Source organism: Cimex lectularius, unplaced genomic scaffold (assembly GCF_000648675.2).
Source record: "Cimex lectularius strain Harlan isolate CLEC.00 unplaced genomic scaffold, Clec_2.1 scaffold187, whole genome shotgun sequence".
NCBI lineage: Eukaryota > Metazoa > Arthropoda > Insecta > Hemiptera > Cimicidae > Cimex > Cimex lectularius.
The window spans coordinates 133418-194365 of NW_019392726.1; the positions used below are offsets into that span (position 1 = coordinate 133418).

At 31.0% G+C, this 60948-nt stretch overlaps 5 protein-coding genes across 23 annotated transcripts in view; 3 read left to right on the top strand and 2 right to left on the bottom strand.

Moving 5' to 3' along the window:
- The window catches only part of LOC106667833 (sodium channel protein para), an 89821-nt gene extending 62929 nt beyond the window's left edge, over positions 1–26892 (top strand). For 2 of the 12 annotated variants that reach the window (XM_014396076.2, XM_014396050.2), the window contains 31 exons: positions 134–289; positions 357–562; positions 635–763; positions 3782–3873; positions 3931–4143; positions 4215–4275; positions 4340–4484; positions 4546–4710; positions 4774–5064; positions 6666–6809; positions 10656–10940; positions 11497–11593; positions 11650–11721; positions 14585–14856; positions 14927–15100; positions 15173–15335; positions 15396–15583; positions 15664–15898; positions 19035–19160; positions 19357–19477; positions 19536–19657; positions 19719–19957; positions 20018–20191; positions 20853–20975; positions 23145–23267; positions 23359–23553; positions 23628–23765; positions 23952–24059; positions 24134–24404; positions 24467–24771; positions 25003–26892. In XM_014396076.2, coding sequence (XP_014251562.1) covers positions 134–289; positions 357–562; positions 635–763; positions 3782–3873; positions 3931–4143; positions 4215–4275; positions 4340–4484; positions 4546–4710; positions 4774–5064; positions 6666–6809; positions 10656–10940; positions 11497–11593; positions 11650–11721; positions 14585–14856; positions 14927–15100; positions 15173–15335; positions 15396–15583; positions 15664–15898; positions 19035–19160; positions 19357–19477; positions 19536–19657; positions 19719–19957; positions 20018–20191; positions 20853–20975; positions 23145–23267; positions 23359–23553; positions 23628–23765; positions 23952–24059; positions 24134–24404; positions 24467–24771; positions 25003–25761 — 5892 coding nt within the window. In that variant the 3' untranslated portion in view covers positions 25762–26892. 12 annotated transcript variants of the gene reach the window in all.
- A 2413-nt stretch (positions 26893–29305) lies between these two features.
- Positions 29306–37594, bottom strand: LOC106668853 (glycosylated lysosomal membrane protein B-like). Its single transcript, XM_014398001.2, has 6 exons — positions 37374–37594; positions 37038–37304; positions 30895–31083; positions 30594–30815; positions 30125–30408; positions 29306–30065 (listed from the first exon to the last, which is right to left on the bottom strand). The coding sequence occupies exons 1-6, from the start codon at positions 37431–37433 to the stop codon at positions 29894–29896; spliced, it is 1194 nt and encodes a 397-aa protein (XP_014253487.1). The 5' UTR covers positions 37434–37594; the 3' UTR covers positions 29306–29893.
- A 113-nt stretch (positions 37595–37707) lies between these two features.
- Positions 37708–49016, top strand: LOC106668862 (E3 ubiquitin-protein ligase RNF115). Of its 8 annotated transcripts, none has more exons than XM_014398030.2 (9): positions 37708–37968; positions 42298–42405; positions 42532–42608; positions 42659–42817; positions 42894–43054; positions 43197–43312; positions 46163–46272; positions 46334–46460; positions 48474–48692. In XM_014398030.2, the coding sequence occupies exons 1-8, from the start codon at positions 37882–37884 to the stop codon at positions 46455–46457; spliced, it is 942 nt and encodes a 313-aa protein (XP_014253516.1). In that variant the 5' UTR covers positions 37708–37881; the 3' UTR covers positions 46458–46460; positions 48474–48692. The 8 variants fall into 8 exon arrangements, with proteins under 8 accessions (XP_014253516.1, XP_014253505.1, XP_024082493.1 ...); XM_014398019.2 differs by lacking the exon at positions 48474–48692 and adding an exon at positions 48937–49016 and having other exon boundaries at positions 37719–37968; positions 42298–42414; XM_024226725.1 differs by having other exon boundaries at positions 37719–37968; positions 42298–42414.
- A 2853-nt stretch (positions 49017–51869) lies between these two features.
- LOC106670457 (inorganic pyrophosphatase) lies at positions 51870–58214 on the top strand. Its single transcript, XM_014400825.2, has 8 exons — positions 51870–52108; positions 52185–52300; positions 56710–56829; positions 56893–56979; positions 57046–57109; positions 57459–57729; positions 57808–57917; positions 57980–58214. Exons 1-8 carry the CDS (start codon positions 51913–51915, stop codon positions 58009–58011), a joined length of 996 nt encoding a protein of 331 aa, XP_014256311.1. The 5' UTR covers positions 51870–51912; the 3' UTR covers positions 58012–58214.
- A 1326-nt stretch (positions 58215–59540) lies between these two features.
- Positions 59541–60681, bottom strand: LOC106668508 (oxysterol-binding protein-related protein 11). Its single transcript, XM_014397350.2, has 2 exons — positions 60579–60681; positions 59541–60516 (listed from the first exon to the last, which is right to left on the bottom strand). Coding segments are annotated over exons 1-2 (876 nt in total). The 5' UTR covers positions 60580–60681; the 3' UTR covers positions 59541–59641.
- Between the last annotated feature and the right edge of the window lie 267 nt (positions 60682–60948).

A 60948-nucleotide genomic window follows, 5' to 3' on the forward strand; every position in this document is an offset into this window, starting at 1 on the left:
GTGAGTTTAATTTTTCCTATTGCTTTTACTATGAAGCTTGAGGTAATTTGATTTTATAATTTACAATGTTCAGTTTGTTACAAATTGAATTGTAGTTTTTTAATAAATCTATACAATTTATTTAAAAATGCAGATTCGGTATGAGGACGAGGACGAAGATGAAGGTCCACAGCCTGACACGACGTTGGAACAAGGTGTTCCTCTGCCTGTCAGGCTACAGGGTGGTTTTCCTGAAGAGCTCTCATCCATACCTCTCGAGGATATTGACACCTTCTACCACAATAAGAGGGTAAGTTTTGATATGGTTTTTTTTATTAATTTTTTTTTAATTTAATTTAATTTTTATTTATTCACAGACGTTTGTTGTTGTCAGTAAAGGAAAAGATATTTTTCGATTCTCTGCGACAGATGCTCTCTGGATCCTCGACCCCTTTAACCCAATTCGGCGTGTTGCAATCTATATCCTAGTACATCCTCTTTTCTCCCTTTTCATCATATTTACTATTCTCCTAAACTGTGTTCTAATGATAATGCCTACAACCCCTACAGTGGAATCTACTGAGTATGACCTTCTCTACTTTCTCATCGATAATATGAAATAGTACCGAAACTCATTTGAATCGATCAATTTTAGAGTGATCTTTACCGGAATCTACACTTTCGAATCGGCAGTCAAGGTGATGGCTCGTGGCTTCATTCTACAGCCATTCACATACCTTAGAGACGCATGGAATTGGCTGGACTTCGTAGTAATAGCATTGGCGTGAGTAGTGTAGTTCACCCCTAGATTAGAATAGAAACATAAAATAAAACAATTAAACAATCATTTTTATTTATTTTCAATCTAATTGTATCTAAGTGAAACAAGCTGCTGGCAAAAAAATTGGTTGATAATCAAAAATATTCATACAATGGAGACTATTCAAGCCATTAAATAAAAGAAGAATATTACTACAAAGAGAAATACTTCTTTTTTTAATCTTGAGGGAATAAAAAGTTTAATAGCTCAATTATTTTACATAAATTTGCTTAAACTCATTCATGACTATTTAAATATAAAAATTCTTAGCTTAAATATTTAAAAAAATATTTAATTAACAGAACATTAATCAATGCCAACATTCAAATTCCTTATTCAGTTGTACATGTCTGATTAAATTTTTTAACTACAATCATTGTTAAAAAGGGTATTTAAATATTTTTAGTTTTGTAAAATAGGTAATGCTTGTAACATAAGTTTACTTGTACTTTTTGAAGCTTTTGGTTCAATATTATTTTATTATGCAATAGTTTTACTATATTTAAAAACGTAGGAGTGAAACAAAAGATTAAAGTTTGAAACATTCTCAATCAATACGTCAAACTAAATGTATTCATTGATGTAATAAATTTGACGGGAAATTTACTTTAAAACTCTGGAGTAACAGTTTTTGTTTAATATAACATAATTTGTAACATAATGACAAAATCAACTGCGTTTTTAATACTTGAAAAAAATCACTCAAATAATAAGAAGAGACTCCAACAGAAAATAAGAATGCAGATAATTCAGAAGGTCTGAAAAATTTTTATGAAATTTGGTTCTATCGTGATTGTTAGAAAATTCAATTAGTTGCGTAATAACAGTTTGTTAACGCAATTTTAAACAATGATGCAAGTTCAAATTCATAAATATTCTATTTTTCGAAATTAAAATGTACTTAGAAGCATCTAGAAGGTAAAAATGAAATTTAATCATACATTTTTATTAATAATTTTTTTATTACACTTTATGGACAATAATCTTAGAAATTTTCTACATTTTTTTATATTTATTAATATCTGAAGCTTAATTTTTGTTTTATTGAACAATTTCTGCTTTTATTGAAGAATTTTATGTAGCTTCATCATCTCAAATCATCCATTGTGCCTTTGTCATATTTAGGCATTTTGCCATCTTTTTGATTGTTCTGTCCATTTAAACGTTGACTATTATTTAAATATTAAATATTAAAATAAATCAGAAAGTACATTTTAAAAACATGAGTAGAAAAAGTGGCAGCATCAGTGGGCTTTCAAGTAACAGGAGCACATTCAATAGGTGTCATAGGAGAAGAGTCATCCTAACCCGATTAAGGATAAGCCAGGCAAGGTTAGGTTGGCACATTGTCACTTACTTTTGAGCCACACCCCATGTATGAGTCTGGCATCTAGAGAAACGTAGCTCATATGTCCCATCTGAAAATGTGGAAGAATATAGATATAGGCAGGAGGTCTCTGGGTCCCTGTTCAAATTCTTGAAAGAAACAGGGTTGGTTTATTGCATATACTGAGTTTTGTGACCCTACCACATTGAGAGTGAATGTATTTATTAGCATGAATGTTTAGTGTGAGAGGGTTGATGGCAGATCATTAAGTGCCTAATTGATCCTCAATTAGGTTAATTATATAATAGGTGTATAGGGTGATGGAGGAATATCAAGTACTCCACCACCCTGAGTAAATTGTACGTAAATAGTGCATAATGTATTTAAGAGAGAGTGAGAGTGTCAATGGGAGACTGATTAAAATGGGGGCTGATTTGACCTAGATGGTGTAGCCCCTGGAGCCTAACCTATAGTTTCATGGATAAGAGGTCTGATCCTGGACCGCCAACACCCGGAGTGGGTGATTCAGAATGCTGGTAATTTGTTGGTAATCACAGCTGGAATTTCCAGTCAACTGCGAGAAGTGATAAGCTCCATTCTGTACTAAAACTAATTAAAAAAGGCGGAAATGTCAAAACAAGTCTGACTAAATTGGCAGATCAAGATGATTGGAGATTATCGAGTTACATGTTTATCACTTTGTATACCTCGTCATTTTTTTATTTATTTTTTTAAATTAAAATTGACATAATTTTTATTAAAGCATTAAATACTTATAAGAGTATCTATAACTAACTTAGCTTTATATTTTACTCCAGATGGTCAACTTAATTTGGAATTTGGAAATATTTCGAGTGCAAACATAAAAAAAAACTTATTCTGTCTTAGAAATATTCCGTACGTTTTTAAACGTAACTTATGTATGTATATTTTATTTGTTAATTGTAGCTTTACCAACATTGTCTTACTAATTTTACCACTTGAATTAAGCTTTATTTCCTCAAGTACTACTATTTGAATATTTGTTGATAGAGTGACAAGATATGAAGATATATTTGATGTAAGTTTCTTGTAAAAAAGAACAAATAAATGTCTTAATGTGTCATTAGTTTTGTTGTGAGAGGTAGTTGTATTAGCATTAGAATATCATGAAAGCTAGATAGTAGAAATTATGTAAATTATACTATATACTAACATAGACATTTGGAAGATTTACATTACCTATATTTATTACAAAGTTAACTATTCTAAATGACGTTTCAGTAAATAAACTAAAAATAAACAGTAGCTTAGTCTTAGAGATAGCCTGATGAATCTATTCAAATAGTGTATTAGGAATCTGATTATATTACATATTATATAAACACATTTTTAAAAACCTTTGTAGTGTCTCCTAGAAAAAAATTGTTGAACGTTGTTTCATTCTCAGTTAGATAGTCAGTTTAATGTTGTGAATGTTTTGAAATGCCCTTTGTATATGTATATATACACATGTAATAGACTTCAACATTATAAGTTGACGTGAAAATGGGTTTCGATTAAGAAATTTAACTCACAGAAACTAATAGTATTATTGATCGAATTTGTTCATTTTTATTGAAAAAGTACAATCAGTTCTAATTATTCAATACTTAATTCTTTATTTTATTTTATAGCTATGTTACAATGGGTATAGATCTTGGAAACCTAGCCGCCTTAAGAACATTTAGGGTATTAAGAGCCCTAAAAACTGTCGCCATTGTGCCTGGTAATTATTTTTTTTTTTTTTAATATTCAATATTGTTAATATGTATGTCTTGTTTAGGATTGAAAACAATCGTTGGTGCTGTGATAGAGTCAGTGAAAAATCTGCGAGATGTAATCATCTTAACCATGTTCTCACTGTCTGTATTTGCGCTTATGGGTCTGCAGATTTACATGGGAGTGCTCACACAAAAATGTATCAAAAACTTCCCGGAGGATGGTTCAGCTGGTAATCTAACACACGAAAACTGGTTTAATCACTGTAGTAATGAGTGTAAGTTTCTTTTTAATTTTTTTAAAATTATGTAATATATTTGAGATAATTACTAAAATTGTGTTTTCCAGCAAACTGGCAAGTACTGCCGGATGGGCAGATTCCACTATGTGGGAACTCCTCCGGTGCTGGGTGAGCTTTTAGACAATTTAAGAAAAATAGAAAATGCTATTTAATAATGTTATTTTATTTTTAGACAATGTAAACCTGGATATACATGCCTTCAAGGGTTTGGTGACAATCCAAACTATGGTTACACTAGTTTTGATAGTTTTGGCTGGGCCTTTCTTTCGGCATTTAGACTAATGACTCAGGATTATTGGGAAAATCTTTATCAATTGGTATATATTGCAAAAAAATACATTTTCTAAATTTATATATATATATATTTTTAAACTATAGGTACTGCGCTCGGCTGGTCCGTGGCACATGTTGTTCTTCATAGTAATTATATTCCTGGGATCATTCTACCTCGTCAACTTGATTTTAGCTATTGTCGCTATGTCATATGATGAACTGCAAAAGAAGGCGGAAGAAGAAGAAGCTGCTGAAGAGGAAGCCCTTAGGGTATGCTTTAGCAAGGAAGCAATTGAAAATATCTTGAATCACATGGGAATTCAAAATATTTAGGAGGCAGAGGAAGCAGCTCAAGCTAAGGAAAACAAACGAGCAGCCCATGCAGCGGCTCATGCTGCCGCAGCTAATGCGGCTGCTGCAGCTGCAGCAGCAGCAGCAGAGGCAGACGGGGCATCAGTGGCAAAATCTCCATCAGACTTTTCTGCGCACAGCTATGAGTTGTTCATAGGTCAAGAAAAAGGAAACATTGATGATAACAACAGGGAAAAAATGAGTATACGATCTGATTCTTTGAGTCAGGGTCGTCCAACAACTGGAGGCAGCAAATCTCGAAAAATTAGTGTGGTAAGTTAAAAGGCTTTGTATTTTCTTTTTTTCTCGTTATTTCTACCTTCTTAAATCCCATGGCCTTCTAACATCTACCTTTCACCTTTTTATTTTTATTTTCAATCTTTCTTGACTTTTCCCTAACAAACTCAAAATTAAAACCACTTTCCTTTTGCTTTCCAGGACAATCAAACTGAGGTAGGTCCTTGTCTTCCCATCCCTCTTGTTTAAAAAAAATCATTTGTTATGACCTATTTGTTGTTGAAGTTGTTGCTACCCATCCATCGATTGCCTTTAGAAAATATGTGTCTTTTTTTGGACTTTGCCAATATTAAAAAAGAAAAAATGGCATGTTGTTGTTTGTTTTCTTTACAAATAAAAATTGTTTTCCAAGTCATTTTAAACTTTTCAAACTAATAATAATACTTGATTTTCAAATTATTTATTTTTCGATATAATAAAAAATAATTTCCATAATTCATATTTACTTAATTTTTTATTACTTTGTCTTAGTATGTTTGATACAATTGAAATTAACACTATGCTGTTGTAATAAATGAGTTGCCAAAAATTAAAAATATTGGACAAAAAAATTGAATATTAAATCCTAAATTCAGTTTGTAATTTCAACTCATTATCAGATCAACTGACTATTATTTATTTTTATTAAATTCATATGCTTAGCAAGACCGCTGGATAGTTAATTATACATATAATCATCAATCATTCTTTTCCATTTTTTCAATCATACCAAGTAAAAGTTGTTTTTTGTTTTTATTATTTTTTAAAGTTTATATTATTATTATTATTAGTTTTAGCAAAACTTTTTGTTGATTTATTGATTTGGTTTTTGTGGAAATGCATGCAATCAATGTGCTCTATATTTGAATATTTCACTGCTTTATTGTTGTGTTTCAGTGTACTAGGCTCTATGCACCATTATTTACAATCATTCATCAACTGGCAATGGCCAAGAAAATTTAAAAAAAAAATTAAAAAAAAAAAAAAACAAGAAAAAAAACTTAGCCAACTATTGTTCCATTAAGTTGTTTTTTTATAATATTATTTGGAATATGTGGTTATAGATTATTGAATTTTAACAATCTGGTGTGTACATGTAATAAATTGTATTAAAAAATCAATGCACACACATATTTGAATAAATACCATCTTAGATATTTGAAATTTATGTCCAAATGATTTATTTACAAGGCCCAACTTGGGCAATATTTACATTTTAATGGGTCACTTAGGCGATATTAAACTGCACAAATTATGTGTCAGATTGAACTATTTAAATTGCTTATTATTTCATTCCGTTTTACACTCTCTGTGCACTGCTAAATTACCATAACATTCAGTTTTGGCTATACTCGATTAGCAGTTGAATTCATGAAAGTTTCTCATTTCACAAGTCATTTCTCAATTTTAAGTGAAAATTGAAACAGTCGCTTTTGTAATTTCACATCCCATCATAGTTCATATTAGAAACAAATAACAAAAACTAGGATAAATCTCAAAGCTAAACCCTCAATTATTGGGATTTTTTTAATTAGGTAGGGTATAACACAGAAATTAGGGATACATAATAATTTTTTTTCGGGGGGTGGATGTTGCAGGCCAGCCTAAGCTTGCCTGGCTCCCCATTCAACCTTCGCCGTGGGTCGAGGGGATCTCACCAGTTTACGATACGAAACGGCAGATCGAGATTTGCAGGAGGGGACAGGAAACCACTCGTTCTCTCCACTTACCTGGATGCACAGGTACTGTCGTGGTCGCTTTTTCTACACAAAACCCCTTTAAATTGAAAGTACCAGCATTACGGGTTTTTTGTACTAACGGGACTTGATTTCTTAAATTGCCTATTGTCTTAAAAGATCACACAACACAGTTCATATACTTTAACTTTAATAGTTTGGGTCTTTTTCAAAACTAATGCATAGGAACAAAGGAATTTAACATTCTGGTACTATTTTGTTGTTGTGTCATTCAAATTCCCCGTGGTATTCATAATTAACAATTAGTGTGTCTCATAAATATGTTCAGTTGTAAAAAATTATTAAATATGTTCACTAAATAAGTTAGATTTGGATTTATAATAGTTTATAATCACCACTATAAATATTTTCACATACAAACTGTCACCACAGGTTCCCTTCATTTATTATACCTCAATAAATAATAATAAGGCAGAGGTTTTTTCTTCCTAATTAGGTTTTGTTCAGAATCGTTTTTGATTTTTGCCAAGTTTTATCGAATCTTTTGTTTTATATTTTGATTACATAATCATAGTTTTATGACTAAAATCATGCATGCTTAACTTTTTTCTCCATATTTCCATTTTGAACGTAGTGTTTATATATAGTTTTTTACATTTTGTGTGATTAATATAAAGTAATTAATAATAATGATTTTTTTTCTACAAATTGGGACAGCATTTTAATAATTTTAAACTTTTTTTCTTCATATTGATTTAAATGCTAAGCATCATTACATATATCATTCATGTTCATGTTGTGTACTTTTTATTAGGACACATTTTTTTAAAATACTACTAACAAGAGCAAAAAAAAAGAATTATAATTTGTAATTGAACTGAAAAAAAAAAAACAGTTTTTAAAAAAACAATTCTTTCATATTTAAAAAAAAATCTTTGTTACGAGATTTTTTAAATATTAATTAGCTACTAATTAACAAAATTCCATACATTATTTTATAATTATCCAAGTTCTAATTGATTTTTTTTTAATATATAATGTGCACCCCTCCAAACCTTTCAGAAATTTTCATGAGACAAATTGAACTTGTCAAATATGACATCATTTATAACAATAATTTTAAAAACATCATTTTTTTACATTACAAGACACTTATTTAAAAAAAAATATTTATAGCAAAGTAAGCAATTTATTACGCTTTGCACACCTTGATAAAATTATAAAATGACAAGTAACAACGAAGTTATACTTCTAATATTTGATGGTTAAATTTTCTTTTTTGTGTTATAGACTGCCCATGCTTAATTCTCACATTAAGTTTTTTTTGTTTTTTTTTTAGTTTTTATTACATGTTTCCAATGTTGGCTTTTGCTTCATCTAGATCACTTATTTTGCTGTTTGTCTTGGCAGATATATGGGTTGCACTCTTGATGCTTAAAAAACTTGTGTTTTTATCAGAATAGTTAGAATTTGTTAACATTGATTATATAGATACAATTTTTATTTATTTATTTTATATATTTTTGAAAATGAACATTTACAAGTATATTAATACTTACATATTCCATAAGTACATATTCCAAATATATTTTCTTTTTGATGTTGGGTGAATTTCACACATTCTCAACTTATTTGAACCTTTTTGACTGTTGTTTAGATGTGAGCTATATTTTCTGTGGATTTCAGGCATGACGAATCTGAACCTTAGCTTGAATATTTTTTCTATCATATTTTCCAAACACTGACTTGTTATCATTATTTGTTCTCTATCTCAATTCTATCAGATTGTTGTGGCAATAAGTTAGTTTTAATTTTGAAAACGAGAGTAGTGTCACAATTAAAAGATTTGCAATTACTGAACTGTACTCTGTTTATTCTATAATAATAATATTCTTCAAGATAACTTTTTCCTTGAGTGATAATCTTTTATTAGTTCATTTTTTGTTTTGTATTTTGCACTTATTAAGTATTTTTTATATAGAAATCTAAGCTGTCAGCACTCATTAGCATAATATAGCTATAAAAAAAGTGTTATTTATTTAGTCAAGATGTTAATATCAAAAAAAGTACTCAAAGAAAAATTCCACAAATACATTAAAACTATTTTTAAACAAAATTGGAACAAGACTGGTATATCAACTTTCGATCTTTAGACTGTAATTATGCACAATGAAATAAGTAAGTTTATAATACTTTATTCCTCTGTAATACCCCATAATCCTTTGTGCAAATTTTTCTGTCCAAATGCGTTTAATCCACCGGCTTCCAATTTATCCTCGGAGTACTAATTTTTTTAACAGTAGCTTTATTATATTTTCTAAAGTTTATTTTGCAATTAATATTATAAAAAAGGTGATATATTTTAATTACAATCTCAACCATTATTGTATGAATTTGTTTGTTTTAAAAGTTATTGAAAATACTTGCTTTCTTTCCTAAGCTGCAATATTTATAAAGTAACTGTTTCAAACTAAAAGCTCTGAAAATGCAAAATGAAATTTTTTTATTTATATTTAAAAGCAGTCAAAATCACGTAGGTAATATTTTATTATATAATAAAACGCTAATTATTTATTTTTCAACGTATGTATAACATTTTATTCCACTTTATACCATATTATCGTTGGTGCAAATTTTTCGGCCCAAGTGCGGTTTCATCCACCAACTTTCATTTTATCCTCACTGCACTCATTTTTATAACGGTAGCTTAACATAAAAATCAATCATTTTCTTTAGTATATTATGTAAATATTTGACATTACAAACAGTGGATTATCTTTTAATTAAAATCTCAACAGTGACAGGATCAAGTAGTTTGTTTTAAAAATTATTGCAACTGTGCATTTTTTTAAGCTCAAAATTTTATAAACAAACTGTTCAAAAATAAAAGCACTGAAATCGCAAAATGAATTATTTTTCTTATGATTAAAAGCATCAGAATCAGTTGGGGAAACATTTTATTGTTTAATAAATAGACTATTTACTTATTTATATTGGTTATTTATAATTAATAACTATCCAACATTAAAGGTTTTACCTAAATTTCTTTGTTACTTCTATTTTGTAAAACTAAGCTACAAATAATACGAAAATTATTAACATACTTGACAGATTCAACTGAAATCTATTTAAAATTTATCTCACGAGTGAAGTTAATATACTGTTTTTTGGCCGGTACCAGCTCATCATCCATCATCCATAAATACAACCCTTTCTTTGTGGTGACATTTCAATTTAAAAATGACGAGGGGTGCAACCCTATTAGCCTAATTATCTGCCATTTTAATGATTTACCAAATATACAGCGTTAATCGATTTGATGAAAAACGTTCTTTGATCTGTAGTCCCAGAGGTTTAACGGTTCTTCTCCTTTTCCTACCAACTTGCTCAATTTTAGGAGAAATTGCTATGAATTAAATAATATTGGGTCATACAAGAATTGTATTTTCGATGACAGATTTTGGATTTATATATTGTTTTTAATAAATAAATAAAGACGTGATCAACAATAATTTTATCAACTTGATAAATAATTATTAATATATGTAAAAGAAAAATATAGTAAATAAATAATAAATTCTTCCACTGAAATTAAAATGTAAATGGGAATTTTAGATATCTAGAACCATTAAATTTTGCACTAGAATTGACTTATTTAAATTAAACAAAACAGATTTTTTGTTAAATAAATTAACTTTGAAAGTAAGATGAACTGTTTTAGCAATAATATCGCTTGCAAGATTTAAAGCATCTTATTAGAAATTTCATGATTTTAAGTAGCAAGACGTCTCTTTTGTACAAACCCCCTGGTCAAAGAAATCAATTTAGAAAAAAAATATATCCATAAATTACTGTGAATCAGTGTGTTTAAGTGATATCGGTTGTGTCCAGGAGCATTTGCCTTACGCAGACGATTCTAATGCTGTAACACCAATGAGTGAAGAAAACGGTGCGATGGTAGTGCCTTTGTATACAACTGGGCTTGGCTCAAGGCATTCATCTTATACATCACATGCCTCGAGACTCAGTTATACGTCCCATGGTGATCTTCTTTCGGGGATCGGTGGTGCGAGAGCACCGACAAAAGAAAGTAAACTTAGGTCTCGATCTTCTCGAAACAGCTCAACCACTGTCACACACCAACCTATACCGGATAAACATTATCCTAGAGATTTTGTAAGTATATCCCAAAAAATTTTGTAATAGATGTAATGAGGAACAACTTTTAGAAAATATTTCAAATAAAACTTGCTCTCTAAGGCAGTGGTTAGAGTTTAAGGGATTTAATAATAAAATATAAGGTTTATATTTTAATATATTCGCGTATCTTAGGTTTTAGCACAACATTCTTGCACCATTACTATATGGAATTAAGAAAGTAAAAAAAGTTACTTTAAGCTGTATATCATAATCATCATTCAATACTTATCAAAAGCTCTTTACTTCAGCTTTGCACACTTTTTACCACTTGAATTGATGTCATTTTCAATAATTCTGTGTAACACTCATCACAGGATTGTACTTTTGTCAGAATTTTGCTCTTCATATACATATTTTTCAGTGTTGTGCTTTAACACATTTTCTTCACTGCTCGTTAAGTGTGAGCTTGTCATACTTTCTTCCTTTTAAAATTACATTTTACAGCGAAATAAAACTTTGTTTCAAATTGTAATTATATTTAACGGTTAAATTGTGAGTGAGAGGTATAATCTTTTTTGTAAATACTTTCTAGGATACATCAGACATAGAAGACGGTCCTCCAAAGAGCAAAAACCAAGACAATCCATTTATAGAACCAGCTCAACAACAAACAGTAGTAGATATGAAAGGTAAATAATTTACTGCATTGTTAAAATGTGCACAATTTTAATAATATATTTTTTAGACGTTATGGTGCTCAATGATATCATCGAGCAGGCAGCTGGAAGGCATAGTAGAAATAGTGGTGACCAAGCAGGTAAGATACTATAAATGTTAAACTTAATAAAACCCTATTGTTATTTAGTTTTAGATTATACTAACATTGAAAATTTTTTTTAAAAAAAGTTGGTGTTGTTAAGTGGATATTAAGTAGCGCAATTATCAAATTTATATGTATATTGTATATATTGCTTGATCAAACATGCTTAGGGACTTTATGATCTAAGTATTATCAGAGTGCCCAGTGTATGCGGCATTAGTATTACTATGATGTTCTTGTCTTTTTTTTTAACTAACCTTGCATGGTGTTTTGGTGTACATTACATGGATGAAGTTTATTATTTGCATAGTTTAATGCTTCATCCATGAAATGAAGTATTATTTGCCTAGTTATGTATATAAATGTTAGTTTATTTAATGTGTGACTATGTGTTGTTATATAGTATTTGTCTTCGCATGTCAACTAACCATGTGAATCGCAATTTCAGTAAGTTCTCCTTAAAAAAAAGTGTACATAATATGTTTTTTAAATATTCAGAAGTATTTCATATTGAATTCTTGTAAATTCCCATTTGCTATAGTTAGATGAACACTACAGCCGATTATTAGAACTATCATTTGTTTATAATTTATGTCTATAAGGAGGGAATTTGAGGATACACTTTTAGATTGAATCAAAGTAGGAGTTCAGTCTGCATTTTTTTTCGCTTAATGTTTTGATTTAAAATTACATAAGTAAAACGAGGAGAAACATGGATTAAATAGAATGAATGCAAGACGAGATGGTATGACAAAATATTATTCAGCTTGCTCAGTGCATGGAAAAGTATTAATTGCATGTCGATTCATAACATCATCCTTTCTTAGAGACTTTTCAAGCCATTAGTTATTTGTTATTATTTTTTTATTTTTTATAGATTATCAAATTTTTAAATTAATGCTTTAGAAGAACAAAAAACAAGCAAATAAAGATTATTTTCTTCTTTAATTAAATGTGTTCATTTTTGCACATGTTACTTGCTTTGCAGACAAAAAAACATTCAGAAGTATGTACATCTTAAATGTTGCTATAAAAAAGAATTAGTACAAGTGTTTTCTTTTTTTCACTTTAGAAATAATTCTATTTATTATTTGTGTTCTTAAAAGTTGGCTCCTTGGTATTATGTGCTTTCCCTTTATTTTATTCTAGGTAGTTAGTTTGTTTTTTACTTTTAAGTGTGAATAATGGTGAACTAGTTAAATACACAATATTTAAAATTATGTTTTTGGTAATATTAGATTGTACAAAGGTTGGTAAAGGTAACATGTAAACATAGTAAAAGTGTTTCAAATGTTTTTACAATCTATTATGTGTTTTTAGTTGGTCCAATTAACCCAACTAATTACTTTTTAATTATTATACAAAATATAGTTGAGTTGAAAAAATAGTGTCAAGACCCACGACTACCGGATCAGTACCATGTGGACATCACTGTAGGTTGAAATGATTAGTTGGTGTCTCAAGGACACAAGTCGCAATAGCTCAAGTAGTAAAAGTTCTCATGACTAATTTTTCAATTCAACCATACTTTCCACACTAATTAAAAAATTTTACAATATTGCATTTGGAATATCTTGGAAAAATCATTATGATAATTTTTTTCTGTTTATTCAGACAGAAACTATTAATTACACACCATATACAATATAATTAAACATAAATCATTAGCTACACAGCTTTGCACATCACTGCCTTTTGAATGTTTTGGACACGGTTAATTTAATCTGTGTGTAATCTTTTTTTAAACCATTTAAATTCAATTTTCAATAAAATCTGAATAAATTTATACTTCGAGATGCATATATTTCATATATTTATGTAGTAATATTATTGTAAATTTAAGCTGTTACTTTATCTGGTCAAAACACTTTACTCACCAAAAAACCAAAACAATTCTTTCACCTACATTAAAAATTATTCAATTATTTTATTTACTCGTTTGCTTATATTTTTTGCTCAATTAAAGTTAATATTAGCGATTGTTTTGTCATGCAGTGTGACCACAATACGAACTTCAGTTTTGCCACAAATTTAGTTTTATTAAAAACATTGTGCTGTAAAAATAGATTTTTTTGGTAGAAACTTTCACCAACCCTTGTTGCTTTTTATTCATCAACACAAAGTAAAAGTAAGTAAAATAAAACAATGATATCATTTTATTTTGATATTGTAATTACATAACTTTTGCATTGATTATTTCATTTTTTATTCTTTAAAATGATTATATTGTTATTACTAAGTGTACATATAAATAAACTTAAGCTCACTACCATAATTTTTTTTTTTTTTTTAAGAAAATGAGTACGATTTTTAAATATTTGATATATAATGATAATATATTAAAAAAAGGTAAATAATTTAATTATACACAATTTTTATTGATAGTCCTTACGAAATTGCACAATGGGTTTATGGATGTAGGAGAGAATGCAGCTTTTCGTAGATAGTTTAATTGAATTTAATATCCTCTCAAAAATCTTTTTACCGTTGCTTATAGCACATGATTTCAATGTACAATAATTTATTCAAATAAATTATTATATTTGAAAATCTTTTTTTTAAGTCTAATAAAAAGAGAAAAGCTAATTTTTAAAAAATCACTATATTAGTGATGTATGCACAATCAGCTACACGATAGCGACATTCATTCTTACATTTTTAAACATGGTTCACCAATTGCACTCATAATATGGTCACTCCTTAAAAAAGGTGAGATTGTGCACTTCAATATGATATACATTAAAAAAAAGCGACAGAAAATAAATAAGATATTGTCATTTTCTAAGAGTAAGCTGAATATTATAATTTGTCTTCCATTTGAATGAATGAAACTAATAGTGTACCCACACCCCCGGTACAGTCGTCTACTATTTCCCGACAGAAGAAGACGAGGATGAGCCGACGATCAAGGATAAACTCTGGGCGTGCCTACTTCAAGGGATCGACATCTTCTGTGTATGGGACTGCTGCGGAGTCTGGCTCAAATTCCAAAAGCTAGTTGCATTTATAGTATTTGACCCATTCGTAGAACTATTCATCACCCTCTGCATTGTCGTCAACACGCTCTTCATGGCCTTAGATCACCACGACATGGACAAGGAGTTAGAAAAAGCACTCAAGAGCGGGAATTATGTAAGTTACAATTTTTAATATGTATTTTTATCTCGATATTTGAATTTTAATATTATTCTTGTATATTTAGTTTTTTAGTGCAACATTCGGAATTGAAGCTGCCATGAAGTTGATAGCAATGAGTCCAAAATATTACTTTCAAGAAGGCTGGAATATATTTGATTTTATCATAGTCGCTCTATCGTTATTAGAACTTAGTCTTGAAGGAATTCAAGGTCTATCAGTTTTGAGGTCATTCAGATTGGTATGTTTATTAACTGAAAATTAATCCAACTTACCTTCTTACTAATAACTAATAAACTAATAATAATTTCAGCTCAGGGTGTTTAAGCTGGCTAAGTCATGGCCAACACTCAATCTTCTCATTTCCATTATGGGCAGAACAGTGGGTGCCCTTGGTAATTTAACTTTTGTGTTGTGCATTATTATTTTCATCTTTGCTGTGATGGGAATGCAGTTGTTTGGAAAGAACTATATCGGTAATTTTTTGAATGAATTGTCTAATTTTTGACATGTGTACAAATTGATTTATATTCTAGATAATATGGATAGATTCCCTGATGGCGAACTCCCGAGGTGGAATTTTACAGATTTCATGCATTCGTTTATGATAGTGTTTAGGGTCCTGTGTGGAGAGTGGATAGAATCGATGTGGGATTGTATGCATGTGGGAGATGTTTCTTGCATTCCATTTTTTCTAGCGACAGTAGTAATTGGGAATCTGGTTGTAAGTGCATTTTTTACTAATTAAAAATCAGTTGTTTTATTTAACCTTTTTTGGGTTTAACTGTTTTGGATATTTTTTAGGTTCTCAACCTTTTCTTAGCCCTGTTGCTCAGTAATTTTGGCTCGTCGAGTCTTTCAGCTCCGACAGCTGATAGCGACACCAATAAAATAGCTGAGGCTTTCGACAGAATAGGCAGGTTTTCAAACTGGGTGAAAAGAAATATAATGATGGGTGCCAAAGCTATTAGAGCAAAGCTGACAAACCAGATCTCTGATCAGACACAAGGTGAGGCGCCGGCATCCAGCTGGAAACAAGGTTCATATCTCGGTTATAATTGTAAACAGTAGTGTAACTTAGGTCATTCACATTTTACAGTTAACGCTTGTAAGTTAAATTTTGTAACACGCCTTCATATAACAGTTAAGGTTTATAAAAAATTTGAACGATGCTTACGTGTAATGTGTGAAAGACCTCAGCAAGATTGCACTGCTAAAATATACCGTTTGTCCTATACCCTGAATATAAAATAAACCACAACAGACATGTTTGGAAACTAAGTTTGAATCCATCCCCCATGAACCCAGACACAAAATTTTAGTGTGTAGCTCACTAACTTGTAGACAAATGCATGATCATCACTTCAAATCCAACCATTTATTAAATAATAACTTTACAAACTTTAATCAACTTCAGAATACTGACAAAGTTTATTCTTTGTATTAAAAAAACAAAATTATTATTTGCATCTTGAATAAAACAATGTAAAAAAATTCAAAATCTATGAAACACCAGACAACATTTAACTGTACAATAATTTATTCTGTTTTTAACAATAACACTAAAATTTCTTTTATAGTTAAAATAAACAGTGAGATACAAATTAAAAAAGAAACAGGAAATATTTAAGCTTTTTAAAAAATTAGAAAAACCGAAGATATGGACAATTGAGCTTCCATAATATTATTTGACTTATTAAATTTTAGAAGCTTGTTAAAAGTTTTAGTTAATTAATTGTTATTCTCTTATGCTCCTTCATTCATCTTTATCCTAGATCTATCCTTTTCTGCTCGCATGCGTTTTATCTTACTGCAATTATTTTTCATTGCGATTCATAAAAATTGTTTTATATCATAAAAAGGATAAAAATGCTCTTTGTTAAACTAAATGTTGAACTTTTTTTTATCAGAAACAACATAATGATTTTATGTTCATATATTTAAGAATTGCAAACCGATACTCGAAGTATTGCCAAATATGAATTTTTTTTCCACGCAGAGGTCCTTTCAACACTCAGGGTGCAATTGTTAAAAAAAAAATTTAAAAAAATTAATTAATTAAAAAATTTAAAAAATAAAAAAACATTTGTATGTGCATTGGGTTTGAATGCAGGGCCGCTGTATTCAAATCTGGGACCTTTATCCTTAATTTTAAGTTTCCCTCTGCTCTATTTTAATTGTTTTGATTATTTTTAATAAATGTACATATAATACATAACAAATAACTTATTAACTGAATTATGGTGGATTAAATGATGTAAAGTTGCTTGTAGGCCTTTTCGAATGGGGCAAGACCAACAGTTCTGCAATACTCAAAGGTCTTGATGGTTTAGTATACTGAGTGCCCCGTTTAAGATCCATTCCCAGATATTTTTTATTTTTATTTTATAAATATGATAATCACCCTTAAAGAAACACATACCACAAATTATGAGGTTGATATCTGAGAAAATGCCCCTACAACGACTAAATTTATTGTTACTCCCATAAAAGAACAACAGACAAAAAAATAAGTAAATTGGAAAGATTTGTAGTCAATGGAAGAAATTAAATGAAAACGAATATAAAAAGTCCGTTTTATTTTGATTTCGTATTTATCCTTAACTTTAAGTTTCCTCCTGTTATACTTTTTTTTATTACTTTTAATGTAAACAATTTTATTAACTGAATTACGTTGCATTAAGTGATGTAACGTTACATGTAGGCCTTTCCGAAGGGGGACGAGACCAACAGTTCTGTAATACTCACAGGTCTTGATGGTTTAGTATACTGGGTGCCCCGTTTAAGATCCATTCCCAAATATTTTTCACAGGGGCAGACATAAAGAAACAAAAAGTACATAATAAAATGTCCAAAACAAATATTTCTATGATAATCAACTATTAAAATAAGCAGTAAAAAAAATGTTTTAATTATTTATTTTTTATATATATTTTTTTTTAATCATAAAACTACTTTTAATAGTTCTTGTGGGGTGCCGGTGGCCGCAAAGATTTAGGCGTTGACACGGCACTCATCACTGTAAGGAAAAAGTCCAGAGTTAAATCCAGCGGCCCTGCGTTCAAACTCAGGACCTTTTCCTTGATGAGTGCCAAGTCAACATTGAAACCGTTGTGGCCACCGACGCCCTTCCTTCTTAATTTTAGTATGAATTAATTCTTGTTCTTTACTAGAAATAGTAAAATCCAACAATATACTTAATTTTTTTCATTTTATTTTTTACAAATCTTTATTTTACAAATAAAACCATTTTATGGTATAAACTGTATATATAAAGTATGCTAACTTTTTAGTTAATGTTTTATTCTTTGCTGATATGTTTCCTTTTTTCCTTGGTATTTTTAAACAATAACTTTTTTTATGTTGTTTTTTAAGTTTATATTTGCTTCACATCAATGTAAAACATCAGCATTATCATTTACAATGTAAACTAGTTAAATTTTAAACAAATTAAATGAATAGAATTTTAAAATTATGGTTTCTAGAAAGTCTTTTGAAGGAGAATTCTTCTCCAGAATAGACCATCACCTGCTTACAACTTGCACATTCAGGCAACTCGTGAGTGCTTTGTTTGAGTGCTTCTCAGCTTGCATGTACATTATCAATATATAATATATTGGTACACATAGTTACAGACATTACACACAATTGCTACAGTCACTGATCACCTTAAATTGCAATTAAATCTTGAAATAAATTTATGTTGGAATTTAATCATAAAAAAATGAACTTAATGTACCGTTTTTACTAATTAAAACGTTTGTATGATGTACAAAGCTCTGTTTTTGTTTAATCAATTGTTATTAACAATAATGATTTATTTATTGTATTAGTTTGTATTCTTTTGTTTAATTATATTGTCCTCAAGCCAAAAACAATTATGTAAAACCGTTAGATAAACATTTATTTTAATTGTATAAATTTTAGTTTGTATGCTCATTTGATATCAAGATCTTTATTTATATTTTAGATGTTTAGTTTTAAACTACATGAATAAAGTTTAATTTTTTTGGGGATAAACCAGCAATTTTAGTTTGAAAAATATTCTACGTTTGTACAATTTGTCGATTGCATAATTTGGCCTTTAGATTGAATCTAATTATAATGAATGTTATGTTTAAGTAGTGTAAATAAAATTTGCTGTTTGGTGTTAGAACAGAAAATTATTTTCACAGTTGGAAGAGACAGAGACATGGATGAGTTGGGCCCTGATGAAATAAGAGCAGATGGAATGGTCTATAGAGATAAAAAAGATCAGTTGGAAGTAGCAATAGGTGATGGAATGGAGTTTACAATACATGGTGAGAATCAGGTTTTTTATTCAAAAAAACAAAAAAAAAACTTTATAGTGAATTAATAGCATGAGTTTGGTTGAGTTTTTTTTTATTAAAGAAGTGATTTGCACGAGTAGTTAGATTAAATGTTTGATGTTGAATATCATCTGGCTTGATGGGGACATTCCCCTTCGTTTTGTTTTCTCTTTTGTTTCCATCTAAGGAGACTTGAAGAGTAAGCTGAATAAAGTTAAAAACCACATTGGGAACTCCATAGGAAATCATCAGGATAACAGGCTGGATTCGGATTATATAAGAAACCACTATGATGATGACTCCATAAGGTAGTTTTTTATAATGTACACGATCGACTGTTTGCTATGTACTGTCTAATTTTTGTAGCAATAAATCGTACGGGAGTCATAAACATAGACCATGTAAAGATGAAAGTCACAAAGGAAGTATGGAGAGTTTAGACGATCAAGAAGAAAAGAAGGACCTAAGCAAAGAGGATCTTGAACCAGGTAAATTATTTTAAGAAATACCCCAATGAATAATTTTTATCAAACTATTATATCATTTCAGATATTGTAGAAGAGGACATAATAATAGAAGGAGGAACGGAAGACGTTGTTTTGCCAGAATACCCTTCTGACTGTTGTCCTGATCACTGTTATAAAAGATTCCCCTTTCTGGCAGGGGATGATGACGCACCGTTCTGGCAAGGTTGGGCGAACCTTAGGCTCAAGACCTTTCAGCTCATTGAAAATAAATATTTTGAAACAGCAGTTATCACAATGATTTTGCTCAGTAGTCTAGCACTCGTAAGTAAATCGAACAAATTTTTCAAGTTCCAATCAATCATTTTTTTTTTTTTTTTTCAGGCTTTAGAAGATGTTCATCTTCCGTCGAGACCCATACTTCAGGATATCTTGTACTATATGGACAGAATATTTACTGTAATATTCTTTCTTGAAATGTTGATCAAATGGTTGGCTTTAGGCTTTCAAAAATATTTTACTAATGCATGGTGCTGGCTGGATTTCATAATTGTCATGGTAAGAAATTTCGTTTGGATTTCCATCACTGTTATATCTTTTGTAATAATGTTTCAGTTTGATTATGATTTGTTTACTAATCATTTTTTTTAAATATCATTTTATAATAGAAGATCCAGCAATGTACTATTACTAATATTAGATCAGAGAGGGTAGTCATTTGTTAAACTGTCATTCTACAAGGAAGTACACACTTTTCTTAAATTGTTAAACAATTTGTAACACTGCAAATTTTTGTATACATTCCGTGCAACTTCCTTAAAAGAAATGTCAGCAGCTTTTAAATAAAATTTTAAATTTTAATTTATATTCTTTGGGTTTAACTGGATGAACAGTTTGATAAACCATTTCTATTAAGTAAAAACAAGAAAAATAGCATTAACACATGGCAATAAAAATATATTCTACAGACTAAAATGAATTTATCATTCAAATAATATAAAATTTCATTTAATTTTTATCTACAATAAATAAACAGTAAAGTTCAATCAGTATATTATACAAAAAATAACATTCAATAAATGAAACTTTCGGCAAAGTTGACTTGATAAATAATGAAAATCATCTCTGATCTGAGTTTTCATGAAGGTTTCAGTATAGTTCAATACAAAAAATAAAATTAACAAATTGAAAAATTCAACATGGATGAGGTTTATTTTAGCTGTCGCTGATTAACCTGGTTGCTATATGGGCGGGTGCAGCAGATATACCTGCTTTTCGTTCTATGAGAACGTTACGTGCTCTTAGGCCTTTGCGCGCAGTGTCGCGCTGGGAAGGCATGCGTGTAAGTACACAAGATTGTGTGCTTTCACGCAAATGATAACAGCCATTACAAAAAAAATTATCTATTATCAAGCCAGTGCTTTAAATGTTTATATATATATTTGTGTAAATGTGATTTTGTTAAGCATAATAATTGTTGTTTTCTTTTAAGTCAATATTTCAGTATTGTATTAACTAATTGATCTTACACTTTTTATTGTTTTTATTATTTTTTTCTTTTAGTAAATATATTAGTTTGATATTTCAAGTTTGTAAATTTGATCAAATCAATAATGTCTTTTAATATTTATTTACTGTAAAAAAAACATTCATAAAAGCTTTATCGAGTCTGTGAATAAAATTTGCCTGTGCCGGCAAGACAGTAAATGTTGCTTACAGTTTTATGTGTGCAAATTTTTATTTAAACGAGCTTACGTAATGCAGGTTTAAAAGATAAAAGATTCTACTCTTATAAATACATTTTTTTAAAGATTTACAAATTCTAAGCACCGATTATTTAACTATCTTAATTATTCTTGAACAAGATGAAATTTAGCACTGTCTTAACTCACAAGTTTGGTAAAGCTACAAAATGTCTGAGCCGATAGCTCTTGTTGTGTATTTCTATGTCTCATTTTTATTTTTCTATTTTTTTGTGTACATGTAAACGTGTGCTACATATGTATTGTAATCTTGTGTTGTCGCGACAGTGTATTTTATGTTTCTGGCCACCAGGTATCACTTATAAACTTCACAGCATCAATGCTCGGGGCGGGAGGTATTCAGGCGTTCAAAACTATGAGAACCTTGCGCGCTTTGCGTCCCCTTAGGGCAATGTCCCGGATGCAAGGCATGAGGGTATGTCCCACAAACAAAAATCATAGTTAAATACAAATAAATTCAATATTCCATCAGTAGTTTTCTAGATACCCATTTTTTAATTTATCAGTTTCACAGATTCATCTGACACTGTTGCATAATTTGGGGACACTTAAGAATCTTGCATTCTTAGTTTACAAATTTACAATTAACCCACAATCAACGGAGTACAAAACCTCCACAACAATACTTCAATTCCAGCCCTATTTTCACTTTAACTTTTTAATAAATTTAAAAAAAATGGATTTCTTAATTTTACACTTATTACCTGTAAAATGGTTGCTTATTAAATAGAAATGTGGTAGCTTTAGTATTTTTTTAAAAAACCAATACAAACATGCAGTTAAAAATTTTATTATGCGAGTACAAACCCTTATAATACACCTTTGTTTTAAGTTTACTTCATATTGTATTATTTTGTTTTATAAGGGTGCTTTATAGGCAAGTTGGGATTTTAAAACAATGCCTCACTTCTCATTACCACATTCTGTAGTGCACATGCTTTGAAAACGAAGTCATCCAATTAGTATGGATTTTTGAAACGCCCCCCACACAGAAAATAAAAGAAAAATAACCAGTGTTTAAAAAAAAATCCGACTCACCTAACCAACAACAATACTGTAGTATATTACTTGATCATTAAGCTTATTCGCTTTTGTGTGGCACACAATTTGACACATTTTATGCAACTTTGTTCTGTTGGAGATTGGCTCGTTATTTTTTATTTTTTTATTTTTTTTTTCAAGCTAAGCATGATTTGCACCACGCTTTGTTTTATTCTCATTTATTATTGAAAATATGAACCATAATTACTGAACTCTTAAGTAAATATATATATATATATATTTTTTTTTAATGGATTGTGTTCGTGTAATTATGGGCCATGTTATAGCTGAAGAACACAAAATACTCGAAGAATAACAAAGTAAAAACTTTTGCGTCCTTCAGCTGTGACACGATTTCATTTATAATTTGTAAAATTGATTATGAAAAGTAAAATTAGTATAAATCAATTTTTCAACTAAATGGCTTTTGTAGTTTAGTATTTCATTAATTTTAAGAGTCCAGATAAAAACTTAAAATATTTTTTACAACAAAAGCCTAACATCAACATGTATAATGAAATAATATCACTTTCTATTTTAATTACAAAATTGTGTTTTTTATTGGACTCTTTTTTTACAAATTTAAACTCATTCCTAGTAGTTTCATTCATATTTAGGAAAACAGTAGTTCTCTATTTGTATTATTAAATTTTTTTGTAAATATCTTAAAAACAAGTGTATTAATACTTTTCTTTGTGTATATGTAGGTTGTGGTTAATGCTTTAGTACAAGCTATTCCTAGTATCTTTAATGTACTTTTGGTGTGTCTCATATTTTGGCTTATATTTGCAATTATGGGAGTCCAGTTGTTTGCTGGAAAATACTATAAGGTAAATTTACAAACCAATAATACTGGGTGTATTATTTAAAAAAAAGAAAAATCCATTTTAACGCATATCTTGTAAATTTATTCACTTTCAGTGTACAGATTTGAATGGGAGCGTACTTAGCCATGAAATTATACCCGATAAAAATGTCTGCGAGGCAGAAAATTACACTTGGCTTAATTCGCCTATGAATTTTGACCATGTAGGAAAAGCGTATTTGTGTTTGTTTCAAGTTGCAACATTCAAAGGATGGATTCCAATCATGAACGATGCTATTGACTCTAGAGAGGTAGTTTTTCTTCTTTTTTTTATTTTAACTACTTTTTTCACAGCAGGTTTAATTCAATTTATTCTTTTTTCCAGATTGGAAAACAGCCAATTAGAGAAACAAATATTTATATGTATCTCTATTTTGTATTTTTTATAATTTTTGGCTCATTTTTCACACTCAATCTATTCATTGGTGTGATCATTGATAATTTCAATGAACAAAAGAAAAAGATAAGTATTTATGTATAAATGATTTTAGCGTATATTATACAAAATAATAATCTCGATGCTTTTGAAATTAAATATTTTTGCTTAAAGATTTCTTGTAAAGATTTTTCTTATTCTACGAAATAGCTTTTATAAAATAGTTTGTTAGTCTTTTGAACTTTATAAATAACAGATGTATTGTGTGTTTACGCAGGAGGGTCTCTGGAAATGTTCATGACAGAGGACCAGAAGAAATATTACAATGCCATGAAGAAAATGGGATCTAAGAAACCACTCAAAGCTATTCCACGACCACGGGTACGCCAATATTGGCTAGAATGAAAACTCAAGCTTTATCAAACGTTCAATTAATTCATCCTTAACATTTTCAGTGGAGGCCACAAGCAATTGTGTTTGAAATAGTGACAGACAAAAAGTTCGACATGATTATTATGTTATTTATCGGTTTTAACATGCTTACTATGACAATGGATCATTACCAACAGACTGAAATGTTTAGTTTTGTATTAGATATTCTTAACATGATATTCATTGTAATTTTCTCGAGTGAATGTTTATTGAAAATATTTGCATTGAGATACCACTATTTCAAAGAGCCCTGGAACCTCTTTGATTTTGTGGTCGTTCTACTTTCAATTTTAGGTAAAATTTAATTTAATCAATTTTCATTAGTGCCTTTACTAATGTTTTTTTTGTTTTTATAGGTTTGGTTTTAAGTGATATTATAGAAAAATATTTTGTATCACCAACATTACTTAGAGTGGTTAGAGTGGCAAAAGTCGGGCGAGTCCTTCGACTTGTTAAAGGGGCCAAAGGCATAAGGACACTTCTTTTTGCCTTAGCCATGTCACTTCCTGCACTGTTCAACATTTGCCTTTTACTCTTCCTCGTTATGTTCATTTTTGCTATATTCGGCATGTCATTTTTCATGCATGTCAAGGACAAAAGTGGTCTCGATGATGTATATAATTTTAAAACATTCGGTCAATCCATGATTCTGCTATTCCAGGTAATTTGTATATCAGTAAACTTAGTATCTCTCAATGAGAAAGATTTGAAATCCACTTGTTTGGTTGAATTAGAAAAATTAAATGCACACCAGAGTATTTTGAACCTTGTTTGTTATAAAATATAAAAAGTTAAATTTTTTAACTTAACCTAACATCATCGAGAGATTAAACTATAGTAACTTTTCTGTTTATTAAATTTTTTGATTAAATAAAATTTTCTTGTCATTTAGATGTCTACTTCTGCTGGTTGGGATGGAGTACTGGATGGAATAATCAATGAAGAAAAATGTGACAAGCCAAACCCAGAAATGGGATCACCAGGGGATTGCGGTTCATCGACTATAGGAATCACATTCCTCCTCTCCTATTTAGTCATAAGTTTTCTCATTGTAATCAACATGTACATTGCTGTCATCTTAGAGAATTATTCTCAGGCAACTGAAGACGTCCAAGAAGGCCTTACAGATGATGACTACGACATGTACTACGAAATTTGGCAGCAATTCGATCCCGACGGGACACAGTACATCCGTTACGACCAGCTATCAGATTTCCTCGATGTACTCGAACCTCCACTGCAAATTCATAAACCGAATAAATACAAGATCGTCTCCATGGACATTCCTATTTGCAAAGGAGACTTGATGTTCTGCGTGGACATTTTAGACGCGCTGACCAAAGACTTCTTTGCCAGGAAAGGGAATCCTATCGACGAGTCGGCAGAGTTGGGTGAAGTCGCACCAGGAAGGCCCGACGAAATAGGATACGAGCCGGTTTCGACCACTTTATGGAGACAGAGAGAAGAATACTGTGCAAGACTGATACAGAACGCATGGAGGAAGCACAAACAGCAGAGGCAAGGAGGCGGACCTGACAGCCCGGGTTCACCCGATGCAAGAGAAACAGCCGTTCTTGTTGAAAAGAACGGTCATAAAGTTGTGATCCACTCAAGATCTCCGTCTACAACCTCAAGGTTAGCTGATGTCTGAGCCAGGCCACGTCCCCCATCCCTAGAGTCGCCACAAGATGTTACAGACTCAAAGTGTTAACTGTGGCACTCAATACTTTCGGGTTTCACATTGAGGGCTTTCACATTGTCCAGTTTTTGAAATACTCGATCCCGCTTATCCCTTTTTTCATACCAATTGTTGAATCTCATAATTTTTTATCTGAAAAGCTTTATTAAAGTTTTAGATATATAAACAAAATTATTGTTAAATATATATATTATATATATAAACGTATGTATGTACATACGGGTTATATTGTACAATTGTAATGTACGCCTACATGCTTTGTACAAATGACTGTAGCATTTATGCTTCAAGATATAAAATAGTTGCCGGTACAATAATTTCCAATAAGGGTGTGGCTTGTTTATATGACCACCACTTTTATAGTCCTTCCTCTGTGTTTCTGCGGGAAAACTCAAGTGTTTTTTTGTAGTTTTTGCGGTGTCCTGAAGGCACAGTGTCGGTCGTGATAAATGGACATCATAAAGCGGCCAAACGTTGAATAACAAAATGAAACCAAAAGGATGGGCAGGACGTGGCAACCTACTCCAAAATATGATAAGGCTTCTTCTACACATCTCTTTTATCTTCGGCGCTACAAGTGTTTTATTAAGGAAGAAATTATGTGAGAAAGCTAGGTCAATGAAGACAAATTTTTTTCACTTATATAGAGTTGAGGAGAATGAAGGTTTATAAATTTTTAAACAAACAAAAAATTTTACAAAAAAGATGACATTACTATACCTACTCGTGATGCACATTATAAAATAAGACAAAAATAAAAAACTTAAAGAAATTTTAAATAAGTAAACAATTAGAAGTGAACATTTACTAGTGGAAGGATAAATAAAAGTTAATAGCTTAAAGTTTCCATCGGGTTAGTCTTCAACTCAGCTGCAATCACTTGGTTTTTATGAACATGCAAGCAACGATGCAGTTTGTGTTTTATCAAGCTGCTCGGGGTGATTCACTTCCCTGCCAGCTCCGAGTAAGCTTCGCATATGCCTTGTAATTACATTTGTTTTTCCTTTGCAATATATAATTTGCCAATTAAAATAAAGTTTAAAGGTTTGGTAATAATGAGGACTTTTATTGCAAACCCATCCTAAACGGTCGCTTCAAGATAAATTTTTTCAAGTTGTATCATTCATTTAAAATTGTCCTCCTTACACAACAAAAGCTGTATTAGGCAAGTTTAATTTCTCCTGTGTCAAATTAAATTGACAATTCTTGAAGGTAAGAAAAAGAAATCCTAAGAAACAATAAAAAGGGGAGAAAGCTCCAGAATAGGGGATAAACTTTTATAATAGTTCTAATTATGTTATCTTAATTTTTAAAACTTATTCCTTATTCCACAATCTCAAACGTATTAAGTGCACTGTCGTACTTTTTGGGATTTTATAGTCAAATTGGTGGCCCTTGTTGAATCTGACTCTTAGGTCATCCTCACCTGATTGAGGATAGGATGTAAAGTTGACACAAAGACACTTTTGGGCCAAAGCCCGCAAGTTTCCAGCAAGTAAAGAAAGGCTACTCATTTAATTGAACAGTGTCATGCCTTGGCTCCATATAGACAGTAAGTAGGAATACCAACTGATATGGAAATTGACAGCAGCATTTTGTGTCCCTGTTCTGATTTTTGAACGAAACAGGGTTGTTTTATTAGATATAGAACTGATACATGTATTGTTTTGTGTCTTCTAGTGTGTGTTGATAGTGAATGTATTTATTAGCATGAATGTGCAGTGTGAAAGGGCTGATGGCGGAATGTTGAGTTACATTGTCATACAATTACGGACCCGGGTCTGCTTGGCACAAAAAATTTTCTGAAGGGCATAAATAGGTTGAGAAAGAGAGCCATGAACTCCGACCAAGTGAGAACGAGACCAACATTGAGGCAGCTTTTCACGTTCTCCATAATCGACGTAAAATTAATGAACAAAGTTCTTGTGAATAATTATGGAATGCTGCAAAATTATCATTTCGAAGGAAAAGTATAAAGCAATTGGCCAGAATTGTCATTCTTCTGCATGACAATGCCAGGTCTCATACAGAAAAAATTGGATGCAATATGATGGGCAACGTTAGAATATCCAACCTATAAATCAATTACTCAATTAATTCAAAACTTCAACACTCAATTAATTATACACAATTTTTTCAAAATGAAAAAATTCCACCCTATAGTCCAGACTTCTCAACTTGAGAATTGCAACTTTTTGGAAGCACTTGGAGGCCAGTATTTTGACGCAGCAACAAAGCAATGGAAGCAATTGTGGCTCCACTGACTTTGGGAATGGCCCAAGAGTTTTTATGATGATGGAATTTAAAAAACCTCCCAATCTGACAGGAAAATTGTATTTCTAGGGCAGAAGAATATGTAAAAAAATAATATATTTTTATAAGCTAAATAAAATGAAGTTAGATTTTTTTTTAAATGAGTCCCATTTATTACATTTTTTAATACACCATCATATAATAAAAATTATGAGTGGTAAGGGTGTCCAACTCATATCATTTGTATTTGAATCTCGGCAGAGCCCATGGTATTTTTAGTTTATTGTATAGCATTTTTCAGTCAAATTAATAATTCCAATTAATTATTCTTTTCATCTAAGGTTTTAATCGGAATAATTAATATGGTCAAATATGGCGGCCACTAAACAAATATGGACAAATCAATAATTTTTTCAACCATTTTATAATAAATTCATTCAATTTAATAATCATCTCAACTAATTTAATATTCGTACTTTTCGGGATTTTATAGTCAAGGAGAAAATAAATACGAGCTAGAAGTTGTGAAAACTTTTATTTAAACTTAAAAAAGTAAAATTATTTCATCAAAAACTATAAATATATATTTGAAAAATGATAACCGATAACAGCTCACTTTTTTGCAATTTTTTACGTAAGCTGTCTACAAAACTTGATGAGCTTTCATTATGTAATGCATTTCTAGTTATGGAAAATGCCAGGATCCATAAAATTGCTGAAGTTAAAGAGGTTGTGGAATCATTTTCTCATAGGATTATTTTCCTGCCACCCTACTCATCTACACTAAACCCAACAGATTATGCGTTTTCCAAGATTAAGACAGCTGCAAGAACCCTGTTAGCCGAAGCCAAAGAAACTCACAACTTAGGTGAAATAATAAGATGCCGCGTCAATTCCATTTCAGGCACTGATGTCCTTTTGAAGATGCCAACGACTTATCATTCATTATCATTTTTTAAATATTTTTATTTTTTTATGAATAATTTTACTTTTTTAAATTTAAATAAAGGTTTTCACAACTACTAGCTTGTATTTATTTTCTCTCCTGACTATGAAATCCCGAAAGAGACAATAATTAAATTAGTTGGCACAAATATTAATTGAATGAGACGATTATTAATTGGCTGAAAACTGCTCGTGTATGAAAAAAATAAATTGTAATGTGGTTTGACCCCTCGTTTGAGACATTCGTGTATGTTAAGCCCTCTGCTATGATAGGAATTACTTTATTTACTTTATGAGATACAGTAAACATATTTATTTATCATAAACAAATTTATTTATTTACTCATATACAATAGTTATAGAAATATACAATCACAAAAGTTTTAAAAAATAAAGGAACTTATTTGGATAGTAATATACTTACAAAAATATCAGATGACCGAACAAGGACGGCTCGCATTACATTATAAGGCTTAGGTATTTCAAAGTATGGCTTTCTATGGCTTTTAACGACTTCAGATTTCTTTGAGTCATTACCGATCGCAGATAGGAATGCGCATCATTGAATAATTTAAAAAACTTTTGAAATGACAAGGCACATTAACAAACTCCGAACGAGTTACACAAAAAACCTAAATAACAGTCTTTTAGTAAAAATATATGTTCTCGTCACTGAAATATTTTATAAATATCACATTTTTATGAGTATGTATTTATATATTTACACAAATTAAGACTAAAAATTAAAAAAATAATGAATATCTTAAAATGTAATTTTGTGATTAATTTTATGCAAGTTTTAAACTCAAGAAATGAAAAAATTTAGAGTAAATGTGAAATAATAATGAGAAATATTTGAGCCAGACTGGAGTTGAAAATCAGAAAATTACTGAGTGAGAATATCATCCCTTGCTTTTGATACCCTTCGAGATATAAGATAAATAACACCTAGCACTATTATAAGAACTGGTATTACAACTAAACACGAAGTTAAAACTATAAGTACCAACATGGAAAAGCTCTCTTCGGCTGGTCTGCCTAGTCCTGCCATCAAAGTCCTTAAAACAAAATTAAAACAATTTATAACCATAAATTGACATGTTTTACTTGTGCTTACCATGATAAATAGCTGCTTTTTGTGTAAAATCCATCATACGGACTGCCGAAGTAAACATAAAAATAGTAAGCGGGAAGGGAATATATTTTCTCTCCGAAATAAGCCATGCTGAAAGTTCCATAAAAAGTGTTATTCGGCTGTAATTCTTTTAATGCTTTGGTTTCGCCGACGTTGGTCGAATTGATTTGATTCCTTTCGGGTGAAGTGTACGCTACATCTCTCCACTGTAAATAACCCTGTCCTTCCTTGTACTTTTCATCAGCTTTTGTCAAAACTTCAGAAACCTGCCATCAAAAGAGATTTTCTTAAATTTAAAATTAAAACTTTTTCACCATTGCAAATATCAGGCTGTAAAATAAGTCTGTACTGTTTTTCAATAATTCAATTTTATTACTATTAAAAAACTTTACGACCCAATATTAAAATTGAAATGTACAATACATTATATTATTAAGTAAAAAATACATACTGTGAATATTCCTGGGGAGTGTTCATCGTGTAGGCTCGTTTTTTTTGTCTGATCTATTGTATTATCCTCTCTAGTTGTAATGATTGCTAGCTTAAAGGCGAATCGCGGCGATTTGAAATGAGTCTTAAGGTTTTTGAGCTCGAAATCTACTTGAGTGGCATTGCCTGTGTGCAAGAGGTGCGGCCTGATGTCGCCATGGCCTCTGTTGCCATATGCAGATAGCTTAAAAAAAAAAAAAAAATAAGAATGTAAAAAAAAATTTTTTTTAATTTGCCTGAGTCAATTTTCTAAAAATGCTTACAGATATTTCAATTGAGCCGTTAGAAACAGTCTTGTTGGTCCCTACAAAGGTGTAGATTACACCGTTATTTTTCACTTCAAAAGATTTTACACTCCAGTTAAAGTTCATAGGTTGAACTATTCGGTAATCTGGACTTGTATTCGATGAGTTAAATTTCCCAGTATTGTTAACATCATTGAACTCAACCAACTGAAATCAACATTAGCATAGCAAAATCAAAATTTTTTATAAACACATTAAGCAAATAAATAGATTGGCCGATTAAGAATGCACCAACATCAGTATTTTTATTGGTAGTTTTCCCTTTATTAGATATACCTACACACAATTAAAAGAAGATTTTTGATGATTTTCCAGTTGAAAGTTTCAGTAGCAATAACAATTTTTGTAGATTTTTTTTCTTTATTTGGATATTTATAATTAAAGGAAGACAAAAAAAATCATTTATCTTACTTCCAATTAGATCAGGTTGAGTACCAATATCAATACTGATACTCGGTGGTATCAGGCAAAACCATGTCATGAAATTTAAAAAATACAAAATAAAATTGCTTAAAGATCAATTGATTTTATTTTCTCACAAAAGCTTTTATTGATCTTAAAAGGCCCACACCATTAAAATTAAAGTCACTCTGTACAATGAAAACCTTTGAAGTCATTTAGTAATAATTTTTTTAAATTAATTATCGTTAATTCCTCAACCAATTTTTTAAAAAATTGTAATTGCAAGAATAATTGAAAATTTGTACAAGGTGAGTTTTTATAATGATAGCATGAAATAATAATAAAAGTCAGATTTAGCATGTTAAAGCATGTTAAAGCAATCTACGTGGTTTAATTTTGCAGCTAGTTTAGTGAACAAACTACTTTCATGAATATTTTCCACTTTTTTATGAGACAAGTAAACGTATGCAGGGTGATGAACCTGTAATTCGATCCTTACCGATCATCTTGGTCTGCATATCCTCGCTGATCAGTAAGGATTAAATTAAAAGGGGGAAATTTTAATAGCAGGTGTTTGTTAAAAATGAACTGTCCGATCTTTAATTAAATTACCTACGCTGATCTGATGTACAACAGATTATTCATTCAAAACTATCTTCCACTCCACATGTATAAACATGTTTCTTTAGTCATTCTGTCTCATTTTGGAAATATTCAATTTTCGTTCTCATGCACCTATGAAAAACATCACAGAATAATAATGTGCGTTAAAAAATGAATTACAATAGGCCAAACACTACGCTGGTCTGAACTGATCAGAATCGAGTCCTGTTTTGATTAGCGCAATAATGCAGAAGCAAGGAGTCAAACAGCTCTAGTAGACTCGCAATATCGGGTAATATCTGTGAGTACATTGAAAAATAAGGTGAAGTTTTGAAAAAGCCAGACGATGATAGAGAAGTTGTTTTTGATCGCTTCTGACTGTTATACTGTTTTGGTCTGTTGCATGCATTTTGGCTTCTTGCCGATTTTTTAATAACTTTGGCTGAAAACCACTTACTGGTAACCAAACCAATATTAATAGGTAGACCAAAATGTTTGAAAAGAGTCAAACTACAGGTTCATCATCAATTTTAGAAAGTGAAGCAAAAAAACTCATTCAAATTTAGAGTTGGCAAAGCCATAATAACTTAATTTATTTAATTAGAAAATAGAAAAAATTTTATTTTCCAAAAATACTAAGAAAATTTACAAAGTGTGTTAGGATTATCAATTATGTTTATATCGACCCAATTTATATATTGTTCAGGTAAATTCAAAAAGCTTTTAGTTCCAGCAGATTTTCTTTATTTATGGAAGACGCCTTTCACTCACCTTGTGAGCATCATCAGCCTTCATTATAACAAAACAGAATAAAAATAAAAAACACAAAAATGACAAAAATGTTCAATGTTGACAGTTTGAAAATAACAGTTCGTTTTTGTGTAATTTCTATTCTGTTTTGCTTTAACGAAGGCTAATAAATAAAGAAAATCTCCTGGATCTAAAAGCTTTTTGAATTTACCTAAACAATACATGATGAGGTTCCATCACAAAGAAGTGAATAGTTTAAAATAACTCTTACAATTTATAATTAAGTTGAAGAAGTTCGGAAGTGTTAGGATTAGGCGGATATTCGGATTGGCGGGACTTAAAGTATAATTTATTTCTGAGTAGTTATACCTCCATCAGTCTTTATGTGGAACAACCAATTTAAGGTAAAAATTCAACTAAAAAATTGAATTATGTTGGAGGTAAACTAGAAGAGTGTCAACAGGCTTCACATAAAATGATGATCTCAGTTCAATATTGCTGATTCGATATTATTGTTGATAACTTTTAAAGGATGAAATAATTTTTCGTCGAACTGTTTATTGTGAGTGAATCACACTTTTTCTCATGACATAAAGCGTTTTAGAAAGGCAAATGAAAAGTTTCTGATCGAAACAGAAGTTGAACATTTTGATAAGAGTCATAGTCTATGAATCAGAATTTTTATCGAATAATTATCTATTCAAGTACATATGTTTTAGTCTGCAAGTTAAAAGTTCAACAGCCATATCATCCCTGATATCTTTTTGCATATTATTCTTGAAAGATTTCACGTCTGAGTTTATCACAAGATCGACTCCAAACGAAAAAACAAAACAGTTGCAGATGAACATTTGAAAATTTTACAAAACCAGGCTTTCGTTCAAACGGATATCAATTTGCAATAATTTATAGTAATGTTTATTCAATCAATAAAATTCCTAGATTGTATAAGACTTGGTTCAATGGTAGAAATTTGCTCAGACTATTATTATTAGATAAAATAGAAATCTTGAAAGGACTTTTGACCAATGAGATATTCAAAAGCAACCAAACCCCCTTGGGGAGACGTTTGTATATTAAAAATTTCAAATGAAAGATAAATAATGTTCCATAAATCAAAATAAAACCTTTTAGACAAACCTAAGTAGTAAAAAACTAACGAATAAGGAATTTAAATATAAACTCGTGTCTAACATAGACATTCAAACCAATACATCCTGACCCCATTACATCATTGAAAAACAAAAGCGAATAAATGAATAAAATTCAATAGGCAAAGAGGTCAAAATGGAGAGAAAGTCAAACCATCAAAAAGGAAGAAAAGATAACCCAGCAGAGCATTAAAAGATAATATTTATAATAACTGTTCATAAAAGCCCACCATTGAAGATGGCAAGGAGCCAAAATATGTCTGACAAAAACAAAGAGAAAATAAAGTGCATCCAACTACAAGTTGGTGGTTTGTTGGTCTGCAAGGGGGTGGCGGTGACCAAGTGGTTGGGAATCTAGCTAGCGGTTCAGGGTTTTACTCTCACCATTGCTCTTTATTTACAGATACAAAAAATTAAGAATAAGCAAGCCAAAGCCAAATGCAGTTTGAATCCCAGCGTAGCCTAATAATTTTTTAAAAAGTATTATCAAGTGGTTTGACCACAGGTAGTTGAACGTTAAACCTGTATGTCAGGATTTACTTTTTTTTTATCTAGTACATGAACAAATATTGAACCTATCGAAACTTTATCGCTTTGCTATGTCTATAAAATTGACAGTTCCTCACATGAAATTAAAATGCATTCGAGAATAAACAGACCCAATAAAATGATCACTGCCAATCAATTCAAACTACAGGCCCATCATCCAACAGAGGGTTTGAATCGTATTTACTACACTGGGAGTGAATAATACTGGGACTTTACTAAAGATGACTTGAAGACCTTGGACTTTTATTTGAGATTTATTTGAAAAATTGCATATGAGTGACAGATAAACCAGCAAGAATAAAGAGACCCATATTTTACAGATTGAACATTATCACTTTATATTAATTCTTATATGTTTAGGGGTCATAATTGACCACAACCAAGGCTTTAGATAAAAAGTAAAATTAATTGAAATTATCACTTTATTCAGCCCATTCACAGGACAATTCCTCATTGAAGATGGCGTAAAGCCAAAATTCATTTGAGTGAAACAACGACAGCTCAATAAAGTGATCGATGCCGATGAATTCAAACTACAGGCCCGTCAACTCTCAGGGCATCCTACTTGTATTTAACTCACTTGCCGTTATGAGTTTGAATCCCAGCATAGCACTTGGTCTTATATGATTTGACCCTTCATTCACAACACCCAGTAGATCGTTGGATAGTAAACCCTTTGTACAAAACAAATTACATATTTTAATTTTATTGGTCTGCATGTGGATGATACTGTCTATAATTGACAGTTCCTTTTTAAAATGAGCATCCAAGCCAAAACGAGTAAAAGATAAACCAGCCATAAATAGAGCCATGTTAAACAGATCAAATCTTATCACTTCACTGGGTTCAAATAATTGACAGTTCCTTACGCAATATGATGTGAAATCAAAATGTGTACAAGGGTAACAAAAATCAGTAAAAATAGACAAGCGCGGAAAAGTGATCAATTCAAACCATAGGGCCATCACCCACAGGGTTTGATTTCAACTCGGATTTATCATACTCGCTGTTCTGAGTTCGAATCCCGGCATAGACTTTGGACTTATATTTAAGATTTGAAAAATGATTCTACCACTCGTTCTTGACACCCGTGGGAAGTTGGACATTAAAACCTTTAAAAATATAATTTACTTTTATTTTATTCGTCTGCGTTATGATGATAGGCAAAGATAGGCATAGCCCTTGGGCCTATACGGTTTTACCCTTCATTCATGACATCCAGTGAATAGTTGGACCCTTTGTACAACAGAAATTACATACTTCACTGTTATTTTGGATAATACAGGGTCTGTATAACTGACAGTTCCTTATTGAAGACAGCTTAAAGCCAAAATGAGTGAAAGATAAACCAGCAAGAAAAAATAGAGCCGAGTTGAACTGTTCAAATCTTACTTCTTTAGTAGGTCCGTATAATTGTCAGTTCCTTACTCAATATTATGTGAAGACAAAATGTGTACCAAGGTAATATAAACCAGTAAGAACAGACACTCAGAAAAGTGATCAGTGGTGATCAATTCAAGCTGCACGCCCATTATCCCACAGGGTTTTCAACTCATCCCACCGTTCTGAGTTTGAATCTTGGCGAAGACTTGGACTTATATTTGAGATTTATTTGAAAAATGATTCCACCCCTCGTTCTTGACACCATGGATAGTTGGTCATTAAGTCTTCGAAGAATATGCTTTACATTTATTTTATTAGCCTAGAGAGTTAAAGTACTTAATAAATGTTCTACCAAGGGGGTACAAAGAGGGGTGGTATCATCCCAAGCAGGCCAAATTGGAGGTTTGACCCTTTGTTCATGACACCCATCATTAGACATTAAGCCTTCTAAGAATGTACTTTACTTGTATTTTATTGGCCTGCATAAAAATGATGGTCATAGATTGGTTGGACCTTAAGGGCATAAGCCACCCCCATTTGTACCCCTTTGTACAACTGAAATTACTTTATTTTTATTGTGTTGGTCTGTGAGTGGATAATACAGGGTCTGCATAATTGCTGGTTCCTTACTGAAAATGGCGTAAAGTCAAAATGTGTAAGACAAACCAGCGACAATGTTAACAGACTTTACTTGGGTCTGAATAATTGAGTTACTTACTCAATATGATGGGAAGCCAAAATACGAACAAACGTAATATAAACCAGTAAGAATAGACACTTAGAAAAGTGATCAGTGGTGATAAATTCAAGCTGCAGGCCCAACATCCCACATGGCTCTCAACTCTTATCTATCACACTTGCCGTTATGAGTATGAATCCTGGCAAAGATTTTGAATTTATATTTGAAATTTATTTGAAAATGGTTTGACCCTTCGCTTTTGATACTCACGGATAGTTGGACATTAAACCTTCTAAGAATGTACTTTACTTTTATTTTCTTGGTCTGCGAGTGAATAATACCGGATCTGTATAATTAGCAGTTCCTTGCTGAAGATGGCGTAAAGCCAAAATGAGTGAAAGATAAACGGAGCCATGTTGAACTGATCGAACCTTAACACTTCACCATGTCTTTGTAATTGACAGTTCCTCACTGATTACGGCGTGAAGTCAAAACGCTAGTGAGCGAAACAAACAGTCCGATGAGTTCAAGCAGGTCTCATCATGCAAGTCTCTACACGAAATCATACATTTTGTTCTTCTCACCTCTTCGAAAACGAGAGAAAATGCGTAAATCGGTTCTTTAGTGAAACGGACGGAGCCCTCTGAGGAGTCCCAGTTGAATTTGGTCCAATCTATTTCTAAAAGTGTGTCGACTGGTGTTAAAGCGAGAAAAAGACACGGTTTGTTATAAGTCAAATCCCAGACGTGGTGTAATGTGTCGTTGTCCCCTTCGGCCGTTACGTGCACCAGAGGGCCGTTGAGAAAAGTCCTGCATTCTTCATCGCACCCTGGGTTCAACTCGGCATGCACCTAAAAACGTTTTGTTTATTTTTTTTTCTTTTTAATATAATATTTTTTGTATAAAATAAAATGTATAACCTTTCTGGAAGCGGTAGAAACGGATAGGCACGCTAGAAAGAGCGTGATGTATTTTATCATTTTTCAACGGATTTTAAATAAAATTAATCGAGGTGGAAAAAAATTCGAGAAAAAAAACATAAGACGCCTCACTGCTGACTGACAAAATTGTCGAAAAACTTCAAACTTCACTCCTTCCCACCCGACTGCAAAATCCTTTCAAGAAATAACAGAGTAAACAGTTCAAAAAGCCAGTGGATAAACCGACGAGAGGAAGCGCCTTAATTCGAAAACTAGATTTCAAAGGGGAAAACCGGCCGAAAACAAAATCCAAACTCGGCCCGGAAAAAAATCCACGTGGGCTGGAGTGCGTGCCGAAAAAAAATATAATGAGAAGTTAACGATTAAAAGTATAGTTCTGATGAGAATTTCAGTTAACGATCGCGTCCGATGGGAAGGAAAGGGCGATCACGGCCGGAGTACGGATCAAGTCGGCTGGGATGCCTCTGAGCTGAGATCATAAGGAATCATGGCCGAAGAAGCTGCACTCGAAAATTTACCAGTAAATAGTTTTTTTTGCCACAAATGCAACCGAGAAATAAGCTCTGTCCTGCCTGTGAGTATTCTCGGCTTATTTAAAAATTTTATTACGGGACGGGGCGGACTGTGGTCGTACTGTGTAATAGATACCAGGACGTGTGACACCTTCGCTCCCTGGTCTCTGTTACACCATATGAAGTAGATTTGTTTTAACGATTACGACGATTAAGTCGAGTCGAAACGGCCGGCTATTTTTCTAACAATTTCCATCCCAAAAAGGCCTCAAGTTTTTTCATTAATAAACAACTTTGTTTATAGGACACTCCATTCCTGCCACAGATTACCTTCGTGTATTTAGGTCTCGACAATTTCAAAAATCAATGAACTTCACTTTAGATCTAATTCCTTTGATTAATCCTTGACACAAAAATAAACAATTTTCTGTGTGAAACAGTTTCATCTGTGATAACTGATTTGTGACAAACTAAACAGTCAAAATAGTTTCATACTGATATTCATTTTTTACAATCCTAACATTTAAATTATTATGCCTTTATTCAAAAATACATAATACACTCTTAATCAGTATTATGACGTACTGTTATTTAAATTTGTAAGAAAAACTAAAAATCTGCAACTCAGTAATGATAGTGTGATAAAGATTTATATCTCCCCACCATTCTTTATTTTTTTACATTTTTGTTATTGTAGTTTAATAGTTTGTGTCAATTACATTTGACTGAAGTTTTCTAACAATTACAAATAAATACTTGTAGTTTTATCTAATTGAATCAATTTGTTTAGATCCTTTGACTTCTCAGAACAAAACGATCTGTGGGGACAGACCTGCTATCACTAATTTGTGACAAACAGTCAAAAGAGTTTCATACTAAGATCATTTTTTATAATCCTAACATTTTAAATCATTACTATGCCTTTATTCAAAAATAAATTATTTGCTCTGTCAGTACTATGACATACGGTTGTTTAAATTTGTAACAAAAACTAAAAATTTGCAACTCAGTAATGATGACAGGGTGATAAAGATTTATCCCGTCCCCACCTTTTATCTTATTTTTTACATTTTTCTTATTGTAGATTAACATTTTGTGTCAATTATATTTTGCTGAGTTTTATAATAATTACAAACCAAATTCTTGAAGTTTTATCTAATTGAATCAATTTGTTAAGATCCTTTGACTTCTCGGAACAAAAGGATCTGTGGGGAACAGATTGGCTATCACTAATTTGTGAGAAACTAAACAGTCAAAAGAGTTTCATACTGAGATTCTTTTTTAGAACCCTAACAGTTTTTATCATTACTATGCCCTTATTCAAAAACAAATAATACTCTTTGTCAGTACGTTATTTAAATTTTTTAAGAAAAACTAAGACTGCTACTCAGTCATGATGACAGGGTGATATTTTGTTGCATTTTTCTTATTGTAGATTAAATATTTTGTGTCAGTTATATTTGACTGAGGTTTTCTAGCAATTCCAAACAAATACTTGTAGTGTTATTTATTTGAATCTGTTGTTAATTAATCATAAATAAAAATACAGCAATTTGTGAAGTTTCTTTGACTTCTCGGAGCAGATCTGCTGTCACTAATTTGTGACAAACTATACAGTCAAAATAGTTTCATACTGATTCATTTTTTTACAATCTAACATGTTAAAGCATTATTATGCCTTTAATCAAAAATAAAGTGTATTCTTCATCAGTATTATGACGTACGGTTATATAAATTTGTAAGAAAAACTAAAAATATGCAACCCAATCATGATGACATCTTGATAAAGATTTATTTGACCCCACCTTTTTTCTACATTTTTGTCACTTATATTTGATTGAGGTTTTCTAACAATTACAAACAAATACTTGTAGTTTTATTTAATTGAATCAATTTGTCAAGATCCTTTGACTTCTCGGAACAAAAAGATCTATTGGGTACAGACCTGCTATCACTAATTTGTGACAAACTAAAATTCAAAAGGGTTTCATACTGATATTCATTTTTTTCAATCCTAACATGTTAAATTATTATTATGCCTTTATTAAAAAATAAATAATACACTCTTGTTCAGTACTATGATGTACGGTTATTTAAATTTGTAAGAAAAACTAAAAATCTGCAACACAGACATGATGACAGGGTGAGATTTATCCCACCTTTTCTCTTACATTTTTCCTTTGTAGATTTAAATGTCAGGGCAATTGTTCACCTGAGCTTTGTAGAATTTTTAACATGATTACAAACATGTAGTTTTATTACATTGAATCGATTGTAAATTCATCGTCAATAAAAAATACACTTATTTGTCAAGTAAATTTCTCAGAACAGAAAGATCTTTGTGGAACAGATCTGCCATCACTAATTTGTGATGAACTAAACTGTCAGAAGTGTTCAAACTGAGATTCATTTTGTACAATCTTACCATGTTAAATCGTTATTATGCCTTTATTAAATTTAAATGAAATATCTTCATCATTATGACATACGGTTATTCAAATTTGTTAGAAATAAAAACCTGTGACTTAAGTCATGATGACAGGTTGATAATGATTTATTTGCCTCTTTTTTTCTTTTCTTTTTTTTTTTTTTTTTTTTTTAGATTTTTCATTCTTATTGTAAGTTTATGGTTCATGTCAGTTAAATTGTCTGAGGTTTTTGGGTTTTCCGACATGGTAACAAACAAAGAAGATAATCGTAAATGTAGTTTTATAATATTAAATCAGTTGTCAATCAGTCGTCAATAAATATACAACTGGACGGGTTCCATTGATTTCTCCGAACAAAAAGATATATGTGGAACTGGTCCACGATCTCTAATTTGTGACAAACCAAGCACTCAAAAGAGTTACATACTGAGATTCAATTCCTACCATCTTACATAGGTTTTGTTTTATAAAATAAAAAAATAATAAAAAATAAAATAAAAGTAAATATTCTCTGCCAGCATGATGACATAGGGTTATTTAAATTTTTAAGAGAAAAATCTACAACTCATCATAATGACAGTGTGATAAGAATTACCTGTCCCAACCTTTCCTCTCACTGAGTTGGTCTGGACACTGAAAATATGCCAGATCAACTTATAGACAAAAATGATCATTAATGGTCAAATTTCAGGTTCATCACCCTGCATTACATGGATAAATTTTACAAAATTTTAATTTAACTTGTTGATTTGAATCATTTCTTGTGTTCATTACAAATTTATCGACAGTTCTTGTATGGGAAAAAGCAGACAATGATTGCACACTATTTGCAAATATATTCAATTTTGTTTGTTGTTGTTGTTTTTTTATAGTTGGTGACGTAGTTTGTCAGTTTGCATCATTTACAGTTGTTACACTTTGCAAATATAACCATGTCCTTTTAAGAGTGTTAGAGTTGAATAAAAAGGGTATTGACGACACAATATTTGTTGTAGGACGTGTAAATATTCAATTTATGCCAATTATCATGAATGAATCATAGCAGAAGAAAGACTAGTAGGATTAAAGTTAAGTGATATTTTCTTTAGAATTTTTTTTACCCTACACAACCCTAAATCATTGACAATGTTTCTCAGTATGATTATTTTTTTGAAATAGACAGTCTTAAAAGTTTCCCAATTAGTTAAAATCGGGCTTATAATATTTTTATAACAGATGTTCAGGTATATTTAGGTTTTTCTGTTCATTTTCATTTCTGTTGTCTCTACACAAACAAAAATAATTGGGTTTTTGAATTGAGTCTTTCTCAGACTAAATCATCTAGCCAACTTATTAATCTTGACAATTTGTGAATAAACAATGCTAGACAAATAAAGAAATTGTATTTGTTTCGAAAAAAATTTGTAAGAGAATTCATATCTATTTTTCTTGTATTAGTCCAGCAGGCTATTCTATGTGAACCAACTGGAATTGAATTGAAAATTGCTTAGTTTGTAGTTTCTTAGTCTAGAATCATTGAACCTAACCACTATTATATCCTAAATTTAATTTTTTTTCACTGAATGTTCTCCACTTTTGAGCATTTTATTAATCAGTCCCGGCCCATTTTTTTATTTATCCGATTTAATTTTCTAAAAAAAACTGATTTTGATCAATATCATGTGGAAATTATTATAAATAATAAATAGATGATAAGATGATTGTAGAAAATAAATCTGCTTTATATGAAGGCCCCTAGTAGTAAAAAAAATTAATAAACTATTTGTTGTATTTAATTTTTACTTAATTATTAATATATGCCTTATTTTATATGCATGAAAATCATAATTAATTGTAAAATAACAATAGTCAATGCAAGTTTATTTTGTGATAAATTGTTAACTTGAGGAACCTTTTATTAATATTACTAAACATAATACTACGTTCTGTAGACATAAATATTAATTTCTTATGTATTTTAAGGATTTTACATGCCCTACATGCCAGTGCGGTTTTATAGAGGCTTTAAACAATCCTCCAGAACAAAATGATGATAGTGATATGGATCTCGAGGGAATTCCCTTTGATGAGGTGAGTAATGTGAGTAATTGTTAAGTTTGTTTGTTTGTTTTTTTTTTTTTGTTTTTTTTTTTTTTTTTAATTTTAATTTTAATTTTTTTTTTTATAATAATAACTTGGTTTGTTTTGGTTTTTAAGGCATTAAATGTCTTCCATGATATGTTATTCACCTCAGGGAATGAAGAGAGGCGGGGGAGAGGACGCCGATCCGGAAGGTATTACGTTTTTTAAATCGCATGATTTTTATCCAACTTCTAAATTTAAGGGAAAATTTCAGAGCTGGCAGAATGAGGCAATTCAATATTGATGCCCCTATTGAAACATTGTTCCAAGACTTCGTCATGAATCTTGCAGAGGTTGGAGGTGGATGGGCCGGATCTAACACAATCGGAGTAGGAACTGGTAGGGGCGGTGGTGGTCCTGTGTAAGTACAGCTTGAATGAATTGAAAAAAAAAATCTTCTTTTAAATTATTAAAATTTTATATCGTTGAATTAACAGTTTACTGCTTGGAAACCCTGGAGACTATGCCTGGGGAAGGGAAGGATTGGATGCAATTGTGACACAATTACTTAACCAAATGGACACCACAGGACCACCCCCTTTGGCAAAAGAGAAAATTAACGAAATTCCTACGACTGTGATCACCAAAGAGCAAGCTGGTAGGTGTAAATATTTTACAACTGTACGAAAGAAAGAAAAAAGTCCACCGGGATGTTCGAAGTTCAAAAAAAAATCCAAGAAAAAAGGAAAAACAAATCTTGTAAATTTTTATTCTTGCGATCTCACATTTTAATTTTTCAGATATAAACCTTCAGTGCTCAGTTTGTTGGGAAGATTTCAAGGTGGACGAACCTGTGAGAAAGTTACCATGTGAACATGTTTACCATGAAAATTGTATTATCCCTTGGCTTGAACTAGTTAGTATAAATTAATTGCCTTTTTTTTATTTTACTTTTACAGCTTGATTGGAAAACAAATCGGTTTTAATTAAATTTTCTGTCAGGAACTTTTCAAATGTTAAAAATTTTAAGTTGAAGTGATACTACTACAGATAAACCGAATACATAATTTTTTGTAATATATATTGTTAAATTATTGCTTACAAATAATTTATTTAACAAAAACACAATATATATTATATATATTACACATTTACCATCCTGATTTTCAAGGGATAAAAGGAGGAGTATAAAATAACTTTATTTACTGATGTTAAATCAGTACGTAAGAAAAAGTTGAAATTTTAGTACCCTTCCGGTCAATTTTTTTCTCATTTCTTAGTGGGTTGGCAAATGAGTTTGTTCGGTTGTGAAATTAAACATTTATTGAGTATACATAGTGCATATCAGTTTTTTTTTTTTTTTTTTTTTTTATTATTATTATTATTAATGACCTCTTGCCCTCTGTTTACCAATTTCATATGTCGTGTTTACAAGAATAACTAATCCAAAAATGAAAGTTTTCCCATTTAGATAGTTTTTCAATGATCGGGATAAGTGGTAATCAGAAGGTGCTAAGTCCAGTCAATAAGATAAAACAACCCCAACAACAAGACTCAACCAAGTCTCAATAATCCTCTCTGGGTCATAAATGTGTAGAACGTCACGTGATGAAAAACAACTATCCAATTAACCAATTCTGGAAGTTTGGTTAATCACACAGGCCAATTTTGTTAATTGTAAATGATAGACAAGTCTGTTCTGCCTGAATGTAATACCTTAAAAATCCAGCCACAGAAGTATAATTTTCTTTGTACCCTTTTCTTGTTTGGCTCTTCACTCTTGTATCTGTATAAACACTTATGCACCATGTTAATCATAAAGGACTCATTTTTTATCTCTAATAAACTTTCACTTTAAAAAATTTCTTAATGTCACAGCAGTCACAAATGGATATGACACAAATTAGCTTTAGTTAAAGCAGCACCCAAATATATCCCAGCTTGAACAGTTTTCAACGCTTAAATGGGAAACTTTGTGGCAGCTTTTTGTTGATTATTTTCTTCACAACACTCAAACAATTGGATGACTAGCTCTTAAACCTCCAGGCCAAAATTTAGCAAACCACTTTTGGGACGTGTTCTGGTAAGGCAACATCCCCATTTAAACTGCTATTTTTTTAAACCTTCACAACTCATTTGTTCTCTTTTTTTATATAAATGCAAATATATTATTATTTCCTTCTACTATGACAAATTCAACATACATAAGGAGTTGAAGTATTCTAGATGAAAACTCACCAAAATGTTATGTGTGCTGACAATTTTCAACTTGTTGTGTTAGGGTAAAATTAAATAAAGTAAATTCCACTGTTACCTATTTTTTTAAACAAATCTGTGTATAATTAAAAAATAATAAAAAACACTTTCATACAGATAAAGTCAAATATACTTAATTTTTTTTTTTAAGTTTACTTTTTGTTTACATATAAATAAAAATAAAAGAAGGAATAAATGAATTCACCTCTGTCCAAAACTCTGAGCTCATATAAATTGTAGAAGTATATACAAAATGGAAAATAATAGAATTTTGCTATACAGTTTTCTTGTCTGCGCAGACTCCCCAGGCAAATCCTCTTTTCTCCATTCCTTTACCAGATCAAAACCGACCCCACATTCCTCCCAGAGCCTCTTCCTTTTCCACTTCTCTCGAATTGCACGATTGGACATCTCAGCAGTAGGGATTTGGCGACAATTTGAAAGTTCGCCGCCATAAACTGCGCAATAGTCTTATGCTCTGCCGAGCCGCATCAGTTCATTTGCTGTGCCTGAATTAAAGGCAGCATTCTTCGATTCAGATTTGTTCACTTACTCTCAAAAATTGGTGTCGATCTTTTTTCTTTTTTACCCCCTCTGGCTTCGGCGTATGATTTCTAAGAGGAAGCCCTATACTGCCCAACCCCACTCCGCACCGATCCTCTCCTTTCTTTTATAGCCTTATGAAATAGAAAAGGACAGGATTATTTGACAAATGTATTAAAATTTTAGACACAATGGTCAGTATTTCACTAAAACCATATATTCTTTAAAACTAATTAAATGTAACATTTGAAGGACTGTGGTATCTGAGTGGTCAGCATGATAGAATCTCAGATCATGGGTTCGATTCCCTCTGTCACCCCTGGCCATTTTTTCACGCTCCCCTTTCCCAAAAACAACACGAAAATACAGACGATTGCTCTGACTGATATTGAAAAAATAAGGTCAATTAAAAAAATATAAGAATTGTGAGTGGAAGTGGAGATGTTGCTCAAAGCACAGAAGGGCAGAAATTGAGGGGGAAGTCGAGTTTTTAAACACACCGCACAGAAGTTTGAAGTGGCACAGTCGGGTTTAATCTGGTCAAATAGCCAGCACTCTGTACCACGCCAGTTCAGTATCACCATTGGCGTGGTTTTTGGAGCAGCTCCATTTGGGCTGGTGGAACGATCGTGCCTGGCTGGGCTTTAGGCAGTTGTGACTAACTTTTATATAACTTACTATGGTAAAACTGGACGAACATATTTGTCAAACCTTAATTTTTATAAAATAACTTTATTATTACTTCTATTATTATAGTCTAAATTTAAAAAAAAAAAAAAAGTGGTTTTAAATTATTGAAGTCATTGTATTGTGATTTTCAAATAAGTAAGTATGCAGAAGTTTAAACTTAATGTGTGGCGTTTGATTTAAGTTGAAAGTTTTGTAATATTTGCATTGTTAGCAGTTTTTAAAATTTAAAAATTCTTCATTCGCTCGATGTGTTTAATTGTTGTTGTTCATGTTTCAGCATGGGACTTGCCCAATATGTCGCAAGACATTGATCGAGGATGGAAGGGCCGAAGATTCAGACAGCTCAAGGAATAATGTCGTCGGAAATAGTTTGGCAACATTATTTCGGTAATTGCCAACTTTCTGGTTTAAAATTTTCTCAGTTAAAATAAATTGGACATGTTTATAGGTATGCGAGCGAAAACAACTCTAGGACACCATCATCCTCATCCACAACATCATCATCTGGTAATAATACGAGCACTTCGTCGTCATCTAGACCCGATTTCAATATGGATATAGATTACGATTAAAAGGTACAATATGTTAAAGAAATGATAGTATTAATCTATGAAAATGTGTAAAAAAAAATACTATATATTTCTTTTTTGTTATTTAAGAAGTATACAGAGATGGTTACTTCTATATTGTGAATATTTATTTGCAGGTATTTTTAATTGGATAAAAAGTTTCGATTGAAGTTGAAAATTATATATTGTAAATACACTCTTAGCTCCTAATATATTTTGAATGTCAGGAAGGTTGTCTTGCTGATGTATTATTCTTTATTAACAATCTACTTAATGTTCACTTTAAACAAAAAATGCTTATGTTTTCCCCGTACACTGTTATGATGATTGTTTGCACATAGAATCAAGCTACCAAATGGTTTATCTTGAAGCATCCATTGATATTGAAAAAAATAAATAAAACATGAAGGTATGTTCAAACTTAGAACATTCCAAGGTAGGAAACATTGGCAAATAATAAATCTGAAGCATATATGTAAATTTACTTATGCAGCTATCTTCTGTATTCTTTTGTCTTTTTCTTTTCAACGAGCACTTTGTTTTATCCCACAATTTTAAAGTTCGTTTTATGTTTAGTACTGAAGAGTTTAGGGTAAATTATGTCCTAGTCAATTTTATTTTTTTTTTTTTTTAATTAATTTTTTCACAATTTATGGTTCAATACAAAATAAAACTAGCCTTGTATAATAGTAGAAACAAATTTGAAATTGTGAATTAAAATCTAATTTAATTTTTCATGATTATACATTGTGCAGGTTCTTGATAAAGGGAAAGGATGGCCAATAAATTATTCCTAGGGATTAATATTTATATTAAATATAAAGAAAAACAACCCTGCGTTGTTTTCTAAGGATCCATTTCCATCCAAGTTGTTTTGAAAATGTTTGCAAGTAAAACATCCCAGATACATTGAAACCTATTCCAGATAATACATGTTTATTCCTGTGTACATATGCTACCTGTCTCGTATTTTTACTTTTTATGATACTTAATGGATCATGTAAATTTGAAGTTTAGATAAAGCTTCTAAACATTTTTATTTTATTTTAATATAGTTAACTTTTGTTTTCTATTATTTTGAAGCCATAAATTTCCTTTTTTTAAACAAATTCATTGTCACTGTGTTACTAAATTGAAAATAGTTCTCAATTTAATTATGCCTGTAAAGTTCCAGTGATTAGAAAAACTGTGGATGTTCAAGATCGATAGGTTTTTGTTTTTTTGTTCAATTTATTTTATAATCACAGAAAAACAAACTTGAATTTGAAATTTTTCTGAAGAAAAAAAATCCAAATTTATATACAAATAGCATCATGTTTTTTGTCTAAATATAATAAAGAATAAGGAAATATAGGAATGTAAAAGACAAATGTTACAATTAAGAATAAAATATTCGATGTACTTGTAAGTATTGTTATTCATATAATATCAAATTTCTTAAAGCGAGTTGTGTTTAAGAAGTATTAGCTCTGTATTTTCTCAATAAACAGGTCGTTGACCTGTTGAATCTGTGATGGGCTTTTTATCTGTGGATGAAATAAATCAGTCTTTTAATTTGTTGATATTTATTGAAAAGTATAATGTAGTGTGACAATATAAAACGAAAGAAAAAAAAACCAAGCCTCTGTAATCTTATTCTCTTTTTGCCAAGTGATGATCAACCATATTTGTTTTAAATTATTGTTGAATGTAATTAAAAAGGAATATTTTTCCGGATAGTTTTGAGCAATTTAACCTTATACACTCACTAGAATTACCTTAGAAAATTATCCATATTCTGTTAGTCAAATTTCTTAATATGAATATTTTTCGACGGAAATTTCTCTGAAATTAAATAGAGAGCTTTTTCCATCAAATTTCTGCTTTTGGTTCAGGTTTGAGTTTAAAAAATTACAATTTTATTTATCTATTTATTTACTCCTGTGAACAAATTACAAAAGCAGGATTTGCAATAGTTGTGACCTCAATTATTTTAGGTTAATGCTGTTATTTTTCTTTTTGTTTTGTTTATTTCTGCAGAGGTGTCTTGAAACCGAAGATGTGACTATTGTTCAGAGTTGGGCATCGTTACTGCCTGCATTCTCTCAGTGAATTGTTACTATATTTATATGAAAATGATTTCCAGATGGAAGAATTCGTCGTTATTCATAATCTGCAGGGCGCATTCGTCGGTTACACTTGACAAAGTATAGTTCCATTTTCACAAACTCTGTAAGAGAAATAAAGTGTGTACAAAAATTGTCTTTTATTCCTTGCGGTGAACAGACTCAGAAAGAGTTGGAACACGAAAAACAAATTTTGTGGGGGGTTGACCTATGCAGGCATATTCAAATAAAACATCAGTACTGAAAGTTAAAAACATGCATTTTATTAAAAATAAAATTGGTTCCATGTCCATAAATGATTATTTTATTATTATTACATGTTATACATTTTTTATATAAACAATATTTTTCTTCTATGATGAAAATATTATTTTCAGGTTGAACGGTAAACCATAGAGGCTAATATCAACTTGGAAAGTATTTACTTTTCTTATTTCTTTTAAAACATACGACAATACAAAAAAATACTACTAAAATCATTTAAGGAATAGTTTTCTTACATTTGTATTTTATTGTATTAAATCAGGAACTTAAGTAATAAAAGTCATTTTTTCAAATTGTTTTATTTTATGTTGTACAGTCCAAAAATGCTCAGAAATGACCAAACTACACTTTCACCGTCGTGCGGCTTTTCTCTCAGTGTACACGTGTGTATTACCGAACATTTGATTTAGCAAAATGCCGAAAGATCTAATAGATAAAATTAGTGAGTAAATTCAGACGAGGATGATCAAGATACGGGCACATAACTATAATATGTCAGTTACAATTTTCACCAAGTAATACATGCTAGCAGACTATTGTTTAACATTTCGGTACAAAAATATAAAAATAAAGGATCTGTTTAAAATAAAAAGGCCAGACCATCCATGTACTATTTTTTATGCATTTGTTATAAAAACGGCGTGTATTAGGTGTATTATGCTTACATATTTAGTACAAGGAAGTACATTTAGCATAAAAATGGAGTACATATTTTTTGCGTTTCATTTTAAAAACAGGGCAGGTGTTGCATGTACTATTATCTATTTAGAACAAAAATTAGATAGTGTACTATGTTCATATTCAGCTTGAAAACTAAGCTGATGCCAGTTATTTTCTATTTAGGATAAGAACAAGGCAGATTGTATTCGTAATTTTTAAATTATTCATAGCATAAAACCAGCACAGACAGCAGTTATAATAAGCATATAAATTTAGCACAAAAGCTAAGTACAAAGTGCATGTATGTTAATACATTTAGCATAAAAATGAGGTATACTCTACCAACAAGGCAAATTGAGGATTTTATTGCTTATATTCAGCATAAAAACAGGACAAAAAACAGGTTTATTATGCTTGTACATCTAGTATAAAAACAAGGCATGTCTGTGTATTATTATTATTCAGCATAAAAACAAGACAGCCAGGTAGGTCAAATATGGTTACCGATTTAATTCAAAAGCATAGTAGGCAGTGAATTTACTATGCTTATACACTTAGCATAAAAACAAGAAAGACAATAGGTGTATCATGCTTAACGATTTAGCTCAAAAGCATAGTAGCCAGTATGTTGTATAAAAATGAGGGCATTTTCTGTGTACTATTACTTATATATACAGCATAAAAACAGGATATACATTGTTTTGCTTATTTTATGTATGATTAAGCTTATACAAAAAGTTCAATCTTGCAAATTTTACTTTTACCATTTCTAATTTATTTGGCATAAAAATGAATAAATAGTAACGTCATTAAGGTGGTACGTGTACATTTTTAAATATATTTATGAAAGAAACAAAGCAAACGGTAAGTATTTAGCATAAAAATGAACAAATAGTAACATCTTTAAAAATTGATGGTCCATGTATAGTTTCTTATATATTTATGCTAGAATGACACAAACTCTAAGTTCACTTAGGTACGACTATGCTTATACAAAACGTACACTTTTACAAATTTAACTCTTACCATTTCTAATATATTTAGCATAAAAACTAACAAATAGTATTGATAAAAGCAGATGGTCCATGAACCATTTCTTATATGTTTACTAACGTATGGTTATGCTTATACAAAAAGTACACTCTTGCAAATTGTACACTTTTGCCAATTCTAATCTATTTAGCATAAAAACGAGCAGATTTAACATCGATGAAGGCAGATGGTCCTTGTACTATTTCTTATATATTTATGCTAGAATGACACAAACTCTAAGTTCACTTAGGTATGATTATGCTTATACGAAAAGTACACTTTTGCAAATTTAACTCTTACCATTTCTAATATATTTAGCATAAAAACTAACAAATAGTATTATTGATAAAAGCAGATGGTCCATGTACCATTTCTTATATATTTATGATAGAATGAAACAAACACTAAGTTTACTTATATATGATTATGCTTATACAAAATTACACTTTTGCAAATTTAACTGTAACCGTTTTTAATATATTTAGCATAAAAACTAACAAATAGTATCATTGGTAAAAGCAGATGGTCTATGTACCATTTCTTATATATTTATGATAAAATGAAACAAACTCTAAGTTCACTTAGGTACGATTATGCTTAACAAAAAGTACACTCTTGCAAATTGTACACTTTTGCCATTTCTAATCTATTTAGCATAAAAATGAGCAGATTTACCATCGATGAAGGCAGATGGTCCATGTACCATTTCTTAAATATTTATGATAGAATGAAACAAACACTAAGTTTACTTATATATGATTATGCTTAACAAAAAGTACACTCTTGCAAATTGTACACTTTTGCCATTTGTAATCTATTTAGCATAAAAATGAGCAGATTTAACATCGATGAAGGCCGATGGTCCATGTACCATTCTTATATATTTATGATAGAATAAAACAAATACTAAGTTTACTTATATATGATTATGCTTATACAAAAAGCACATTCTTGCAAATTTTATTAGCAATAAATATATTTAGCATAAAAACTAACAGATAATAGCTTCAATAAATGCAGATGGCGTATAATGTAATGTATAATTTCTAATATGTGTAGCATACAAGTAAAGTATATAATTAGTATGCATTGTGTTCAGTATATTCAGTAATTTAAGTTTTAAATTATTAGTTTTAAATATTAAAAATGTAATCATAATGTATTCCTTCGACTTCTTGTAAATTAGTTTTAATGGCATTTGTCTATGTTCCTTGATTTATGGTGGGGTAAAAGCTAGTGAGATTATTCGTCCTTGTGGATTTATCTCTTATAAATAGTCACACCTTTTTCTTTCTTTTAGTGTTCAAAGTAGTAAACTTAAGTGGGGCCAAGGGTCAGAAGGAATATTGTAACGATTAATTGCTGAGTTCCTCCGTCAAGCAGCGCTAGAATCTGAAATGAAGCTGTTTCCACACGTGCTGAGGTACAGTTATCGAACAGCTAACTGGTTCTTTCTTGACCGATTGGGACGTTCTCATTCCACCCGGCTTATCCATTCCATCGCTGATCGTTGTACTGACAAGACTTACAACATGAAGTACTGTGTCGTACAGAAAGGTGCCACCAACACCCTCGACTACAAAATATACTTCAGTAAGTCTTCCCTATGCTTTTAATTCTTTTCCTTCATTACCTCAACTGTTGTTTTTTTTTTTTTTTTTTTGTACAGAAAACGACAGCGGTTTCATTTCTCCTTTCCACGACATTCCAGTCTACTCGAATGAAGCTGATTGCATTGTTAACATGGTCGTGGAAATTCCGAGGTGGAGCAATGCTAAAATGGAGGTTCGAAACTAGCAATCAAGTCAAAACATATTTTTTTAATCACCTAATTATAATTAATTATTTCATTCATATTCAATTATGACATATAAAAGTCATAAATGATTATGGTCATGAATAGTCATAAGATTCCATTTTCTATTTGAATTTATATTCAAGCGTTTGAGTTGAAAAAAATGCTAGTCATTGTCGGGGCTGCTACAATTCATGTAACGATCTACTTTTGTTATCCGATATAGCGATGGGATGTGGTGGGCCTCAGTTTTAATACTTTAGGAGGTTGATGATTTCAGGCCACAATAAATAGACTTTCAATGTCCGATTGACTTTGTTACCGACCGGTTTCAACACACTAGGTCATTGTCAAGGTCCTACAATCAATATTTCTGTCAGTTATAAACAATTTTTTACGAAAACACTAAAGCTATACTCATAAATACACTTGTATTTATATAATCTTTAAGCAAGAGGCATCATAGCACTTATTATACAGGGTGTTTGGCTACTCGTGTCACAAACTTTGCCAGTAGATTCCACATTCAAAATGTGGACCAAAAAGTCTCAATCGCAACAATCAGTTATTTCACTTTTTCTGATTTTTAAAATTTCATGACCTTGCTTCAGATGAATAACTCCAAAACTAAAAGGTTTTGGACAAATCCGTTGATACCACTGAAAACTGCGTTAAATTTGCAATGAGATGTGTTCAATACTAAACTTGCAAACGTTGGTGAAATAAGCGTTTTATTAGCCAGAACTTCAAGAAAAAAAAATGTTTTTTTCAAAGTTGAAAAACTTACTAAGGTGATAATAAATTACTATTTACAAACCTAGCCAGCAAATTTCAGAAAACAAACTCCATTTAATATCCTTTTTAGTGAAGTAATTGCTTTTTTAATTCATTTCTTCAAAGATGAAGAAATTGATGAAGGAAAGGAGAAAACCATGGTTGACAGATTGGTAAGGTGGAAAATTAAAAAAAAAATACTTAAGGAAATTTTGAATGAATTTATTAATTTTTTTTTTTTTTTTAATTGGGTTCGAAACAAATCGTGTTTACTTATTTAACAACACGACTGCATCTTTGAATATTGTATTACTATTCCTCGGAATAAAAGAGTTTTAAGGATCAAAACTTTTTAGTTATCAATATATCTTTTTAGCACTATGTTGTAATTTTAAAGCAACGAATCCCGTCCGCTGCAGAAAAACTTACAATTAAATTAAACTCTCGAGTGGCTAATATTAGAAAACGGTCTCGTTTGTGCATTGCGGAGGGTGGAGAGATTTAAAAAAAGTTTAATAAAAACGTTCAAAATTTCCTTAAGTTTTTTATTTTTATTAATCGTTCCTCCTTACCAATTCGTCAGCCACAGTTTTTTTCCTTTACTTCATCAATTTCTTCATCTTTGATTGAATTAATTAAAAAAGCACCACTAAAAAGGATATTAAATGGAGTATGTTTTTTGAAATTTGTTGGTCGCTAGGTTTGGAAATAGTAGTTTAGAATTACCATAGTATCCTTTTTAAAAAGATAATTCCTACTCACAGTAAGTTGTTTTGCAACACAAAACACAGTTGCAAAAAAACTTCTTTTTAAAAAGGATTGAACACCACACTCACTCCATCATTCATCATTTTTACCACCATAGTATGTGTTTATCAACTTAAAAAAAACAAAACAAAAAAAACTATTTTTCAAAGTTCTGGCTACTAAAACGCTTATTTAACAAAGTTTTCAGTGGTATCAACAGATTTGCCCAAAACCTTTTAGTTTTGGAGTTATCATTGTTTATTTGAAGCAAGGTCGTGAAATCTTTAAAAATCAGAAAAATGTAATACATATATCCGAAATTGCTGAGATTCTTACTCGAGTTAATTAGGACTTTTGGGTTCCATAGTAGTAGTACAATATGTAACTTTTAATTTTAATTTGTAAAATTTTAATTACTTTCTTCTCAAAAGGAACTGGGTGTTTTTCATATTTTTAGGGCACATTTCTATAATCCTGATGACATTCGATGAACCAATATGATTCAGACGAAAATGAATAATGTCTTTTACAGGTTTCAGTTTTTCATGCTTGTTTCTTTTGCTATATATTTACTTCAAAAGACTTATATTGTCTGTTAATCTCGTATTTCTTATGATTCATTATTTGTCACATTGATAATAAATTTTTCCAATGTTTGATCATGTGTGTTAGAGTTTCTATCAAAATTTCCCCTATTTCAAAAGATCAGGGTGAGATATTGGATAAAAACAAGTGAAAATCAATTGGTGGTAGTGAAAAGAAAGAAAAAAAAACGTGCACCCGCATGAAGGTTAAACAAAGGATGCCAGTTCACATTGAAACAAAAGTGCAGTAAAATTCAAATTTTCAGTTGATCTATTTCCGCCTTTTTATTATGTTTTATGTATGTACAGTTTAAGTAATAACTTGGAAAAATGCATATCATCTCTTAACAGTTTTTTTTTCTCCTCTTAATAATTCGAATTATCCCTTGGGTTTCGAATTATCAAGAGACGACTGTAAATAACCAGACAGCAGATTGGCCGCATTTTTGCTCGTATTATTCCTTAATGCACAGAGGCTCAGGAATGGCAGCCTCAAGTTATTCTCAGTTTAGACCTACGAACACTAATGGGTGTAAGACTTTCACCTCCAAACCGTCCCCCTTTGTGACGGTGGTGCCCTCCCCTTTCCCTCTTTACATTCTTAGTACAAACAAATCTTATAAAAGAAATTTTGCCATGTAGAATTAGGTTTGATGGGGAAGCTTGAATTTGTCTCAGTAGTCGCTCAATGGTTCATCATGTCTTTGATAAAAATCTTCCTAAAAATACCCAACTTCATACTATTTTTTAAATATATGTACCCTCCCTGGCCTTTTAATAAATAAATAAAAATTATTTTTCAGAAATTGTTGACCGATTTTGATTTTTGATACAGCAAAAATTGTTTGTATTTGGAAAAAAAATATCTTGTTTGTTTATAATAAAAGTGGCTGGTCTGTATAAAAAAGGGATCCTGTACAAAAAATTTGTAAACTTTTTTTTAAATAATAATAAATCGTTTGTATTTTGAAATAATTATTGATAATAACAAAATAATTTTAAACATATTTTTATAAATTCTATTAAATAAAATACATAACAAGCTAACTTCTAGGCTGGGTAGTCAGTAAGTGTGCACACTTTCATTGTAGCCTTGAGTAAGCAATCGGTTTGGGGGGGGGGGTCAGTGGCTACAATGGTTTAGGTCCCGGGTTTGAACTCGACATACTTACCACTGGCACCCTGAGGGTTTATATGACCTCTGCTGTTGCGGGGGGAAAAAAAGCAATTGGCCGATAGGTAACTTTTTAAGTGGAAGGCTATCAAGCAGCCAGGGATGTTCGCACTCTAATAAGGCCCAACGATAATAAGCAAACATTCGGCCGATTAATAGTCTGCAGTGTACGGTGATGTCCTCCTGAGGTTCTTTATCTGTAAATTATGTTGTTCTTTCTACTCTGACCTAGCATTTTGAAATATCTAGACTTGATTTATACACACCTTAAAACATTATTTCATATTTATTTGAATTTTTTTTAAATTCCTTTAAACCTTTAACCTTTGAAAAAGGATCGATGTTTCAAAATTCTTCGCTAAAACAAAATTATGACAAGAAATAGTACTCAATTTTATTTGTACTCTTGACTGCTGTCAAAAATCATTAGAAATTTATATTGATAATAAAAGTATATAAGTCAAGATATAAAAGTGTGACAGGGCATAAGATTTTGCTTTCAATCTCTTGCCTAGAGTTATGTGCAAATATCTTATCAGTTTTTTTTCTTTTTATTAGTTGATATAACGCTTTCACTATCAAATAAGTTTTTTTCCACTGTGAAAGGACTATAAAATTAGAAACAATGATTTCTTTTGTTCGATAAAATGAGAAAGGGTATTTTTAATTAATAAGTGTTACATCGATCAATATGACGATTTGTCATTTGTCCTAATTCTTAGAATAATCAATTTTGTTTAATTTTACATATTGAACTAATAAACGAGCTATTCGCAGATACTAAATACACAGAAAGTAAAATAATTATATTATTTGTGAAACATTGTGTTAAGGTTTGTGTATCAGTGGGTCTGTAGTTCGATCATCTCTGATAAAACAGGTTTTCTTTGCATTATTTTCTCAGTTGGTTCCTTTTATACGATTGAACAAATTTATAAAAGGAAGATGGCTGATGGAATAACACACGTACCAACCAGTGAAGATAGTACGACTAGACCAATAAACGTTTGAATTTAAATTTGAGAAAAAGAATGTTTATGAATTGAAATAATTTGGCTAACATAAGAAATATAATGTTAAAATGTAATAATTAACATTGTCCTTTTCTTAAATTTTGTAGATAACTAAAAATGACCCATTGAACCCAATTAAACAAGATGTAAAAAATGGGAAACTGAGGTTTGTCGCAAACTGTTTCCCTCACCATGGATACATTTGGAATTATGGCGCCATTCCGCAAGTAAAAAAAGTTTATTTTATTTAGCTATTTCTATAATTTATTGGAAAATTTGGAATTTTGTAGACATGGGAAAATCCTAATGTTAATGACGAGCATACAGGATTTAAAGGTGATAACGATCCAGTCGACATTATGGAAATTGGCCAAAGGGTAAATTTAATTAATCACCATGCCCAAGAATAGAAATAAAAAGTTATATTTGTGGATTTTTTTCAGATTGCTAGAAGAGGTGAAATCATGCAAGTGAAAGTCTTAGGATGTCTTGCACTTATCGACGAAGGTACATGTAATTTTACAGAAAATTTAAAATTTTATCCATACTGTATTCCTCAAGGGTTCGTCCTAGGTCCATTACTTTTAAGCATGTATATGGCAGACTTTCCTCAACAACAATACAGAAAACTTCAAACCTTTTCTAGTATTTTGATCCTTCCAAGACCACCTTTTTAACTTAGAACCATGGTTCCATAAACTGATAATTTAAAAAAAATCACAATGAGTTTTTTACCCTCCAGCATAAAATACCAATGTTGGTCATGGGTGGGTTTTTACAGTTGACCTGTCTTACTGTAGATTAATAATTTTAAAAAAAATTAATTAAAATTCTAACTGTAAATTAAATTCTGCAGGAGAGACAGACTGGAAGATCTTTGGAATAAGTACAAAAGATCCATTAGCCGATTCTTTGAAGGATATTTCTGATGTGGAGAAATACTGCCCTGGATTGTTGAAGGCCAGTATCGAGTGGCTCAGGACTTACAAAATCCCCGATGGCAAACCCGAAAACCAATTTGCGTTCGGAGGCGAATTTAAGGACAAAGCGTTCGCCCATAAAATTATTAACGAGACGCATAAAGAGTGGAAATGTTTGATGGCAAAAGACGAAGACAAAATTAACTTGTAGGATTTTTCTTCTCCCTTTGTAATATTCATATTGGGTTTTTAATTAAAAAAAAAAAAAAATTGTGACTTTTTCAGAACAAATACAACTCTCGGAGATACGAAAACATCACTAGGTAGAAACGAGGCTGAGCAAATTGTCAATTCCAACCCAAATTACTCAGAAGGTCCCCCACTCGACGATATAGGTACATCTTATCTTCAAAATAAACCTCATTTTACCTGACTAATTATTATTTTAATGTTGCAGTTGGCAAATGGCACTTTCTTCATTTGAAATGATAATTTTGATGTCGGCACACAAATGATATTAGGAGTTGGGGGAAATTAAATAAATGTGATTTTTTTAACTGTTAAAATATTTAAAACTAAAAACACAAGTGTTTAGCACAATGAATTTTGTGGTTAACGTTGCATTGTGATCAAAATGTCCTCATGTGTAATTGTGAAACAAATTGAGCTCATTAAACTTAAATTGGATTATACTTTTTATTTTTATCCTAATTTTGCTTTATCAAAATACTGTAAAATGGCAAAACCCATCCTTTACCTAGAATCTAATGACCTTACAGATGCGAAACAAAAATAAATTTCTATGAAGGAAGTTTGACAAATAAAATTTCTTCTGGTAAAAAAACAGTTGCTAATGAAATAGTTATTAAGGTTCCTCAAAAGGGAGTTCTCCACCATACCAAATGAAACGAACCGTGAATCCGCTCTCTGGAAGAATTCGATGTTGAAATTGAAAATAAAGGAGGACGATCGCTCTGGTCTCAGGCTAGCCACGTAAAGACATTTTATGATTAACTCTCCCATCCAAGCTGGGGACGCTGTACTTATTTTCAAAGAATCTTAACGGCTAACCTTTTGCTATAACATTGAATGAAATTGTAAAAACTTGAAATGCCAGTGATTGTGAGAACTGAATTGGTAATTTTTTTTACAATGGTATTTCAACTACAAGGTCATGAAATGAACCATCAGGTTGCGATGTTTTTAAATAAAGCCCATGCAGGCCCTAACCATCCCTAATTTTAACAAATATCCAGTGAATACTGGAAATTCTTCCAGGCATTATTCAAGTAATAAAGATTTAAAAAAAAAAATTATTGCCTGGAGTATTTTACAGCCTTATTTCCCACATTGAATAGCTATAAGTTAAATAGAAGCTGAAAGGTGGGAATGGCCGAGGTATGAATGCAATTTTGAGTCAAATATGATCAAAACATTTGAGACGTTTAGGTAAACAATAAAATTATAAACTACTTTTATTTCAAATTTATTTAACAATTTATTTAGTTGACACAATTTGAGACTTGTGTTCAACAATAACAAAGTGTATACAAAGCGTACACAACGTATACAAAGCGAGGAGTATTTTGTTTATTTTAAACGGTGCCCTGTTTAGCTTTTGAAACCATTTAAAATAAAATAAAAATTATTCCAATTAATTATTCTTTTTATCTAATGTTTTTGGTTTAGGTGAAAAATTTTGTCAAGAGGAGTATTCGAACCCACGACCTTCGGCTCGATAAGCTGCTGTTCTAACCACTTGAGGTATCGTGACTTTGAAGTCGGCGTATTGAGCCGAAGGTCGTGAGTTCGAATACTGCTCAACATTAATTTTTCATCTCAACCAAAAGCATTAGATAAAAAGAATAATTAATTGGAATAATTAATATGGTCAATTATGACTAAACAAATATGGATTAATTTAATAAAAATTATCCTTATGAAATAAACATGTACAAAATTGGAAAAATCATTCTGGTTAGTGACTAGTAAATTTATATGTATATATTTTTTTATTGTTATTAAAAATAAACAAGAATTTATATTTTTACTTATAACTTGATTTATTACATAATTTCAATTGGACATAAAGAGATTTTAGGCGATTGTTAAAAAGTAATCATATAGGAGGAATCATGAACTTCTTTTTGGAATGTGAAGACGACTCGTGCTTAGTGGATCCTTTAGATTTAGTCGTAGTCATTACGTCCTGAGTCTGTTGGTGAAGGATAAAAAGGCATTGGTTCAAGGAGTTGAGCATGGCTTGCGACGAAGCTTTCAGCATAAGAAGATCCGGATCGATGTGCTTCAGTTCGCCCGAAGTGGGCAGATCCTCTATACTCCGTGACATTAGAAAATTGTTCTGTTCCGCTCGAAACAAATGCTCCCTGACGGCCGAGAAAGCGTCCCAAAGGGCGAGCGAACCTGAAGACTGTATTGCAGACGATACGCCGGGTTTCGGATGGATCAAATGGTCTCGGGATAAAATAGGATTGCCTTGGGACGAAGACGCAGCGTGAAGTTGTGATACCGCTCTCAACCTGTTGACCCATTCCTGTCGAGCTTTTGCATCCTGGGCTCTGAGCTTGAAGCTCTCGCCTGAGCTAGAGTTAACTGAAAACGTATTAGAATCCTCATCGCTCGGACAGATGACTGCCGCTTCCAAATGCACCCAGCCCCTCGGCTGCTGTTTCCTCTCGTTCTCATTTAAATAATAACTGAGAATGCCTGTCTTCGGGTCCAGTATGAACCAACGGAACTGCCAGCCCTTCATGACGTTGGTATACTTCGAAAGCTGCCCTTCGTAAAGCTGGCACATCATTTCCGCGCTCATTTCTGCACTCCTCGGCTCTGTTATGTTACAGACGGAATCAAGATGCTCAGAGATGCTGGATTTTTTTTTGCTCCTCTTCATTTTGAAAATCGCATAAACATTGTGCAGACTACGCCTACCGTCACTTTTCCTGAACGAATACCTTCTCCCTTTTCCTGTCACTGATCGGACAACAAAAACTGAAGTTAAAATATATAAAATATTTAAAATCACAGTATTTTACTCGACTGATAAATGAATCGCAGTACTTCTCACTTCTCACTTGGATGTTATAACCGGGAGGTTAACATGTCTTAAGACAGTTCACTGCCACTTAACTTCAAAGCTTAACTTTTCCAATTAAAAAAATCTGTCAAAAGTATCTAAAAAGAGCTTTTATTTGTAATTATTTAAAATTTAGAAATAATTCTTTTTTTCGAAAAAAAATTAATAACATTCAATTTTGTTCATGAAAATACATCCTCTGGTGTGCTATACTATGCACTACTATCACAGAAATTTGATCTCAATTTATTACACTTTCAGTTTTCCTTTTCCAGAGGAAATTTCTTTACCAAATGGCTCAAATTTCCTCTTAAAAAAATACTAAATTA

Excerpts from the sequence above, each read along its gene's own strand:
- LOC106668853 (XM_014398001.2), bottom strand. The coding sequence starts at position 37,433 with ATGATAAAATACATCACGCTCTTTCTAGCGTGCCTATCCGTTTCTACC. Across the intron at positions 30,816-30,894 it reads ACGGCTCAATTGAAATATCT|CTATCTGCATATGGCAACAG; the intron begins GTAAGCATTTTT and ends TTTTTTTTTAAG. Across the intron at positions 30,409-30,593 it reads ACTCCCCAGGAATATTCACA|GTTTCTGAAGTTTTGACAAA; the intron begins GTATGTATTTTT and ends TTTTGATGGCAG.
- LOC106668862 (XM_014398019.2), top strand. The coding sequence starts at position 37,882 with ATGGCCGAAGAAGCTGCACTCGAAAATTTACCAGTAAATAGTTTTTTT. Across the intron at positions 42,609-42,658 it reads AGAGGACGCCGATCCGGAAG|GGAAAATTTCAGAGCTGGCA; the intron begins GTATTACGTTTT and ends TCTAAATTTAAG. Across the intron at positions 43,055-43,196 it reads GATCACCAAAGAGCAAGCTG|ATATAAACCTTCAGTGCTCA; the intron begins GTAGGTGTAAAT and ends TTAATTTTTCAG.
- LOC106670457 (XM_014400825.2), top strand. The coding sequence starts at position 51,913 with ATGAAGCTGTTTCCACACGTGCTGAGGTACAGTTATCGAACAGCTAAC. Across the intron at positions 56,980-57,045 it reads TTATGGAAATTGGCCAAAGG|ATTGCTAGAAGAGGTGAAAT; the intron begins GTAAATTTAATT and ends GATTTTTTTCAG. Across the intron at positions 57,730-57,807 it reads GACGAAGACAAAATTAACTT|AACAAATACAACTCTCGGAG; the intron begins GTAGGATTTTTC and ends TGACTTTTTCAG.